This window comes from Ptychodera flava, chromosome 19 (genome assembly GCF_041260155.1).
Source record: "Ptychodera flava strain L36383 chromosome 19, AS_Pfla_20210202, whole genome shotgun sequence".
Lineage (NCBI taxonomy): Eukaryota > Metazoa > Hemichordata > Enteropneusta > Ptychoderidae > Ptychodera > Ptychodera flava.
This window is the reverse complement of record NC_091946.1, coordinates 24,466,722-24,538,810: the sequence shown is the minus strand read 5'-3', so window position 1 is coordinate 24,538,810 and position 72,089 is coordinate 24,466,722. Positions and strand designations below refer to the sequence as shown.

At 37.8% G+C, this 72,089-nt stretch overlaps 2 protein-coding genes and 2 long non-coding RNA genes across 5 annotated transcripts in view; all 4 read left to right on the top strand.

The window, feature by feature from the left end:
• LOC139118273 (uncharacterized) overlaps positions 1-2,003 on the top strand; it is a 2,565-nt gene extending 562 nt beyond the window's left edge. Inside the window, exons 2-4 of the long non-coding RNA XR_011548659.1 lie at positions 1-89; positions 381-623; positions 1,866-2,003. The exon at positions 1-89 is cut by the window's left edge and continues 43 nt beyond it. This is a non-coding gene — a long non-coding RNA (uncharacterized lncRNA). The remainder of the gene's footprint in view (positions 90-380; positions 624-1,865) is intronic.
• Positions 2,004-26,882: 24,879 nt separating this feature from the next.
• Positions 26,883-35,308, top strand: LOC139119014 (baculoviral IAP repeat-containing protein 7-like). Of its 2 annotated transcripts, none has more exons than XM_070682627.1 (6): positions 26,883-27,055; positions 30,116-31,221; positions 31,790-31,983; positions 32,408-32,447; positions 34,308-34,640; positions 34,762-35,308. In XM_070682627.1, the coding sequence occupies exons 2-6, from the start codon at positions 30,174-30,176 to the stop codon at positions 34,965-34,967; spliced, it is 1,821 nt and encodes a 606-aa protein (XP_070538728.1). In that variant the 5' UTR covers positions 26,883-27,055; positions 30,116-30,173; the 3' UTR covers positions 34,968-35,308. The 2 variants fall into 2 exon arrangements, with proteins under 2 accessions (XP_070538728.1, XP_070538727.1); XM_070682626.1 differs by lacking the exon at positions 26,883-27,055 and adding an exon at positions 27,608-27,823 and having other exon boundaries at positions 34,762-35,107.
• An 8,275-nt stretch (positions 35,309-43,583) lies between these two features.
• LOC139119011 (baculoviral IAP repeat-containing protein 7-B-like) lies at positions 43,584-70,169 on the top strand. Its single transcript, XM_070682624.1, has 6 exons — positions 43,584-44,606; positions 66,220-66,413; positions 66,841-66,880; positions 67,033-67,337; positions 67,958-68,186; positions 70,030-70,169. The coding sequence occupies exons 1-4, from the start codon at positions 44,264-44,266 to the stop codon at positions 67,110-67,112; spliced, it is 657 nt and encodes a 218-aa protein (XP_070538725.1). The 5' UTR covers positions 43,584-44,263; the 3' UTR covers positions 67,113-67,337; positions 67,958-68,186; positions 70,030-70,169.
• On the top strand, positions 44,989-46,661 carry LOC139119012 (uncharacterized). Its single transcript, XR_011548833.1, has 3 exons — positions 44,989-45,130; positions 45,463-45,502; positions 46,524-46,661. It is a non-coding gene; the product is annotated as an uncharacterized lncRNA (long non-coding RNA).
• Positions 70,170-72,089: the final 1,920 nt, after the last annotated feature.

Here is a 72,089-nt window from a genome sequence, read left to right as displayed (position 1 = left end):
CGATTGCTTAACCGGCTCCTCTACGTCCTGCGATCGGTATGGCGGTTGTAAGTGTAAACAGGGCTGGAATGGAATACGTTGTCAACATGGTATGTATAAAGTGCACGTTTCTGTAAAATATGGCTAACCATATTATGCATTGTAAGCCGCCAGGAAAGATATATATATATATATATATATATATATATATATATATATATATATATATATATATATATATATATATATATATATATATATATATAAACTTTCTGTAGCATTATTCATTACGTTTCTAGCAATCATGGGACATTCGTGTCTATTAGCTTTTCTTTGTACTCTTGTTCTGTTATTCCATGAAAAATATGTCTCACTACGCAGCAAATTGTTTCACCCTACAGATTTAATACCGCCAGTCATACTTAGATGCCCACAAGATATAACACAATATACAGAAAATGGAAAGGCGTACACAAATGTAACATGGCTTGTACCAGCTGTTGAAGACAATTCTGATGACGTCATTCTGTTAAGTAACCATAACCCAAACGATAAATTCCAGGAAGGAACAACGTTGGTGCAATACACAGCTATGGACTTTTCAAACAATACCAACCATTGTCGGTTCAAAATCCATGTAATAAGTAAGTTAATTTCACCGTTCCATCTTTGCACATTTCTACGGATTGTGTTATCACAGAACATCACAAAAGGGCGGGGTGATATGGACTCTGACCATAACTATGTTAATGATAGCGACCTATGAATGTGTACAGTCTCCCCTGCTCCTAATTCCTCATTCGTTTGACGTTATAAAGGCGAGGGTCCATTAATTGTATAGCGACCTGCCATCTTCTTGTCGAGAAGGGATCGCGAATATTCACCAGTGAGGTATACGGAAATATGTATATTTATACATAGACCCCTCTTCCATTCTAAATAAAGACCCCTGTCCAGTGTGATTTAATTCAGTGTAAGTATAGGAAATACCACGAGTCTGAATTTTGATTTGGGGCTTGTGAATATACATCCTGAGACAGTTGCGTTGACAATATGGCCTGTGTGATTAAATCGTACATTAGGAGAATACTCACCGGGAACGAAGATAAAAATCAAACAGCGATATATTATCGTGTCTTACAAAAACTGCAAATAATTTATGATGATAAATCCACGAAGATCAATAAACTTTCCAATTGGTCTCAAAATGTCGCCATCAAAAAAATATGATACATATCGAACTTTCAAACTAGCAAGGATAGTAATGGAACGATCCAAATATTTATGCCACTATGGTTAAGCTAATCTGTTTGACGTCGACTTATGCAAGATTTATGAATCTAAAGCAACATATCATATATTGCCACTGTAATCATGAAGTAAGGCATGACATGTTGTAAGCGCTCTCCTGTGACATCGAGCTCTCCGTTTGCATGGCAATTAGAAACAAAACCAAATGAGTCTGCCGTCCTTGTAACAGGAATATGATATGCCATGGTTCTTCCTACGCTTTTTGCTTTCTTCGAAACGTTGAGATACTCGATGATGTGAACATTGTATAACGGGATAGCAAAATAAAAACGAAACACAAACGAAACACAATGAACACATAAATGTGTAAAGGAACACCTTGATTCATTTATGACAAACTGTATGGAAACACTTTGTAAAATATTCAGGCTATTGGTTTAGGACTGCTGTTGATCTGCCACTCCCTTTCTGAATAGGGGTGCCACTCAAATACCTGTACTTTGTATTTAAAATAACCAAACCTTCAATACTTTGGGTAGAAGTCGATGGAGCCCCATCCACCACAATACTGTATCTCCTGGCATGCGTAACACAATCTATCCATTTCTTCATAACAATAGTTCTATCGTTTACAGCCAAGTCGGCACTAGGGCTTACTCTAGGAATATCTTCAGCTTGCCTACTTGTCCTTGCCATTCCGGTCTGTGTGTTTCTTGGTTATTGGTATCGGCACAAACTGGTCAAGTTCTTTCAAGACGATAATGATTATGACTGGGACGGTTAGTTGAACATAGCATACACTTTTCATGCGACGAGCAGTCTCTATCGGAGATATTAAAATATCGATCGCAACTTGTTGGTTCTATACATAACAAGTACCATCTTGGGACTTGATGCGCTTTATTATCGAGGTGTTGAGTTTATTTGTAGATTGACTATTTTATTATGGCATGTATTTCTAGTATAGTACACACATAAAATTCCATCACGACTTAATCCATTCTGTCAGACACTTGGGATTAAATGCTAATTCAGCCACTCTATCATTAACTTTTAAACAGTCGAAAATTTAAAGCTACTTCTTAAAAATAAAAATAAATTCCATTACCAATTTCAAGGAAGTGCTTCATCTTACCTCCTTTAACACATAACTGATGCCTTTTTCATTATAGAAACCAAGAAATACGATGCAATGGTATCATATAATAGCGAAGACGAAGACTTTGTCGACACTATAGAGGACCGTCTCGAAAAAAAAAAAATCGAAAATTGTTGCTGCACGAGCGAGATTTTCCTGCAGGAAGATGTAATATGACTGAATTTCCTGATATTTTTAGAACATTGTACCATTCCAACTTTTATTCCAAAAGTTTTGCTGTACAAGACTCATATTTTCATGGATTTTTTTATCAAAACCGATTACATTGTTGTGTTAGAGTATTATATCATATGCGACCCTCTATCTTAACTCTTATTATTTTTTTTTTGAAGATATTTTCACAAACATCAGTGAAGCCTTTGAGAACAGTCGTGCATCTATTTTGATCCTATCAAACGCCTACCTTGAAAGCGGTTATTGTATGCATGAAGCCGGAATGGCAATGGATAGCTGGATCACCAAGCGACAGAAACTAATCCCGATTTTTATAGAAAACATCGAAGGGAAAGAGTTTTCACCAGTCATCGACAATATTATGAGTTCCATAACATACCTCGAATGGCATCGTGTTAAAACTGAGCAGGATAAAGATGAATTCTGGAATAGACTTGAATGTGCACTGACAAAGCCTAAGAGGAAGCCTTCGCTGGTGTCCTTTGTGAGAAAGGCAACTGCTCGGCTTTTCGGCAGACATCGAGGTGAAGACTATATTAGGTTAAACAACCTAGTCATTTGACAGAGTCTTCGCAGTGTTCTCACGCATGGCGTGGTCGTTTCTCCTTAATCAGTTATCAAAGGGAGCCGTAGTTCTAGTTGAAATCATGAAATACCGTAATTTCTTTCTATCGGATTCTTAGGTATCTACTCATCTTTCAAAGAACTCGATGACAAACATTACTCTGCTTCAATCAACCTGTAAAATATACTTTCAAAAACATACACCCTACGAATGCAAACTTAAGCCTGATGGCAATTTCAGTTGTAGCGTCAGTATACCCATGATGCTTTGAGACAAACACATTGACATGAGTTTCAGTCATATCAGTGTACAGTCGAACACCATTCGGAACCCTGAACACAGGTCAGTTACCTGAAATAAAGTGCTATCTGCTTCAACAATTTATATCTACCAACTGATAACTTTAACCACTATATTCTCAATTTTGTCATTATCTAATAAGCTGAATCAAGCAGTATTTCACTGTACTGACAGGGTTGACATCTGTACATTGAACACCAGGACCAAGATATTAATTCAAGATTGTCAGGTATTAGATAATGCTTGTAATGAGCTACTGTGAGAAATATTGCAAACAAAAAATACAGCTAATGACTATATCGGTATAATGTATCATATATTTACTTAGGTTTTACACTTTAAAATATTCAGAATAATATATATTGAGAGCCTATGCAAACCCATTTACTTCTCGAAGATAAAGATAACTTTAAACTTCTTTTGAATTGATGCGGAAACAAACTCAATGTCAAAATTTTCCTAGTTTGATACTGTACCTACTTTGCCTGGATTTTGCTACATTGTAACTGCTTTGTAATTTGAATACCAGAGTAATAGTACACTGTCATGTCAGAGTGTACCATATACTGGCATCTTTTATTCTCCATTTTCACATTTTGTAGTTGTCGTGGCAACACAGAACAGACCAACTAGAGACTCAACACAAAGTTCACTGGTGATGTTAAAAAGGTGTGAAACAGATTCTCTGTTAGTGATGCATCTTACAGACCTATAAAATTACCTACATGTAATGTTGGAGCACACTCACTCATCTCTTTGACATGGCGATAATGTATTTATCACAATCTAGTAATAAATAGTTGAATTAGAAGCAAACAGGTCATGAGGCCATAGATCGTTACTTTCATATTATGTCCTGTAGCTTTGTAAGGAACCCCAAAAATAGGTCACTTGGTTTCAAGATAGCATTGTCATTTAGATATGGAAATAAAGGTGTCACTTTCTAGGTGATGAAAATGAAAATTATATAATATTTGCATATTTAAATTTTCAGGGCAATTGTCCCTTTTTAGTCAGAACATATTTTTCGAACCCAATAGTCTTCAAATTTACAGGTTCTTAGGCCTGGCTGCTTTCTATTTTGTGCAAATTGTGATAAAATTTGTACAACTCACTCTTATTTTTAGTGAAAAAGTCAAGCTACACCTGTTTAACGTATTTCCATATTTTAGGGGCCATGAACCGATTAAGTTGCAGAAAAAGTCTTGTTGATTATATATTGTATAGTTTTTTCATCATCACAGACATGTACCACTGGGAACATGAAAGTCTTACTTTGATTTTGTTTCCTTTGATCAGTTGAAGCTCCATTATTATAACTTTAAGTGTATTTACCATCCTTTTATTGTTCAATTTCTTCTTCGGTGTTCAAATGTTCAGTGTAAACATATTCAACATAAGCTTAAAGGGCCAGTAATGTTAACTTTTGATGATTGTTTTTCATTATTTTTATTTGTATGTCAATTGAACTTCTTATTCTACTCCCCAAAGAATGTTGAAACAACACTATTTAGATTGTTAACTTAGCGTCTATATGTGTAAAATGCATCGTTATTGTTTACATTTGACTTCTAGTCCGGACCAGAATTCACCTGTCAACAATATAATGCAGTTTACACATGTACGGGCTGGGACACAAACTTAACACTGTGTATATCAACATGCCTTGAGGAGTAGAACAAGAAATTATGGTTGACATTCGAAACAAAAATTGTGAAAAAAACTATCAAAAGTTAGCATTACTACTGGCCCTTTAATGTGGGTGATGTCCGATATTATTGGTGAAAAGTGATATCAGTGTAGATTGCAATGTACATGTCAATTAACGATTGGCATTTTGCATGTTGTAAACAAGGCCAATAGGGCTGTTCAAAATATAATATATCTAACTGCCCGTCTTTTTTTCTCGTTAAAGAAGTTGTCTTTTATAGATATTTCATTCAGATTTGCTTGCCAGTGATTTCACTTCATACACCTTTTCGTCCCGTTAGCTCCATTGTCAATGACGTACGGTCCGTCGCTCGTCGTCGACCATGTATTTTTTTCCATTCAAAGCTCCTTCTTGAAAACCGGCTGTCCAATTGCTTTAATATTTGGTATGCAGATCCCTGGGGATGACTCAAATCAGATTTGTCCAAATACGATGAAACACGCAACTCTGAAGGCATTTTTGGTAAAAAATCTTCCACTTTCAAACTACTGGTCAGACAGCTTTGAAATTTTGCATACATATTCCTAGCTATGATCTGGTTGAGATTTGTACAAATATGACGTAATCTGCAATTTTTGTAATTTACATTTTTTGATCTTTGTTCATTTTCTCAAACTTTTACAAAATCGTTTGTCAAATTTGGTTAGTTAGTTCTTATAGAGATGACGTCATTGATTTTGTTCAAACGGCTATGGAATTTGCCTATACACATTTTTAGGATTAATTTTCTTATTGTTTATCAAAACATCGCTTTCCTCTACATCACCAGCCTTACATCTTTGAAATTCAATTTGCCGCTTCCTGGAGATACTGTTATTGAGTGATTTAAAATTAGCGTGAAATTCGCACGTTATAATATCTTAGAATATGTTTCTCATTTTTTGCACAAAGTTTGAAAAGATATGTGATATAAGTTATGAATAAATTAGCATTAACATTACATGGTTAAATTTTGAAAAAAGTCTTTGTTCTTTTATGCTCAACTTTCTCTAATCGTCTGCCCAATACCAATAATTGTTATGTAGGTTTGCTAGGGTAACCTACTCGGTGCTTTTTTTTTCAAACAATAATTACATTTGCATATGCAAATTTTTTCGGTTAGTTTTCCTTCATGGTCGAATATTGTTTCCTCTGATAGCATTCGTCTTACATTTTTGAAATTCAATATGTAGCTTCATATGAATGCCCTCATTTACTGATGTTCAAATTAGAATAAATTTATATATTTCCTTTTATAAAACAGAGTGAATGGTAATATGTTTTGTCACGGTCAGAGTACGTGTATCCCAAGTTACATTAGGAAACATATACGAGTTTTGATATATAAAAATAATTTAAAAAAAAAAATAAACCATGTGTGTTGGGTTTCCCGATATGCAATCAAGAGAAGTAAAATGTCGAGCCACGCTGCAGAGGCATATGCGAGGATTGAGAACAAGTCTTTATGGAAAAATACTTGAATTCAAGTCAAAAAGTACTTCAATATCGGAACATAAACTGGAATTGATTAGGATAAGAAAGTCTAGCAAATATATCATATTAATGGCTTACATGTATGGCGTCAATGTATCATGACGCCACAGCAGTAACACTGGTCAACACATTTGACTATTTACTTATTCAATACCTTCTCGTTCTCCCACGTTAACTATTAACTAGCTATGATCCTGTCTGTCATCGCAGCGTCATATGCAGACTAGACCCTGCAATGACAAATGTGTAGGTCAGATAAAATTTGTAAATATCCTTCGGTATCTCACTATTCGAAATATGGAGAGAAAATCTCGCGATAAGATTGTTCCTTGTTGTATTACCAGGTAAGTGGCTTACGAGAAAAGCTAGATACATTGTATTAACCAACATGCGACGATAGGCATTTTTGTCACATCAGTTTTATGATTCTTACCACTATCGTGCTCTGTGTCTTGCATGCGTTGTTCATAGGACCCATTGTTTGCATGTATCCCTTTAGGACATATCTATGCAGTTTTGAGGCCCTGACTTTCAGGGTAGATCGCGCCTCGGGTACAGATATTCGGGCTTTCAAACTTTATCAATTCTTTTCTGATCTACCACTTGTCGGGGTTCATTTTAAAGCTCTTGGTGAAGAAAACTTTTCACCGTCTTACTTTTCTAAAATCAAAAATTTATTTTCCTCCATAGAGTTAACACAGGAACGACGGCCAATTTGAATTTAACATCGGTAAATGTCAAGTAATTTGTTTCTCTAGTAGCAAAATTTGCCCGTGACTTCCGATTTTTATTCTTGATTTTGAAAGAGAATGGTTGAAATATTCCTTGAGGAAAGTTTGAGCAAAAGTTTAAGTTCTTTCACTTTCGAGGCGCATACTACCTTATAGAGCATGGTAACTCGACCATTTTCAGGATCTTGTCAGATGCTAGAGTAAATCTTAAAGAAAATGCCAACTTTGTACTGCCATGCAATGAATATTCCGGAGAAAAGTTACATTAATAATTGTTTCACGTTTAGAAAACACATTTCTAAAAGTTCCTTGCCTAGTCTTTTCTCCCGGAGCAGGCTAACTAAGCGAGTGATGAGACAACGCCAACGTAGGCAGTTGCTGCAAAACGGTCTTTTGTTACTCGACAGCTGAGATTTTTCGCGTCACAATTTATGATCAGAACGCTTTTAGCGTCACAATTTATGATCAAAATGCTTTCATGTGAAAGAAGTGTAATACAAATTCGATCACGACGGCTTTCTAATATAGAAAATAAGGACAAGTTTACATGTCCACAACGAACAAAACGAAGAAGAAAGTAACTGTTTCTCATTTGATAAAATATGTTTCCTAGTTTTGGAAATATGACATATAACAGTCATATGACCAACTTCCTTGTTAGATGTCATATTGTTATTCAACATCAACAAAACATATTTATTTATTACCCCTCTCTTCAGTAATCACGCGCTTCTCGAGAGGAGAATGGATGGATTTGGAAGATGACGCAATTTTGCCTTGCGAATTCCAAGTTCACGTTCGCGAGGTGAGTAAGAAAGCAAGTGACATCAAAAGTATGCACGTTTGCACACAAGTACCTGATACACCCACTCCAGGGACAATCAATCATTAACAATATTGAATTATTTTACCTGTCATGTGTATATGTAGTGGCACAATATTGGAATCATAAGTGCAGAACAAATATGTATACAGTGAGGCGACCTGTTTTCAGCTAAGCTACCCGTAATTTCCCACAAACTCTGCTGTTTTTTAAATGTAAGCAAGGGCTGTGAGTGTCTGACGCACGCGTGTTTATGGCAGCGCTTAATCTTCAATATGATTTCAGGACACTCCAATCGGGAAGTCAGTTTCACTTTGCGAAGGCGAAACGGCGACACAACCATCACCAATGGGTCTACTTTAACGGCTCTGGTCATCATCAGCTATTGGTTATGACAGAGTTGTAAAACTACAAACTTGGTAAGATTATTGGCTTATCTGCTCACTCTGTTTTTTCTCACAATTTATAGTGGCCGTGCCATACATAGCGGCGATTGCTTTACCCAGTTATACTGTACAGTACTGCACGATCGAATCCGGGGATTGAATACTCTCTGAAGTTGTCGGCTTGTCAACGCCGTTTCAAAATTATGTCAAATTTTGACTTTGGGTACAACATGTGAATAAAACCGCAATTAAACTGTACATCACGTTGTTGTTGTCGATTATTTATGCAACGTCAGTGCATCTGTGAAAATAAATAAATGTCGTGGAGTGTGATGCAGTACGCGATACGAAGATCGCTTGATCGATCTCTTTCTCAACTAGGAGGTCATACTGTTTGAAACTTGGGGGTTAGCCTCATGCTGTGAACTTTGCGTTAATTGTGAATGGAATAAACAATAAACGAACATTAAACAAAGCAGAAACAGCAAAACATCTGACATTTTTCCATTTCATGTTCATTCGAGCCTAGCTAGCAATCGTTTGTGTCATGCATCTATCTGTGTCACTGTGAATGCACTTTGTCTCGTACCGCGGTTCGGATCGAGGATGTGCACGACCAGACTCGCATAAGTATGTACGGGCAGCGCCATTAGTTCAGTTTTTACTGCCTGGGGGGAGGGGCGGCAAAATCTTGTCAAAAACATATAGACCCCCCCCCTTGCATTTTTTCGTGAAAAGTGATGACCCCCCCCCCTTTGTCAGACGAAAAAAATTGATGACCAACCCCACTGCTGAAAAATAACAGAAACCCTATATGTCAAATTTACCCGCACGGTTGGATTTGAACTCCAGTACGCGGCGCACTTTATTCGTGTAGCAGAGATGCCAGTGGCAAAACTTCTCAGCCACATCCATGCAAACGTCTGTTAATTAGGACAACTGGAAGGCAATTTTTAACTTCATTTCCATAGAAAACTTATGTCGATCACACTGTTATGCAAAGTCCCCTTTTTGTCTCAGTGCTACATTCAGGTCGCGAGCATGTAAATGGTCTTTTAAAGATGAGATAGGCACTTAACCAAATACTACTGTAATATGAGTTGGTCACCGAAGGCCGCCCGCTGCTTATTGTAGTGGGTTGGCAAAGTCTGGTCCTGCCGGTAAAGAGAGTCGTGCGCCACACGTCGTCAGCCATCATGAATTAACTTATTTATATTGTAGTGGGCCGCCGAAAGCGGCCCGCCATTAAAGAGGGTCGATCATGGCCATTGCAAGAAGTAAACCTAATTGGAGTTGGCGCCAAAGGTGTCTGCCCGTTAAGAGGGTCATGGGCCATTACATAAAGTCAAGTTATTGTAGTTGGCCACCGAAGGCGGCCCGCCGGTAAAGAGGATCGATCATGGCCATGGCATAAAGTGAACTTTATTGTAGGTATTATGTTTTTGAAAATGTTGTGACCCCCCCCCCCCTTTCCTACCAGTGAAAAGCGATGACCCCCCTTCGTGGATTCCAAATTACGATGACCACCCCCCCCTGGATTTTGCCCCCCCCCCCCGCCGTAAAAACTGAACGGTCCCTTAAACTTCCCCTTTTTATACCTCCTTGATAAACCCCTACTGAAATTCAACGTCAATAAAATCCTTAGCCGATGCTAAAAGTTTCATCAGTTGCTTGACAGCATTACTTGTGGATTTTTGTACATTTGATTCTTCCCGTTCGCAGATAAATTCGTCAATTTTGGGAGGGGACCCACCGATTTACATGATGTAGGCTACTTTTGGAAGCTGAACAGTTTATAATTTTACGGGATTGAGAAACAGAGAAACTGTCACGATCATCGTAATCAATATGTGTAGATTTTTGTCACATGTTTATGAATACCTAATTCCGCCAAAATTCTTCAGAACCTAAGTTTACTCTATTTTCATCGAGAAGCTAGGCGATAATACCTGCCAGTACCACGGCTGTAGAAAAAAGTTCGACCGTATTACCCAACTTCTGACGTCAGAAGTAGGGGAATACAGAAAACCTGTAAACCGTAGTACTATTGTTGATGTCACACTGGGGATAACAGGGTCTATGTATGTGATATATATATATATATATATATATATATATATATATATATATATATATATATATATATATATATATATATATATATATCTATATACATACATACATACATACATACATACATACATACATACATACATACATACATACATACATACATACATACATACATACATACATAACACAAATTACATCAAGTACAAACTAATAGTATGTTGTTACTTTAGTTTCATGTATCCTGCAATCTTCAGACAGATAGAAACAAGGATGCTTAGCTCTACATGGTTAGGATATACCATTATACTGTGTAATGTTCTTTTATTGTGTATATGTGCTTTACGTCTTTTAGTGGGCAACCGTTGTTTTTAGTCGAAATTGTCACCAAATATCTATGAATTGGACGAATATTTAGAAACCAGCCAGTAAATTATAAATTGCCCGATTATTTGAACTTTTCCTAAAAAACATTACTCTTGTATTATGCGAGAATAGTCCTGTAGTATAAAAATAGTTGCACTATGCCGTGATTTATGATGTATAGTTAGAATTTGACCTTTTTGCATCAATTATTCTTTCCCGTTGTTTTATCATTTCTTCTGTCATTTCCTGTCAACGTTTGCAGCCAAGGCTTCAATAATGTGGCTCCTCCAAGAAGTTAAGCTCAGAATGGAACCTTTGCTGGGTTGACTTGCAGCAGCCAAAACATCGACTTACCGAAAATAGGTGACGAATGGGATATAAAGCATAACGCGGTGCCATAGTGGAAAATATCTTCATTTTACGAATCAGACGAGCGCAATTCACATCGATAACAGATTCAAAGGGTATGTGCTTTTTATTGTAAACTTAAAGCCCCACTCAATTATCAGATAAATATTCGCTAATGCGAGGACAAGGGATTGAGAAGGGCGCCTTTAAACATAACTAAGGCTCAAACATTACCTTCATGAATCTCTTATGGGTTTAATTTCACAGAATATCAGAATTGCAAATCAAAAGGGTGACGACATTGACAGAAGGCGCCTACGAATGCCATATAACGGACAAGTACAAGAAAAGTACATAGCCACAGCAACGGTCATCGCAAGTACGTTTTCAAATGTATTTTTTTTTGAGATTTCATAGATGAATTCAAGTTTCTTGGTTGGAAAATCGAAACTTACTGTATTTAACTGTCTTTGTATGTACAGTCTCCCCGGCTCCTAATTCCTCAGTCGTTTGACGTTATAAAAGGCGAGGGTCAATTATATGTATAGCGACCTGTCATCTCCTTGTCGAGAAGGGATCGCGAATGTTCACCGGTGAGGATACGGAAAATATGTATATTTATACATACACCAGACTCTTCCATTCTCAATAGAGACCCCGTCACAGTGTGATTTATTCAGTGTAAGTATAGGAAATACCACGAGTTTGAATGGTTCACGTTGGAAACCCAAAATTTTGATCGGGAGCTTGTGAATATACATCCTGAACATTTGCATTGACAATATGGCCTGTGTGATTAAATCGTACATTAGGAGAATACTCACCGGGAACGAATATAAAGATCAAACAGCGACATGTTATTGTCTCTTACAAAAACTGCAAATAATTTATGATGATAAATCCACGAAGTTAAATAAACTTTCCGATTGGTCTCAAAATGTCGCCACCGAACAATATGATGCATATCGAACTTTCAAACTACCGAATATAGTTATGGAACGATCCAAATATTTATGCCACTGTGGTTTAACTAATCAGTTTGACGTCGACAAATGCAAGATTTATGAAACTAAAGCAACATATGATAAATTACTACTGTAATCATGAAGTAAGCCATGACATGTCTATGTTTGTAAGCGCTCTCGTGTGACATCGAGCCCTCCATTAGCATGGAATTCAAAACAAATCAAAATGAGTCTGTCGTCCTTGTAACAGGAATATGATATGCCATGGTTCTTGCTACGCTTCTTCCTTCTTCGAAACATTGAGATATTCTACGATATGAACATTGTATAACGGGATAGCAAAATAAAAACGAAACACAAACGAAACACATACAATCTGTAAAGGAACACCTTGATTCATTTATGACAAACTGTATGGAAACACTTTGTAAAATATTCAGGTTATTGGTTTAGGACTGCTGTTGATCTGCCACTCCCTTTCTGAATAGGGGTGCCACTCAAATACCTGTACTTTGTATTTAAAATAACCAAACCTTCAATACTTTGGGTAGAAGTCGATGAGCCCCATCCACCACAATACTGTATCTCCTGGCATGCGTAACACATTATCCTTTCATAACAATAGTTCTATCGTTTACAGCCAAGTCGGCACTAGGGCTTACTCTAGGAATATCTTCAGCTTGCCTACTGTCCTTGCCATCCAGGATGATTAATGACTCGGACGGTTAGTTAAACAAAGCATACACTTTTCATGCGACGAGCAGTGTCTATCGGGAGAGCCAAAAGTACAAACAGACATTATCCCTAGTTTTCTTTCATACCGAATTTTCGCACCACTGTTGACGCAATACAAGAGTAACTCGATACTTTAGATTTCGTTTTAAACAAAATCAAAATTTGATTTCTGATATTAAAATGTCGATCCCAAATTCGTTGGTTTAATACATAACAAGTGCCATCTAGGACTTGATGCGCTTTATTATCGAAGTGTTTAGTTTATTTGTAGATTGTCAATTTTCTCATGGCGTGTATTTTTCGTACATACATAAAATTTCATCACTTAATTCATTCTGTTAGACGCTTGGGATTAAATGCTAATTCAACCACTCTATCATTAACTTTTAAACTACTCGAAAATTTGAAGCTAAATTAATAAATAAGACATAAATATAATTCCATTACCATTTCAAGAAAGTGCTTCATTTTACCTCCTTTAACACATAACTGATGCCTTCTCATTATAGAAACTAAGGATTACGATGCAATGGTATCATACAGTAGCGAAGATGAAGACTTTGTCGACACTATTGAGGCCGTCTCGAGAAAGACAAAAAAACGAAAATTGTTGCTAACACGAGCGATACTTTCCTGCAGGAAGAGGTAATATGACTCTGAATTTTTTGATGTTTTCAGAACAACATTGCAGCATTTCAACTTTTATTCCAGTGGTTTCCTCAAAAAGCCTCATTATTTTTATGTATTTTTTTAATTAAAAAGCGATTACATTGTTGTATTAGAATACCATATCATATGTGACCCTCTATCTTAACTCTTTTTTTTTTCTTTTTTTAAAGATGTTTTCACAAACATCAATGAAGCCTTTGAGAACAGTCGTGCATCTATTTTGATCCTATCAAAAGCCTTCCTTGAAGCGGTTATTGTATGTATGAAGCCGAAATGGCAATGGATAGCTGGGTCACCAAGCGACAGAAACTAATCCCGATTTTAAAAGAAAACATCGAAGGGAAAAGTATTTCACCAGTCATTGACGACATTATGAGTTCCATAACATACCTCGAATGGCATCGTGTTAAAACTGAGCAGGATGAAGAATAAATTCTGGAATGAGGCTTGAACGTGCATAACAAAGCCTAAGAGGAAGTCTTCGCTGTTGTCCTTGTGAGAAAGGCAACTGCTCGGCTTTTCGGCAGACATCGAGGTGTAGACTATACTAGGTTAAACAACCTAGTCGTTTGACAGAGTCTTCGTACGTGTTCTCTCGCATGGCGTGGTCGTTTCTTCTTAATCAGTTATCAAAGGAAGCCGTAGTTCCAGTAGTGAAAGTCACTTGAACACCGTATTTTTTCTATCGGATTTCTTAGGTACCTATCATTATCTTTCAAGGAACTCGATGCCAAACATTACTCTGCTTCAATCAACCTGTAAAATATACTTTCAAAAACATACACCCTACGAATGCAAACTGAAATACCGTGCTGACAGCAATTTTAGTCACGGTCTGAAGCGTCAGTGTAGTCCATCTCATGACACTTTGCGACAAACATATACACATTGATATGAGTTTCAGCCATATCAGTATACAGTTATCATTCGAAACCCTGAACACAAGGTCAGTTACCTGAAATAAATTGCTATCTGCTTCAACAATCTATATCTACCAACTGATAACTTTTACCACTATATTCTCAATTTTGTCACTATCTAAATGGTCTTAATCAAGCTGTATTTCAGTGTGTTGACTTTGTACATTGAACACCAGGACCAAGATATTAATTTAAAGATTGTCAGGTATTATATAATGCTTGTAATGAGTTACTGTGAGAAATATTGCAAAATAATACAGCAAATGAAAATACCAGTAAATGTATCATAGTTACACAGGTTTTACACTTTTTAAATATTCAGAATTATATATTGAAAGCCTATGCAAACCCATTTACTTCTCGAAGATAAAAATAATTTTAAACTTGCTTTTGAATTGATGCGAAAATAAACTCAATTGTCAAGATTTTCCTAGTTTGATACTATACCTACTTTGCCTGAATTTTGCTACATTGTAGCTCAGCTGTAAGCTTTGTAATTTGAATACCAGAGTAATCGTACACTGTCATGTCAGAGTGTACTATTTTTGGATCTTTTATTCTCAATTTTCACATTTTGTCGTTGTCGTGGCACAAACAGAACAGGCCAACAAGAGACTCACAGGAGATTTTATGAAGGTGTGAAAGAGATCCTTGTTAGAGATGCATTTTACAGACCTATAGAATTACCTACATGTAACGCTGTAGCACATCCACTCCCCTCTTTTGACATGGCGATAATTTATTTATCACAATCTACTAATAAATAGGTGAATTGAAGCAAACAGGTCATGAGGCCATAGATCGTTATTTTCATATTATGTCCTGTACCTTTGTAAGGAACCCCAAGAATAGGTCATTTGGTTTTAAGGTAGCATTTCATTTAGTTATGGAAATAAAGGTGTCACTTTTGGTCATAAACGTGACATTATTTCTACCTGTGAAAATTCTTATAAAATTTGCATATTTAAATTTTCAGGGCCACTGCCGCTTTTTTGTCAGAACACTATATTTTTCGAATCCAACAGTTTTCACATTTACAGGTTCCTAGGCCTGTCTGCTTTCTGTTTTGTTCAAATTATGAGAAAATTTTCACAACACGCTTTTAATTTTTAGAAAAAGTGAATACACACCTGTTTCACTTATTTCCATTTTATAATATTTTCATCATCATAGACATATAACTGTGGGGACATTGAATTCTTACTTTGATCTTGTTTCCTGTGATGAGTTGAAGCTCCATTAAATATAACTTTTAATGTATTTTCCTGCATCGTTTTTATTGTACAATAAAGTTCAAATGGCCAGTGTAAAAATATATTCATCATAGACTATATATGGGTGATGTCCGATATTATTGTACAAAAGTGAATGTCCGTGTAGACTGCAATCTGCGTGTCAATGACTGACATTTTGTATGTTGTGCACAGTGGGCAGTCATGGCTTCTTTGTGAAAATGACATGACGATGCGCATTTTTTTTAAATGTTCTACTTTCAGTTCCAGTCAGTAAGTCTTCCTGCAAACAGAAAGTTAGCAGGTATTTTACATGTGTAACATTGATTTCTGGTAATTTACATACTGCATAAGAGGTAGTTTGTATAAAGCATACAATCTTGCGACTTTAATACTTCATTTTCTCCATCTTCAATCTCTGCTTCACAGAAGCTGAAAAGAGTTTAGGCTACGCGCAGGAAGTGATGCGCGTGCTGACGAGAAACAACATTTTTGAATTTTACATTGTGAACAACAAAAGAAAAGAAGTATTTAAAATAGTACAGTTCTGGTCCCTTACATATTGTTATTTCTGCAAAATGGAATATGATGTGTGGTACTGTATTAATGTCGCCTGAAGCTGTAGCTGTTTTACAAGGGGCACTTACACTCACAGTCGAAAGTCGCGAACGTTTCACTCAACGCAAGCGACTGCCATGAGCTGCATGCATCGGGTTAATATGTTAATTCCATGAGGCATGATGTCAGAGCAATGCATAGAAATAAGTAGACATTTGTATGTGGCCCCTATTTATGAAGCGGCAAGATACTATCTGCTGTGATCTGGCGACGAGATTCGGATTTCAGTCAATATGGAGGCATGGCTTATAGAAGTAGATTTTTCCTGTTTTTGATCAGTGACTATGCCAATCAAAATGCGTTTCAATCAGTAACATGCTTCCGAAAATTAGGGTAGGTAAGTTGGTAGGAGTATTTTTAAAAATATTATTTTTTCTTGGCTGCTGACCCATAAAATCCGGTAAAATTTAGAGAATGTACTCATGCCGAACAGTGTCTGTATTAATCATAATTCAGGCTGAACATTAGGGAGCCTTCAGTAATTCAGAGATTTGGCCGGGGAATTCCCGTGCGCACTTTTACTGTAAAATATGACAATCTCCATTGTCCAACATTCTAAAATTTGACCCTCTCCCAATCACTGCAGTATTTTCTCTAGGAATAACTGAAATAGTATAACATAATTTACATAACAATTGGTTTAATTATTATGTAAGTTATGGACAGAAATTACAGGGCGGAGGACTGACGCCATGGTGTTTTGGGAGAAAAGGTTGCAATTTAGCGCGCAAAGGAAATTTGAATTTTTTACCGAAATGTTGATTTCTATACATGGTAGTCTATGAGGACACTATGAATAATTTTTTCCAATACACAACTAGGCAAATCATCTTCTGTTATAAGTGACCCATCCCTGCAATTTGCGCCCCAAAATGAAAAGTAATGATTACGAAATTCAACTGTTGGTACATTATTTATTTTTTACTTCATTTCTGATCGCAATCTTTTTTATTTATTTATTTCTTTGTCCTTCCCTGCGATATGTGTGTTCACGAATTCAACATGTGCTGGCCTGTAAGGGACTAGAAAAAAATTATAGGGAGGGAGGTCGAATTTTTCAAAATGATGCTGAGAAAAGTGACTCTCCCCAATCGTTCTGCCGCCCCTGTACGTGCTATACTCAACATCAATAATATTTAATTGACAGATATTTACTAATTCATAATGTGACGCCTCATCCCACAAATATGAAGGCTGTTGCACTAATATACTGGCAAATAATTTAATTCAGGTCAAAGGTCATCCTGGTTACTGATATTTTCCCTGTACACTTTCCTCCAATGATGGCCGTCAAGCAAAATCAGACCTATAGAAATATTGGCTAGGTCAAATGTCATCCTGGTTGCTGATATTTTGCAGAAATCTTAGTTAACATAATCATCGCCGTCCACATAAACTTCAGGCCTCCATCTCTGTGTAGCTAGACTAAAATTTATAGATGTGCATAATTAGTGAGGTACGGGAGATTTGAGGGTCGAAGTCGGTGTGTAACCTCCATAAATGTAATAATCCCCACAAATGTAATATCAACCACAATTGTAATAAAATCAACCACAAATGTAATAAAACAGTCAACCATTAATGTAACAACCCGCAACCACAAATATAATAAACAAATTAACCATAAATCTAATAAAACTCAACCATAAATGTAATAAACTTGAACTTGCGTATGTGATCATTTGTTTATCAATGCCCTGAGTAAATAATAACTTTAATAAGACTTACTAGTGTGATATTATTGCATACTTTCCTGAAACTAGGTTTCCTTTCCGAAACACAGAATAGAATACTTTGAGAACACTATCAGAAAACGGCGAGGTACCGATCAAACCGTTAGATAATGGAAGTGGAACAGCAGTTTTAGACACTGATAATTACATAATAAGAAGCGTCAAATAACTCGTCAACCAGTGATACCACACAAAGTTTATGACAGATGACTCAGAACAAATAACAGAGAAATATACAACCTTATAACAGAAACTTACGACACAAAACATGTTGACGAGAACATATATTATATTTCAATCTAGTAAACACAATACGAACACTACCTTGAACACAGTAGAACAAAATTAGACATCCTAGCATCCCCAGTGAAGGAACAAACTTCAGTGGGACAACATAGGAATACAGACAATCTATCGATTATTCCACACAATTTATCCACTGAAGACGAATTTTAAAAGTACGGCAAATTTCGAAAAAAACGGCGTTAAAGGATCGTAGTGTTATACAGTCTCCTCCACTCGGGAGTAGAGACTGCACTGACATTCATATTACAGCTGTGTCTCGCATGGCCAATCAGTTCTGTACACAAAATAGGGAAACGTAAAATACACTTTCAAATATACAAAACACACTAAACGCAAACAATTAAGATATGAATAATGTGCGGAGTTGCTTTCCTTATTACATAGATAAATATTTAAGGGCTAATTCTTCAATTCCGATCACAAAATAGATTTATTACATTTATGGTTGACAAGTATTACATTTATGGGTGATTTTTTATTACATTTATGGTTACCATTTATTACAATTGTGGTTGGTGTTTTTATTACATTTATGGTTGATTTTTGTTACATTTATGGGTGATACTCATTTATGGGTGCATATTTAATTTGGTTGATGTTACATTTATGGAGATTATTACATTTATGGAGGTTACAGTGTCCAACCAGCACAGTTCGAAGACACACCCGTCTTTGACTCTTAAGACACAGCTTAGTTGCAGAGGGGGATAGTGCAGGCTAAAGGTCATACATCCTCGAAAATGATATTGTAAAACTCTTCTTAAAATTATCATGATACCTAGATATTTGAAATATAGCAACCTTACCATATAGTCTACAAAACTAATTTACATGATTTTGATTGATCAATTTTTAATGTTGCAATTTTACGGGCAGTGTGATTTTGAAAAATACTGGCCCTCCCTCCCTATAATTTCTCTCGAGTCCCTTTCTGCATATGCCCCTTGATGTAGAATTCGTAAACACATTCGCTGGTCACCAGTTCATGCATTTAGAAGGCGGCGTTGAAGCCGAATGTTGATTTATCCGTGGAAATGAATTAATTAATTAGTCTAACTCACTGAAAACATGACAAAACACACAAAGACGATGTTTGGCAGTTTTAGGGCAAGAGCCCGTGTTTAATAAAGTGATAGCGAGGCTCTTGCTGGCCCAGCTCAATTTGAAAAAGTAACCTGCTCTAAGTGAGTCCAATCAAACACTAAAATAAAAATTGCAAATTGAACGGTAATACAGTCATTGTAAAGTAAGTGATAAATACAGGGCTTAGAAACTTGAAAAATAAAGTTAACTAAGGTAAGTTGGGGTGGGTGGGAGGGAAAGTTACAGCGGAGATAGAGCAAGAGGTCACATGCAGGCCCCAAGCATATAGATTGAACACTACAATGTACAGAGCATGGCCAGAGGGGCGCTCTCAGACTGGTACCTAATTATGTAACATTTCTCATGACCATTCCAAATGTTACCTAAATTAGTCTAAACTCACTGAAAACATGACAAAACACACAAGGACGATGTTTGGCAGTTTTAGGGCAAGAGCCCGTGTTTAATAAAGTGATAGCGAGGCTCTTGCTGGCCCAAACTGCTGCCAAACAAGGACTAACCCCCCTGCTAGTGTAGAACATGGAAGGGAGGGAGCCCAAGACTATTTGTAAGCACTAAGGATTGACCTGCCCATTTGAAAGGAGACGTAAAACCTTTTGTAAAATTAAATGCTTGGGTAGCGCGAATAGGCGCTCGATTGCCAATCTCCCTGAAGTTTAATCAGTTCCCCTGGGACGTTACTGGCAAAGGCAAAGCTGGCTCCTCCTCTGCGCAAGCTGTGACCTGCATAATTACTTGCTTGGTAACCAGATTTTTCCACAAGTTTCTTTAACCCTCCCACCAGCCCTGAATGAGTCAAGGGCACTAATTTATCAGCTACTGGATAAACAAAGGCCGGGCTTGACGGTAAAGCTGGGATAAGACTACACATATGAACATATGCCTGCATAGGGCATAAAACGGAACCTGGGATAGTAGCAAGTGGAATTGTTAAACAACGTTCACGAAACTGAATTGTCTTGGACCAGGTTACTCCAATGATAAGGCCATGTTCTGAACACATGATTTTTCCCCTACAGAGGTGCTTATGTGGATCAAATTCAGCACCGGATTTAGGAACAAGATTGGATTTGCGGAAAAAGGAGAAGAACCCTATCAAAATAGCTGCCCAAAGGGTAGCATCATACGGGGTAGACAAGTCAAGAAAGGAGCGAAACCTGAATAACATGTCTGGAGTAATTGGCAACTTTTGCTTTGGAGGCTGTAAAACATTTCTGGCAAGACCTTTCAAAAGTAATTTGACAATGTAATGATCAGCTGCCACAGGGGCAAAACCATGAATACGGTGTAAACTTCTAATTGCATGCAAGTAATTATACAGAGTACCACTAGAAGTGACTGATCTGGCTAAAAATTGAATAAATCTACACACTGTCTGGACTGAAGCTGGCACAGGTGTTAGGTCGAAAAACTTGCAGAATAAAAAGTAACCTTTCAGCTGTGATGTTAAATTGCGGCGAGTGCCTTCAGCTAAAGCTGATCTAAATGAGGTAGTGACCTCATCATCTAGGACTTGGATTGGTGTTTGGCAGTCACCTGCAAGATAAATACGAATAAATCACCACTCATTGACAAACTGTACGTCTGATACAGTAACATGTCTTTCTAACATGTCATTGGTATTTACCATTGATTTGAATTCATTTTCATATTTGGGATCGATGTGCCACCGGCTTAAGGCATCAGCTAGTCTATTATTGGCACCAGCCACATGGACAGCCCGCAACTCAAACTCATGCAATGCTGCGATCAACCATAATTCTCTCAAACAAGCAAGCATGAATGCATCCCTGGCTTTACCAGTGTTGATGACCCACACAGTAGCAAGGTTATCACACAACACTTGAATTTTCATCCCTGACCACTGATTGCCCCACAGCTTCACCGCGACAGTAATTGTAAACAACTCCAATGCATTAATATGAAGGTTGTCAGCCTTTATAAAGTCAGGAAATTCAAAATGGAAGTACTCATTATTACTAAGACCACCACCACCTGTAGGACATGCATCGCAAGAAAATATCTCATCTGGACTAGACCAACTAGAATTGTTAATAATGGAGACACCATTATATTCCCTGAGGAAATTTGTCCACCATCGCAAATCAGCTTTAAAGGCATTATTTAGATAAACATGGTGATGATTGTATTTTACTGAACGCAAAAGCTCTAGCATTCTAGAGAGAAATAACCTACCCGGCTTTACACATTTGGCAACAAATGCTAGTTTCCCTATGAGGGATTGCAAGTCACGTTTAGTGGCCCTTGTTTTGGTAGCCCATTTACGCAGTTCCTGCTCAATTTCTGTAAGCCTGTCGGGTGTTACCTCCATGGTCATGGTTAAAGTATTCAGTTGAATTCCCAGAAAGGTCATGACTGGGGTTGGGGGAACTGCCTTCTGTTCAGATTCTTGCAAGCCAAGTTCGTCTAACACAATTCCAAGTTGGTTAAATGCTGACAGTGCCCTATCTGGGGTTTCAGCCCCACCAAAATCGTCTAAGTAATTGATACACTCATACCCCTTGTTGGACAAAATGTAGTTGACAGCATTTGTTGTACGCTGACAAGCAAGTGCCGCTGTCCGGAGACCAAAAGGCAAAGTTAAATCAAAAAATAAAAGATCCCTCCATGTATAACCAAGTAATGGTAGTCTGCCGGATCAACTGGGATCTGTCGATATGCTCTACTTAAGTCTCGTTTAAACAGTAAGCACCCTTTTCCTTTGCGAGTTATCATATCTGTAAAATCATCATGGCATTATCAACACTGGCATTTAAGCCATCATTTTGGCACACTAGGACTGTGGCATTATCAACACTGGCATTTAAGCCATCATTTGGCACACTAAGACTGTGGCATTATCGACACTGGCATTTAAGCCATCATTTTGGCACACTAAGACTGTGGCATTATCGACACTGGCATTTAAGCCATCATTTTGGCACACTACTGTGGCATCATCAACACTGGCATTTGAGTTATCATTTTGGCACACTACAGTGGTGATACCATCAACCCTGGCATTTGAGCCGTTATTTTGGCACGCTAATACTGTGTTATTGTTGACACTGGCATTTGAGTCATCATTGTGGCACACTAATACTGTGGTATCATCATTACTTGCCAATACAACATCAGTGTTAAAGTTCTCAATTGAACAAATGTCAATATGCTGAAACTGATGGGAAAACCTGAAAAAATTTGCCTCTGTTTGCAAGGCAACACTACAGCTTGTGACTGCATCACTAGGGCTCTCTACATATGCATGGTCTGCACCAACTATGTTACAATTAACCCCAACCTCTACCATGTCATTGAATTTACGTGAGACTTTGTTATTGTTGTCATCAAGTTCAACCTGAACATGTACAACAGTATCTACCTCAGGTTTATCAGCAGTGGCTTGCTGGCTTTCCTTCTCGCGATAAGCTTTGTCCTTCCATGGGCAGGCACTCTTGGGATGCTTTGCTACACTGTTGCGCAATTTTAGGCAAGCTTCACAGAAGTGCTTAAAAGGAGCACTCATCCTCTACTCTCTCACACTTGTTGTTTTGATATTTGTAGCAAACATTGAACTGATCTTTTTTCTTGGTTTTGTTACTGTTAGCTTTATTGTCTCTCTTTATTTCACCAATGCGGGGAGTAAATACTGTTCTCTCAGGTCAACATTGTCATCAGTCCATGTTTTCAAACCTGACTCCATATCTGTCAACAGCGCCCCTTCAAACTTCAAAATAGCATCCCAGGGAAACAGGTTAGCGTCCTTCATGAGGGACTGCAAATGTTGTAGGCGTTGTTTTTTCTCGAGATCAGATAAAGCTGGCAGCTGAAGTATAGCCAAATTACCTTCCATGAATTCTGCCATGGACAAATCATCAAACTTTGGTGTAGCACCAGTAAATGTTCTCGCTCTGACAAACATGTGTGGCCATAAAACATGGTGATGCACTCTGTCGGTTCTTGTATTGAACCGCATGGACTTCATTTGTACATTACCTGGCCTTGATATTTGCTCTGCGTTGGCTCCGGCTACCAACGGAAATGAATTCACAATTGGGCGATCGCTAACCTCACTAGCATTGTTAGCAAGACCAGTATTACCGTGGAACCAGGGGCTGCCAGATGCTAGGGACCACTGTAGGTGCGATTCTTCCTTCGCCATTTTTCTGAGATCTGGTAGTGACAGGTTGTTCGGATCGGACCCTGCGGAGGACGCCGAAGACGGGTTTGGCGGGCTCCATACAGCAGCAGTGGCACTAGCAGTATATGAGTCTGAGGCGGGCTAGACTTCTGAATACGCATTTCTTGCAATTGTTGACGGAGAGCGTCAACTTCCTGCCTCTGCTGCAATGTTTCTATCTCCAGCTGTAACTCTTCCTTTTCTAGCTTGAGCTGCTCTACTTCTGAAAGTCCGTAGCTATCTGAGTCAGTTGTACTACTTCTCCCGCCTTTTTTAGGGCGGGCCGTCGCCATCTTGACTTTCTTCTGTGGTATGACTCGAACTCTCCCTGTTCTGGCAGCAGTCGATGATTTTGACACTTTACTGCGGGTAGATATGCCTCTTTTAGTTGCCGGACTTGGCTCCAGACCAAGATCTAAAAGTTGTTGCTCTGCGTTATCCATAACTACGGCAGCGAAGATGGAAAAGTTACAGCGGAGATAGAGCAAGAGGTCACATGCAGGCCCCAAGCATATAGATTGAACACTACAATGTACAGAGCATGGCCAGAAGAGGGCGCTCTCAGACTGGTACCTAATTATGTAACATTTCTCATGACCATTCCAAATGTTACCTAAATTATATTAGGGACTGGTCAGTTTCTTCGGCGGGGAGGGGGGCGGTGGATTATTTTTTGCCGACGTCAAAAAGTGGCTGACTCCCCCCCCATTCCAAATTTTGAAAACAGGGTGACCCCCCTATTCCAAATTTGAAAACAGGGTGACCCCCCCGCACGCGACAACTGTAAAACAAAAGGTGGACATAAATTATATATATATATATATATATATATATATATATATATATATATATATATATAATTTTTCATATAATTTATATTTTAACAGTCATTCGTGTTTTAATGAAATTGTTGACATGTAAGATAGGAATTTCAAAGTGTCAATCTTAAAGTTTGAATACAGTACATTTTGAATGAGCTGTGAATGTATTTCACACTTTCTATGCTTAACCAGATGTCCTGAACTGTTGTACAGAAATGGATGTCAATCATTAATATCAAAGAGGAAAAAGCAGTAAATCAAAAATTTTGATGGGTGTTAAGACTTGCCAGTCATCCAATTAAATCTCCTGAGGAGCCATAGAGAGGCATTTTAGCCAAATCTGATGTGTGCAGTGTCTGAGATGACCTTTTCTTGTAACATTGAAACCATAAAAGCACAGCTAATAATGACAAAAACTGCCTTTTTAACTGTTATTTTGGTCATAAAAAGCATCATTCTACAGAAAACCTGAGACACAAAGGAAAACAGTTGCATCAATGAGAACGAAAGATATCTTGTCATTTTTCTATCTCTAAAATAAGTCACTGTATCAAATATATATTGTGAAATATTTGTGCATGTTGCTTTCTCATACTGAATTCTCATAGAGAGAACAGAAAAGTATCAGGAATTTGTCATGCTTTTCATATGAATGGTCATAATGGTACACTTTCACTTAGCAAACATCAAGATATCTCTAGAATATATATCTGATTCATTAAAGTATGGCGCCCGAAGGGCGCGGAGAAAAAAATATGAAACATCCTGTCTCTGATATATATGTCTTGTATATTAAAGTCATGCACAGGAAGGGCGTGCTGAAAAATGTCTGATATATTAAAGTAATGCGCTCGAAGAGCACACTGAAAAATATTGAACATACATATATCTCTGGTATATGTATGCCTAATATGTTGAAGTTGGGCGTGCTGAAAAATATATCTGATTATTAAAGTTAGGCGCCCGAAGGGCGCGCCGAAAATTGCAACTGGATGAAATTTGTGGCTGACACGATTCATTTTAGGCAATGATGAGCCTGTGTCGAAATTCAAAAACACACTGACCTCCCTATTGGGCATTTCAAAAACATGGTGACCCCCCTATCACCAAAGTCAAAAACAGGGTGACCCCCCCTGAATCCACCGCCCCCCCCCCCCGGCCGAAGAAATTGACCAGTCCCTATAGAGTGAAAATGCTCGTATTTCTAGCTTTAACATGCTAATCATGCATCGTGAACTCGGCTCGTGGCTGCGCGCGCGCCGCACGTGAATTAGGCCACAGTCACTCGTGAGCCACAGTCACTCGTGAGCTATTCAGCTCTGGACTTTTCGCCCCATAGACGAGCGTACATAAGCGATGGTTTTTCTCGCTTAAGTACATCGGTCATGGGCGCGAATAGTCCCAGAGCTGAATAGCTCACGAGTGACTGTCATTAGGCTTAACCGACAAAAAACTGAACACACAACACACCGCTCGTTTCACTGTTATCAGTAGGCCTACTAATGAATATGTCTGGCACACTTCCTCTGAGTGGGATTGTCGCCGCCGGAGCGAATGCTCACAAGCTCTTCAGTGACACTATCTGGCTTGCGTACTACATTCGACGCTTATCTGAGCTTTTTAGCATAAAAGCTCATAGCCTCTCTTCGCTCGGTCTTTGCCACGGAAGTCGCAACACAGAAGGAACATGGCACCATAGTCGTACGCAAGCCAGCGAGGATAGACGTGTCCCAAGTCTGTGCGAAAATAAATGTCAAAACAGAGTACATGTTACTCGACGGAATAAACCATGGGTGTTGTTCCACTTTTTCGTTTCACTTCCATTCAGAAACGATGGAACTCAAATAGCAAGAAAATTCACGAATCAAAAGCGTGTGTTTTGGAAACGAAAGTGACACCAACTGAAGAGAATGTAACTTCTGAAAATCAAGTGTGGATAGCCTCCCTATCAGGGCTATTTTCGAACGTTATTACTGCTATTTAGATTACATGTAGAATGTCACATAAAACAATATGTGCAGTTCGGACACAAAGTTGAGCGACTCAAGACGAATAACGGTTTAACCCAATAATAAGCACCAGATAAAAATTCAAATTTCGAGGTCCAATCATATTTAGCCCTGGATTTATTGGCTGAAAATGGGCGGGCTATTTTACAATCAGACGCCTTATGCAATCATTGATCCAGTCGACCACGGTCCCTCCACAAAACCGTGAGTCGACACTAATGCATAGAAAATACTCCGGCGGCTTATTTCAGTCTATCGTGCGGCCAATCAGTGGGCCAGTACATCGTTCGATGACGCTCTACGCTCCTCGAGCGACGGACCGCACTACAGGCTGCGAAATATACTAGTAGGTACGCGCGATAAGAGCACCCTACGCCTTGTAGACGAAGTGTCGTCGCTAGTTTTGCGGACCGGCAAAGTAGTAAAGGTGAGTTCCAATCATTACGGTACCTATGATTATGTGAGTCTTGCCTGGATCAGAACAGAACTCGTCTGTCGGGTTTAACAATAATCATGTGTGACAATAATTCTGAGTATGGTACTCAACACACAGCATTTGCTTTTTTCCTATTCTCTCTTTCCAACCTTAATGTCTTTCTTTCATTCTCTCTCTTTCTTGGAAGGAGAAAACCTTTTTGATAGCAATTTTACTATCATTTCCCTTTCCCACGAATCGTTTTGCGAATGTCAAATTTCCCAGCATTGTTTATGCTCGCAAGAAAGTCCCTATTCGGTCCGAGTTTATGCAGGAAGTGCTATTATGTTGAGATGACTTCATAGGATATTTTACATCATAAAAGTTTCCATCCCTCCCATAATACCTATGAGCAGCAGGAGAAGAGCCGATGAAGAACTTCAAATTTTCAAGATGTATTACTATTAGTACTATTAGATGGGATCCAACACAACTACTGTGGGACTCAGCCACGCAGCGGGTGGCCTGTCATGGGAGGTCACGTGACTGTGATATATTATAGCCGCCCTCGATCTCTGACTTCAATGATCAATCATGACAATATGGCGGTATCGGTGTTGGCCCAGGTCGCTTTATTACTAATATTAGCCAACTTATACAGTGAACTACTTTTATTATTCGGACGCATTAGAGAGGAAGTGTTTCTTTCGACGCCCACTTTTGCTCAAACCGATCATCTGGTGCACGATTTCGATGTTATTTCGCTTGTAGTGGCCAGCGGTAAGTTTGTTTCAATTCAATGTTCCGATTGTGACGGCCTCGACCAGTCCAAAGTTATATGTTTTGTATGTGTCGCGGACAGGCGTTGCCGGCAGCGTAGGGCTAAGAGGTCTTACCATTGACTGGACTGTAGTATAGAGCGGAAGACTACTTGTATCTATAGTCTGACTAACTGTTATCTTCCGTGTAGGCCCATGAGTCAGTCCCTGGTCCTCGCCTAGCACTTCGTACAATGCTGTGTGTTCCCGGCGTTAGGCCGGGAACACACAGCACGTACGCAGGGCCGGGCTAGTCCAACTGCATGAACATGGTGATGCAGTGTAGGTCACGATAGTTGGTCTTACTGCTTTCCCATCACACCGTTATGTAATATGTATGACTACTGAGGAGTTGTTTTTTGCCAAAAAATTTGCCAAATTAACTACAGCATGCAAGATCATCATACATGTAGTCGCATAGTATAAAGCAAAACGTCACCGTACTGCTAAAGTTTCGGCACTTATGGGCCACATTGAAATGTAAAATGTATATTGATTGCAAAAATATGTTTATAATACATGTCCCTATCATGTAAGCGGCGTCTTAATATTTCCGTTGGATAAACGACTGACAGAAATACACCTCATATAGGAGTACATTTATGACAGTCAGCATTGAGGGCTAGCTGCAATAATTGTAGCCCTTGGTTGGTGGGGATTGGGCTTCTGTCGTGCGGCTCGCGCCTTGGTTGGGGCAAGGCGCGAGCCGCACGACAGAAGCCCAATCCCCACCAACCAAGGGCTACAATTATTGCAGCCAGCATTGAGGGCCAGTCTTTGCATGACCATGAGCACATGTGGTTTGTTTTCATCAATTTTGTTTTGCAATTACCTGTGAATCACGTGTTCCAATGGAAGGTCTGGTACACAGAAAAAATTTCACCTTGCAACCTAGCTCTGCTTGGCAGGGCTGTGTGTTACCGGCGTTATACGGCCGCCCAGAACATGGATAACGCCTCGTTGCTCAGAATAAACAATGAAGACAAAAGTAAATTATAGTCTCTCCAACAAAGTTTATACGAAACCCCCAAAAAACCTGGAAAGTTGGCTCCAAACCAGTGTAGACTGGATTACGTCAGTACCAGATATAGTAATTGACCTTTATGGCTATCACAAAGGGAATTGTTTTTGTAGTTTAAGTGACTCTGAGTCCGACAATAAGTTTACTTTTCAGGTAATTGTCAGTCAGTCATTATCAAAAGCCTGATGCATCGTGGGAAGTGAAAGCTAGAGAGGGGAGAAGTGGTTGTTTTTTCAGCCCTGACTCAAAATCATCTTGTGACCGATTTTTTTACTTTCAGATAATGGTCAGTCAGTCATTGTCAAAAGACTGATGCATCATAGGAAGAGAAAGATAGAGAGGGGAGAAGCGATGGTCTTTTCAGCTCTGACTCAAAATCATTTTGTGCCCAATTTTTAGTGCGTAAAACATTTGGAAGATTAGATATCACTGAGGCTAAGGCCACAAAAAAAATCGTTCTTGACATTCAGCAAAAGTGATGCGGCAACGCGGTTTTCTGGGTTTTTTCCTTTTTCTTCCTTTTTTTTATTCCTAACATTGCTGGTTTGGTGCTGTTGATGCAACATTATTGTCTTTTATCACTTGCTGCATATTAATACTTCCGTTTTCTTTTTTAGCATTTTTGGACATGCAAACAGGGATATCAAGGATAGCTGTACTATAGGGCCTCGCACAAAAATCCGTCTCCAGGGATAGGGATGGGTGTAGGGGTGTCTGAGCAAAAGGATGTTATTGCTATGGTTTATTTTATTTTAATACGTTTGACTATGATATGTATTGCTAATAAAGATTTATACTACCAACCTTTCTTTGCAGCTTTGGTGTCTTTGTCTTTTGTTAGCACTGGTTTTGTAACGATTTCTTTTCCTCCTTAGCCGAGCAACGTATTTGTCCTTGATAATCTTAAGCGAAGTTTTGTCACTTATCATTATCACTGATAATGACTAACTGTCAGCTTCTGACCAGTTTGAGTGCCTAATTTGCCAAAGTAAGCAAAGGTAAATTACTAATCTGTGGACGCTGTCTCCAGATTATCACCGGATTAACTTTGACAAAGTCAACGAGCGCACCAGCAAGTTATATATTCATATACCTTGCTGGTGCACTCATTGTTGACTTTGTCAAAGTTAATCCGGTGATAATCTGGTGACTTTTAAACAACTTGCTCTTACAGGATGATAGCCAAGGATTGGATGGTTCAAAACTAACTTCACTCTTTTTTATCTTATGCAGAGTATCACATTCCAGACACTGCTGCTAGTTTATTCAGAGGTCTCATACTTGCAATTCTATGAATCAGGCCTACATAATGGCGGTCGGTCTTCACAGAGAAGCAGATCGCTTAGCAACATATGTATCTTGGTGTCTCTCCAGGTCAGCACGGGTGACTCCCATCGCCATGGCTAAGGCAGGTTTGTACTGTACAGGCAAGGAAGACACCACAAAATGTTTTTCGTGCGGAGGAAGAATCAGTCATGAAGATTTGACTGGGCCTGTCATGGAAATTCACAAGCGGCAGTACCCACACTGTGACTTTGTCAATGGCAAAGACACTAACAACATTCCGCTGGGCAGTGTTGACAAACGAACAGAAGAAAGCGCCAAAAAAATAAGCGAATATGAGGAACCAAACAACAAACAAACAAATGGAAGTGGAAACAACGGCAAGAAAAAGAAAAAGAAGAAGAATAAGAATAAAAGGATAACAAATGATAAGGAAGATTACAAAAGAGAGACGAGTAACGAAGATGATGATGATAAAGAAAATTACTCATTGATTTATGACATTGAAAATGATCCAAAGTATCAAGAAGCAAATAGGGTTTTAAAAAGTGAGTATAAACGATTATTGACTTTCATATACTGGCCAAGGAATGCACCTGTCATGCCGGAAGATTTGGCTAAAGCGGGGTTCTATTATGCCGGGACAGAAGACAAAGTCCAGTGTTTCTGTTGCAGTGGTGTCCTCAAAAACTGGCGACAAGGTGACATACCGATAGATGAACATCGGTACTATTTTCCATCTTGTGACTTTGTGAGGGGTGAGGATGTGGGAAATGAACCAATGCGACCTACTACTTCAAAACAGTCAGTGATAAACATCGGACCATCAGACAGAAGGCGACCGAGAGATCACAATAAAGCTGAATTCATCGGTAGGAAACATTCAGAAAATGACACCGTTGTGGGTGCACATGCGCAGTCTGAATCTTCTCCTGGAGCACAAAAGCCTAAACATCCAAATTTTGTGGAGGAAGCTGCACGATTGGGCAGCTACGATAGCTGGAAAGGCTGTGTGTCACAGGAATTCTTGGCAAAAGCTGGATTTTTCTTCACTGGTAAGTAAACAAACATGTGACATCACAGCATTCTTCACAATAAACACCAAATGTCTTCTTGCGACTCATTGCCTTTCTGCGACTCAGGCCCTCACAGCACTGAGCTCACATGTCTGTAGCTGGGATGAGAATATCATTTGTAGCAGAAAGAAAATCTAGCATTGTTGAAAGTGTAAGTAAAAACAGTAAGAGAAACAGTGATGAGTCACACACAGTGAAGGATTCAAGCATTTTCCATAGGGCTTTATAAAATAATAGATGTGTTTCAGGTAATCCAACTAACCCTTGCAAAGTCCACATATACCCAAGACATTTTTATCGCATTTTCAAAAATTTAAGTAAACTCTAAATTTTAGCTTATTCTATGGGTTTCAGCCAACAAAAAAGCGATAAAACTTTCTCCTACCTACCCACCCTAATTTTTTGGAGCATGTTACTGGAAACAAATTTTGCCCCCCCCCCCCACCCCTCCCTCTTTTCTCTTATGAATTTTGACTCTGAAACAGAGAAGTAAAGATCTTAAAGAACGATGATACGCATTTTATTGAATATTTTACTGTCTTTATAGGTATCGAGGATAACGTGAGATGCTTTCACTGTGACGGTGCATTGAGGAATTGGGAACCGACAGACGAACCATGGATAGAACACGCAAGGTGGTTTCCCAAGTGTCAATTCCTGTTAAAACACAGGGGTTCTGCATTCATGAAATACGTGGCGGACAAATATCCAAAACCCTGCGCTCAAAATGACCCACAAAAGGTTTGTTATTAAGAATCTTGACACCTGACTCTTTGTTTTTCACGGGTTCATTGACTCTCCCTACGTCTTAGGCCTGACCATTGTAAAGTCAACAGAATTAAACAACAAGTTTGGTCATATGAGTAAAACACTATAGTCATAAAATTAAATAGCAGTAATATAATGGCTTGAAACAAAATACCGTAATTACCAGTTCAAATGAGACTCTACACTGTAAATTTGTAATCGGGCTGCATTCACAAACACCTCATTAGGTTGTTTGGGGGTGGCGATTGAAATAAGCTGAGAACTTTTCTTGGAATTCCCCCACCTCCAGAGGTGTTTGTGAATGCAACCTTATTGAGGAACTTTCCTTTATGGGACTGAAAATCAACATTACCGGATTACTTTTTTATTCATGACAAGTTGTTCTTGTTCATTTCAGACTGATCACAGGAATGGGGCAAGGTCTAGGAAAACATTTGGTAAGTGTTTTAATGCCGACCTGAAAGGGATGTTGGGAATCACATGTATGGTGTAGCTCCACCCACCAACTCCTTTACTAATTATGTAGATTATTCATTGGGCGCGTCATTAGTTAGTCGTGTCATTCATTGATCCTAATGATTATTCATACTACACTGTATATATGGACCTGCGATAGTACTAAAGATAGATTTGAACTTGGTCATACTAAGACACAACACAAAGCTGTCTCCGGCCTATTCTGTCTCTCTCTAACCCGAACCTATCCCCAAGTGTGTAACCCACATTTGTTGGTGCCGAGACCAGGATATCAATGAATGACACGACAAACTAATGACACAATACAAAGCTGTCTCCGGCCTATCCTGTCTCTCTCTAACCCGAACCTATCCCCAAGTGTGTACCCACAAGGGAAGGGGTCATTTTGTCTGTGGCTGTGCGTATAAGACTCATACGACGCATGTGTTGCCATGCATACCAAATTGCAACATCCCCTGTGCTTATCCAAAATTTTAAAGTCTAGCAGCTGTACAGAAAGTGGTGACAGCGGCCTAAGCAGTTTCATTTAAATGAAGGGACCAAGGTTTACTTGGCAAAGTCTCGCAGTGATTGGAAAGCTACAAAAGTGGTGAACTGTGAACATGCATCAATTTCTGAATTTGCTTCATATTTGCTCGAATTTGCTGATATATGGGAAGAGGTGAGATTTATCAAAACAGAAAGTTGTGAAGCCACAGATAAGATGACCCCTCCCTTCAACATACATGTAATTTAACATTAATTGTAACATATTTTGGTAGCAGCAGACTTAGGAATAGACTACAAAATCTGGCAAATCATCGTTTCAAAGAATGCGGATAGAAGTTACACACATGCAGATATAAGTTCTCAAAAACAAAAGTGACCAAGAATGGTACAATTACGAGTTTTTCATGGACCCTAGATTCCCTTATGTGTAGTTTCTTGGCCCGTTTGACCAAAAATTAATTGTTCATATACCTAGTATTCAAGTCCACCATGTACCCAATAAATGAAGTGCCCAATAACTTTAGCTGAGCATACTTTATCGCCGTTTGAACCTTCAAAGTTTACCCATCAACTTTTACCGGGAAACTTTGACACAACTGTCCAGACTAGTCATGTACTCATAGCATTCAGCCAAGTATGTGTATATGCAGTTTTCCCTTGCAGTCAGGAGATAACATAATTAAAAGAAAAGTACAACCATGAAAAGTAACTTTTAGCCAGATCTTTTGATATTTTCATGATTCTTATTCTATAAAACAGTCATATTTTTCTGATGTCACACAAGTACATTGAAATGGAAAATATTTCAAACCAATACTATACATAATGTTAGATATGAAATGTCATTGTTGACAGATGAATCTTGTCTGGACTAAAATTCACCCCCTCCCCATAATGATATCGGTCTTAAAGCCCCTCTAGCTGTAAGAAATTTGTTGACCATAAAATATCTTCCTCTTCTCTCCTTGTTTTCTCTTAATTCTATCCTCTGATTGGATATGGGCTCTTCCTGCATTTTACTGCTTTTACAGTCACAGCACTGACAGCAGGTAGTTAATAATAAGTGTATACAGACAGCTAAATTAATACATTCTCACAAACTTATTTTAGTTTGAAAGTAAAATCATAAAAATAATGCTAAAAGATACAGCTAGTTGGTCTTTAGTTTAACACACACAGAGGATGTGTTGAGAAGTTGAGTAGTGGCAATTTCATGAGACACGTAATATTGGTGTAGATTCAGAGAATGTGATTAACAGACAGCAAAAATGCTGAAAACATCATAAATTACCCATAATACAGTATTAATGTTCGCTTTCTTCTTCCTTTAGTTGCTCAACAGGTAAATGACTTCATGAGAACTGACACAGCTCAAGTTGTGTTGGACATGGGCTACAGCAAAGATATGGTGAAGTCAGTTGTCAGGAAACACGTTAAACGAAACAGAGAGTGTTACAAAAGCACCCATGACTTGTTGATTGCAGTCTGGGATCTGGAGAAAAAACTTTCTGCTGCCGGCAAATCATCACTCGATGATGATGATGATGATGATGATGATGATGCAGATGACAATACCGGTGAAAAGGATGAACAGTTACTCGGTGCCGTTGGGGGAGTCTCATCAATAACTATAGACCAGTACGGAAGTTCATCATTTGAATCAGGTGAGGCCATGAAAATTCCTGGCAAATTGTCCTATTGTAAAAGTGCTTTCAACTAGTAAGTCACTGATCAATATTAATGTTTTATGACTTGTGTTAAACTTTTGATGTTATTTATTTTCAGGTCTGAGTAGTCAAAAAGAAATGCTTGATGAGCTTGAAGAGTTGAAACAAAAGAAAACATGTAAAATTTGCATGGACAGTGACGTATGCATGCTGTTCCAACCATGTGGACACTTGGTGACTTGTGATGTGTGTTCCTCCCAGCTCAGACAGTGTCCGTTCTGCCGTACAACGATACGCAGTGCTGTCCGGGCCTACATGGCGTGAGGAGCAAGAGGAAGCACAAATCACTCCAAGTAAGATGATTAGATGCTTTTGTCTCGTAACCAGATATTTCACCAGAGGACAGCACTGTCAAGTGGGAAAATTCATCCAAAGTGATTGAAATCCAGGAACAAGAGAGGATGTGAACTACGGCAAGAGGCATGCAGCAGAGGAGGAAGACAAATCAAGTCTCTCTGAGGAGCCAGGAAACCCGGACCACTGAATAATCTCTAAAGCAAAATGCTCAACGGCCTTCGTTGTTCACTTACAATAAAAAACAATACAATCCAAGATAAGCATTCAGAAACGAGCAAGGGTGATGAAACACAGAACAACAAATGAGCGATCTGTTACAGCAAGATCTAAAGTAAACGCAAAGCAGCTCAGCCATAATATTCATTCTCAAGAGAAGACATAACATGCATGCAGATTGTCCACATAAAATAGATTATGTTGGCCTTGAACATATACATATATGTAAACATTTTATATACATTTCATGAATATTGATGTACAATTTTATGAGATAAACACTCTGAATATTGATACAATCAACTTGATGTTATACATACATACATACATAAATACATACAAACATATATATATATATATATATATATATATATATATATATATATTTATAATATACATACATAAATACATACACAGTAAAAATTGATAACAAGTAGAAAACAGGACTTAGGTGTTACGCAGACTTTCACGCGACATTATATATATATATATATATATATATATATATATATATATATCTATATATATATAATATATATATATATAATATATATATATATATATATACATACCGGTATAACCGGTATATATATATATATATACCGGTATATATATATGATATATATATATATATATATATATATATATATATATATATATATATATACACCGGTATATATATATATATATATATATATATATATATATATATATATATATATATATATATATATATATATATATATTATACATTTTTGCGAGATAAAAACACGAATATTGATACCATTTATCAACTTATATATATTACAATACAATGATAGTTAAATAATTTTTGTCCCTTGAAAAAGTCCTTAAGAAAGCTAAGCTGTGTAAAACTTTGAGGTCTGTCTCGGAGAAGAAAAAAGGCCAGCAGGACAGCACACATCTGCCAACTTAAATTGATTGATCCATTAGCTACATTGGCATGTTGAGTTAGAGGTCAGGTGTAGTTGTTTGATTTTTCTCATAAGGTGATCCTGTACTTAGATATGTATATATATTTATATACTGACATATGTCTGTAAATATATGTATCTTTGTTTGTGTTTGTAGATAGATAAACAGGTGTTCAATTGATTTTTCTATAATTCTGGAAAGATAGGTTGGTGGATATGTGAATTAGTCAATAATTCCAACCATACTCACTTTAATTTAGGTTTATTGTAAGTACTTTAATAATGATGTTGTATTTACAGCTTTGTCAGTGTTGTATAGAAAATAATTTTCCTACAAAATATTAATTTTGCTTCTTTCAACATAATCTACATAAACATAAGTGATACCTTATTTAGGAATTTCATGCCGAAATTCAAAAAAAAAAAAGCATGACCGTTTTTACACAAAATGACAAAAGATGTCAAAATATTATTTCAGTGTTCATTTCATTAGGGTTTAGATAAATACATGGTTAGTAAATGCATTTTGGTTTATTTGTTATTGTCGTTTTGTTGTTGTATTGAAAAAAAATTGACAGCAAGATTGAATATCTGTTCTTGAAGTTTGCAATAAATTACCCAGAATCTGATTCTGTAAGGGAGCCTTCAGTAATTACAGGGGGGGTGGGCCGGCGGTGGGATTTCGTGAGCACCTGAACTGTAAAATGTGACCCTCCCCCTTACACATGTATTTTATCAGGAAGCACTTGCTATGCCACTTTGATATTGGGCTTATGGGTTTCAGTAAACAAGGCCTCAATACGATAGGAAGTTGTAACCATTGAGTTATTCTGTTAGATTCCTGAAGTCAATTTCCCATCATCTGCTTTTGTATCTCTTTAGTAAATGTCTCAAACCCTATCTTGCCTAGGGAGTTAAATTAATGAAGACTTAAGTCTTAGAAGTTGCACAAACTCGTGAGAAAAACTCAGTGAACAAGACTCCTACAGTTCTAGACACCTTTCGTCTACTTTTACATTATGAAACTTCAAAAGAGAAGAAAGGAAAACTCGAAATATTGGGAAAAAAGTGGTTGTTCTATGTGCATTTTTGATCACCAGTTTTCACTCAGTTTGGAAACTTGAAGTAGATCATTTCAGTGGCATTGTTTTCGTTGTCGTCATACCATCAGAGAAAGTTAAAGTAATGCGCCTGTCACTATTGAGTTTGAATTCAGAGGAAAGTAGCTGCTGTAACTTTAGGCTGCGTTCACAAATAACGATTAGGGGGGGCCTGAGGAATCTCGATTGAAATCTTATTTTTTTTCAGATCCCCCCCCCTAAGTACCCTAAAAAATTTTCAAATGCCCCCCTCTATATGGTCAAAATTTTTCAAGTCTCCCCCCCCCCCGAACTATCACAGGCCCGCATATTTGTAAAGGATGTGAGTGAAGAAAAAATAAACATGTATTGCGCCGTTCTGTTCACAGGTGTTCAACATTACCTGTGTTAGCACTTTCTATAGTCACATTCCCAAGGCAAGTTCTTTAAATGCATTGGTGAATTTTTTAGATTTATTGGTCTAAAAGCCAACTTGAGTTAATCCAACTCTGGCCAGGTCAATTGCTCCTGCTGAAGAGCACACAAAATGACAATCATGAGAGAGTAGGCAAATTGTGAATTCTGGCTAATTGCCATATTGCACAGTGACCTACCAAAAATTTGTTTCAAAACAACAAGACATATATGAATTAGATGCTACTCAAAATTGACAATACTGGAAGGTTAAAATATTCCATCAAATAAATGTTTTAATCTCTGAAATTTTGGGTGTAATAATTGCAAATTTGGTTAAAAAATAAATAATTTCATTTGGTCACATATTTTTTCTTTTAGTCTTTACTGTTCAAAGTTTTACTTCTGTATCATTTTATAACAAGAATGTGAAAATTTATAAAATCAAGCATGGTGACCCCATCTTTTTTCTTTAATATTTGATTATTCTCATATGCCAGAATTCAAAAATTTCTATGTGTTCTTCCATGTGTTTATGCTCTCTGGCCTGATCTTGTGTACAAGTATTTTTTACTGTCATGAGCGTCATTTGACCCAAACTCTTCTTCAACTACCATGTACATCAGAGTCAGAGCTATCTCTGTCACTGTTCAGGTATGCAGTGACAGTGACACTGCAGTAGCAGAGCATTAATGATAGTGACACTACCCATAGGCAGTAGCTGTATTAACTTTGATAATTTTGGCAATATTTTTGTTCAGTTTTACGACTGCGTTCTTGTTCTACTCCCTACAGCATGTTGAATTGTCTAGTATTCAGCTTGCTATCACAGCCTATGTATGTGTACCATGCATTTGTATCACTGACAGCTGACTGTCAGTCTGGACTCCAATTAAATTATCACCAAATACATATTTATATTTATATATACAGGCTTTGTCGACAAACTAAATATTGAGTGTTTTAGCATGCTGTAGGGAGATAGCAAGAAACTGTAGTTGTTATATTGCATAGAAATATTGCAGAAATCATTAACAGTTGCAGCTTCTGCCCTGTTACGAGGCTCAAGTTTGTTTTTTACGACAAATCACACGTTTAGATTTTTTTGAGATAAAAGTCATGAAATGTGACAAAATGGTTCTAGATTTTGTTAAATTATTACTAACATTACAACATTTTGATGACATAAAAATGGTATTCATTTTTCATTGAATTACCTACAAAAACTTGGAATTGGAAAATGTAAAACACAAAAGGGAACCAAAAATTTTCAAGTCCCCCCCTACAGGTAGAGCAAAATTTTCAAGTCCCCCCCCTCTACTATCCCAAAAATGTTTGAACCCCCCCCCCCTGAATTCCTCCAGCCCCCCCCCCTCCTAACCATTTTTGTGAAGGCAGCCCTACACTTAACGTACGATGACCTCAGTGATGTTTTAACACTGTTTTGCAGGATATATTCATATTTTGTGAAAATATCACCTGGACCTGATTTTATGTGCTAGCAATAGTGGTCTACCATACAAACTATCTTGTTGGCTGCGCTGCTGTTGAAAGATGCTGTTCTCGAGCACGACATTGGACTGGAGAAGGTGCGCCCTCAACGGTCTTGTGCAGGATGGCTCTCCGAACGTAGCATGCAGAGGGACATACGGGAATTTCGAAACTGGCAGGGTCTTTAATACCATTGACTTGAATAACCTGTAATATATGCAAAAAAAACAGTACATAGGGAAGACCAAAACAGATTTAATAATCACCTGTCCCCCATCCGTTGCAAATCAAATATGCCAGTGGCCATCCACTTCAGCACACTATACAAGACGCGTCAATAATTGGTATTAGTAAATCAATAAGATGGACGTCCCGCTCCTAAAAAGTTTGAATACTTATAGATATCAAAACTAGACACACTAACACTTAACGGCCTAAATATTCTCAGCTAATTATACTCATCGTCTTTTTTCAAATTCCAACACACTCAGACTATAAATACACTGACAACACGATTGGGATAATTGGATAGTGAAGTAATGTTAATTCAGGCTGCAAATATAACCTCAGCTATAAAGTACCTAAAACTTTTGAGAAATATGAAAATTATGAAGATCCACTTATCCCAAATTCAACGTTGTACAGATAAGTTGCCATTAATTATTAGAGGGCTGGGAAATTGAAAGCACAATTGTACATTCAGGGTGTAAGGAGACGAGAGAGCACAAATTTACCGCTTCATAGTATAAGTATGAAGATTCTTACTTCCAGAGGCCTAATTTCTAAAGGTTTAAGCTCCTCGAATGTGTTTGTTGCAATTCAGGCTTTAAATTACAAAAATTAGCAGGATCCTTCACCTCCTCCGTTCAATATTAATGCCCTCGATTTTCGCTTTTATTGACACATTGTTTCAATGTCAATGGTTTTTCTGGTCGCCATTTAGGCGTGGTTCAAGTCTGTTATTTGTGCGTGTTTCAGGAGTGGGGTGAACGCGATTATTGAACGCGATGAGTGGGGTGAACGCTATACAGGGGAGTTTCTGCCGGTGAATCCGGCAGAAGCTAACTCACTACTGCGCAGACTCAAAGGTAAACACGTTCAATCGCAGGAAAACTTGCCGGGCTGCCAAATTCCAAATAGGTTAGTATGAAAAAGGAGAGACACAAGAGGAAACTATTACAAATGATCTTATTTTTTAAAAATTCACATACTGAACTTGAACCAAGTCTAGTCGCCATTCTACTTACTAATATCACGAGTTACCGACAGAAGGGGCTAAAATCCGGAAATTCCAAACTTTAATAGTCTGACGCATCTTAAACATGTCAGTAAGTCAGTTATTTCGGATACTTGAATTATTCATGTAAGATGCGTGGTATTTTGTGTGAAAAAAATTGTTTTTTTTTTCTTCACTTTTCGTACTTAGTTCAAAAGGTGAGATAGTACATTATAACTGATTGAATACCCCACATAAAAGGGAGCTGTTATACCTCTTCCTTTTCAAGACCAATATGGTCGTCTTTGAGATTATCCACAACAAGTACTAGTACAGTGTATTCGTGTTGCAGGAACTGCATGGAAAATTTAGGATACCGATCTGAATCAAAAATTGTCATACTGAGTTTTGTAAACTACTCCCATGTACATTACAGATAAGCTATTTATAGTACGGCGGTGATTATGTTTCTCCTGCGGAGAGAAACAACTATAACCTGTAGTGCTCACCGAGTAATAATCACTTGGCAATTCCTGTGTAAAGCTACCACTGCCTGCTACTCTCTGGCCTGTTATCAGTGTTATGGGAGGTAAGTTAATAGGTAATGCGTGGTTCGCTACCAGAGTGTTACATCAAGTTTTAACAGCCATCTCATGATATACGTATTAGCATTGAGTAAATACTTGGAACACTGCGCTGTTTTTATATACTACTGGCACTGATAATTAAGAAAACTACCTAGTAGTGTAAATATGTGTATATGTGTAATATATATGCACACACAGATATATATTATATAGAGAGAGAGAGAGAGAGAGAGAGAGACGAGAGAGAGAGAGAGAGAGAGAGAGAGAGAGAGAGAGAGAGAGAGAGATTAAAGTTTACAGATGTCCATATGGGATGACAGGGCTCGATGATCACGGTGTTGGGAGAGCTCGATATATATACAAAACAGCACAAGCGGTCGTCGACAATCTATAAAACCACTCCATTTAGCACTCCAAATAGGTTACAGTAAAGTCAGAGAGAGAGAGAGAGAGAGAGAGAGAGAGAGAGAGAGATTAAAGTTTACAGATGTCCATATGGAATGACAGGGCTCGGTGATCACGGTGTTGGGGAGAGCTCGATATATATACAAAACAGCACAAGCGGCCGTCGACAATCTATAAAACCACTCCATTTAGCACTCCAAATAGGTTACAGTAAAGTCACAGTACTTTTCAGCGTTATTTCACCAACGGCCACTGAGCGGTCATGCATGAGCCAAGCCTCGCAAGAAAGAGCATACCATTATCTACCTTCACAGAGCAAAAGAGACATTTCAATGCTATTTTGAGTATTTGTAACATTCTGTTCAGAATTCAATGCATCCCCTTTCAATTTTCTAAAATGGGCTGTTATTTCAATAAATAGGCGGACGTGGACTGACGCACAGACATTCCGTTGGGATATAAATAATGCTTACGACATTGACAGGTTAAAGTTCGCCCAAAGCCGGCGGATACCAGAGGCCTTATAGGGACGGACCATTTGATCTTGGGAGGGGGTTGGTAACACTGAAATTGTGATTTGTTTTATCGTAAATTTCTAAAAAAAAAACTTTTCCAAATGAGAAAAGCTGTGCTAATTTTTTTTCTGAGTAAATTTTCAGATTTATAATTTTTTTAGTTCGACGCCGTCTGAGGATACAATGTAATTCCATATCACTAGCGCAAATAAGATTGTGTGCTGTAACCCCAACATACATATGGCCTAGTGATTTATATTGCTGATAGATTTCGCGAAATGTTGCAGATCATCTTGCGCACTGAATGTCCAACAGTACTGCCTAATACTGGAACAGAAGGAAATGAAGAAGTGGTGGAATCAGAGACTGATTTTTGCACAACCAATGACAGTCCATCCATCACTCCTGGTGCTGTAAACTACTCAAAACAGATGATTCATATAAATGAGACAAATCAGAAAAAAGACAATGGTTGGCAATGAGTTTCCCTCCGTAGGATGTTCTCCGTGGGGTTTACAAGAGGGCCAAGATGTGGTGCAAAGCAACAAGCGCCGCGTAAGCGTCGCGGGAGGAGGTCAGGAGGGGGTGTCCCCCTTGCTGCCATTGGAGCTTTTGAAAAATAGAGATTAAAATGGTGTTATTTGGTGGCACTTGGGGAGTATTTTTTCAGATTACAACATCTTCCTCTGAAACATGGTTTTCTTGCCCTCAGTAGCTTCCTGTAGTTGAAAATTGACTATTTGGTTTCCTGGCTTCCCTTTCTACTGCGTGGTGAAATGCCTATATTCACCCCACCAAACATCATGCATATCTCATGATTTACAATTGATTTTGACAAGCTGAGAAGCTGTTTGCAAAATATAGTGAAATTTGCATATTTGTGTTTTGGGGGAAATTTTGGCCCTTTTTTGATCAAAACATCTATCTCTCTGTAGCAGCATGTCAAATATATATATATATATATATATATATATATATATATATATATATATATATATATATATATATATATAATATGTATATATGTATATATATATATATATATAATATATATATATATATATATATATATATATATATTACAACAGATACTACATTGATCTAAATTGATCCTTAAGAAACTCACTGTACCAGAGTTGAATGAAATTAGTTTGTTAGAATATGTGCAAAGGAAGATCATGGGAAAAGTCTGTAAATTCAAGTCATTTGCGTAGAAAAGACATTGAAGTAGTGATACGGACAGAAGGCTGTGGAAGCCGTAGAAAACAACGGTAGTGATGATGATGATGATGATGATGATGATGATGATGGTGGTGGTGGTGGTGATGATGGTGATAATGATGATAATATAATGACATCGATAAAATGAGCAGTAATACGCGGATCATGGAGAGAACAGTATATACAATGTACACAAGTATAACATAACAGTGCGGTGTCGCGAAGAGCCACAATTTCAGTTGAATGTGTTCTTAACAAAGTGTATTTTGGTTGTACCGGTACCATCCCGATCATAACAATGAATGCGACGTTATGAACATTGTATTCTAATTATCTGTGTACAGTATCACTGAGTTGATTGAACAAATTCATTGATCAGATATTTTAATTTTGCCTTTTTCCATAGGCATATACCGGACTGCATCGATCGAATGCGAGAGACATCACTCCAAATACTTTTACCACAAATCGACCTACGTTATAGAGTCACATTGACTGGCCGAGTTTAATGATGGCGCTTGGATTGAATTCGGAAGTAGCGCGTCTGGCAACCTATGTGTCATGGAGTATAAATATCCCTGGGTTTTTTACTCCCATATCCCTGGCTAGAGCAGGTTTATACTACACCGGTAAGGGCGATGTCACGGAATGCTTCTCATGTAAAGGAAGAATCGGTCGCGAAGATCTCACAGGCCCTGCCATGGAAGTTCACAGGCATCAACACCCGAACTGCGACTTTGTCAAGGGCACAGATAGAAGTAACATTCCACTTAGTGGAGGTAACAAACAAACAGAGGAGAACGCCCGAAAGCACAGCGAAGATGACGAACCAAGCAACAAACAATCAAACGAAAGCGGAAACAATAGCAAAAAGAAGAAAAAGAAGAAAGGTAAAAACAAGAAGGCGTCTGGTAACGAAGAAAAACCCAGTGGTAAAGATGATGACACAGACAGTGGCGTTATAAAAATTTTGATCTCAAAACGATGAACGACTTAAAGAAGCAGACAGAGTTTTGAAAAGTGAATATAAACGATTACTGACTTTCATATACTGGCCAAGGAATGCGCCTGTCTTGCCTGAGGAGTTAGCCAAGGCGGGTTTCTATTACGCAGGGACAGACGACTATGTTCAGTGTTTCTGGTGTAGCGGTATCCTCAAAAATTGGCGTCCAGGTGACATACCGATGAACGAACATAGGTACTACTTTCCATCTTGCAAGTTTGCCAGGGGCGAAGAGGTCGGAAACGAGCCAATGCGACTTACTACTTCAAAACAGTCAGAAAATAATGTCGGATCAGTGGAAAGACAAAGACCGAGGGATCCCAGTCGAGTTGACGTTATCGGAAGTAAACACTCGGAAAGAGACACCGGTGCAGGTGCGCATGCGCAATCAGAGTATTCGTCGCAAACACTACCACCAAAACATCCTGAATTTGCTGACAAAGCAGTACGATTGGACAGCTACCGTCAATGGAAAGGCAGCGTAGCACCGGAACTCTTAGCAATTGCCGGGTTTTATTTTACAGGTACAGTGGCGCCAAACATTATGAAATTCTGGAATTTTTACAAAGAAGCTATGAATGATCTTTCTGTAATTCTCTGATAAGTCAGTCTTGAGGAAAACTATTTTATCTGATGCAAAAAACATCTAACGATTCATGAGACATAAGCACTCATAGTTTGTCAAACTGCAACAATAAAACACCAATGGAAAGTTCAAATACATTCTGGACTTTTTGATATTTTGATATGCCATGAATTTTCAATATTGTTTCATATAACAATGAATATTAAAATACCGCTGATTCATATAGAGGAGAATGGACAATAATGCCAAACGTTTACGTTCTCTTCATAGGTATCGAGGATAACGTGAGGTGCTTTCACTGCGACGGTCGTTGAGGAATTGGGAACCGACAGATGAACCTTGGATAGAGCACGCAAGATGGTTTCCAAGTGTCAATTCGTGTCAAAGCACAGGGGCACCGCATTTATGAAATACGTGGCGGAGAAATATCTAAAACCTAGTGCTACGCAGGCGCCGTCAAAGGTTAGTGACAATGGTCATGTAATGATGACTCAACTATTCATACCTGACAACTAGTGCGATTATGACAGTCACTGTTGTTACTTTTCTTGCTCAACATAAGATTTCAAATTTTACGCTTTCAAACTTCGCAGTATGAGGAAAATCTTAGTTATAAAAAGTGAAAAGTTATGCAATAAAGCATGTATACCTATGATGAATCAATGTTTTCGAAACTATCATCGACTAAGATTGTTCGCTCAAAAATCTTTAGGAGTCATTCTTTTTAGGGAAATATCACTGCAAAATAAAACACCGACAAAATTAAACATAGAAAATTGTTATGTGTGTTTCAGAGTGGGCGTGGAAATGGAGAATTAGCTGGCAAAACGCTCGGTAAGTCTTCTGCTGTCAATTGAAAAACAATTGTAATTGACCTTTGTGTCAAAAGCTCAAAGCATAAAGAAGATTTGTATACTCTGAGAGATCCGGTTTTTGATAATGTTATCAACTATAATGTTACATAGAATAGGATTAAATTACTCAGTAGTCTGATAGAATAGAATTTACTCGGTAGTAGGACAGACTCCTTTTTATGTAAAAATTTTCTCACTCCCTTTTCCTTCAAGGAGAAAGATTATTACAGTCAAACATCTTGTCATCAAGTCCATTAAATACATTTTGAAAGTGTTTCTTCGGCCAACAGAAATTTGATGCTGGACAAATATTCTAAGTTCTCCAAGAAACCTTCAGGGAATTTACAAAATGTTCCTTATCTTGGCTTTTTATAGCTCTGGGGGATAACCATTTTCGTTTTAGTCAGGGGCATTCTTCATTAACGTATGCGTCACTATTTCGTGTATGTCCTTGTTCGTTCCTTTATTGCAATATAGTATCATTGCCAACGAATTTAGTTCGGACTTAAGGTAGTATGCGCCTTGAAAGTGAAATATATACTTTTGCACAAACTTTCCTTCAGGAATCTTTCAACCATTCTCTTTCAAAATCAAGAATAAAACTTCGGGGTCACGGTGCAAATATCGGTACTAGAGAAATAATCCAATATTTACCGATATTTGAAATTCACAATGGCCGCCATTCCTCTGTTAATTCTAGGGGGAAAATAACATTTCCGAATTTCGAAAAACTAGATAAGGTTTTCTTTCACCAAAAGCTTTAAAATGAACCCCACAAGTGGTAGATCAGAAAAGAATGGTAAAAGTTTGAGAGTCTGAATACCTGTCCCCGAGGCACGTACATTACACACGAGCTCTGATGTTAAGTTGACTTTAATTTAGAGATTATTTTTTCGCAGATAAATCAGGAATTAAATCTTGCAGACAAAACAAAAATATTGGAGAACACGTTAAAAGTTACATTTGATGTGCAGTATTAATTCTCTGTCTTCATGTTCCAGTTGCTCAACAGGTAAACGATTCATGAGAACCGACACAGCTCAAGTTGTGTTGGACATGGGTACAGCAAAGATATGGTGAAGACAGTTGTCGAGAAACATGTTAAACGAAACGAGAGTGTTTCAAAAGCACCCATGACTTGTTGATCGCTGTCTGGAATATGGAGGAAGAACAATCCTCGAGCAGCAGATCGCCATTCGACGAAGACGATAGCGAAGAAACGGATGAGCAGTTGCTCGGTGCAGTTGGGGGAGTTCCCTCACTTACCCTAGAGTCTGACCCTCACGATAAGTGGACATTAGATTCAGGTAATCAAATTGAAAACGTTGGCAAGCCCGACATACTAACTTTCTACGACTTTAGATCAATATTTTACTCGTCAGCAACATGTTGCCACTTTTCATTTTAGAAAGAGTCTTAGTTGTCCTGTCTTACGCAGAAATCATTTCAGCACTGACGGAAACAAACTGTACCTATTGTTGACACGGCCTTCTATTATCTACAATATTGCAGAGATGGCATGCAAGAACCATAAATCAAGCAGAGAATGTAAGGCAAAGTTGCACATAGATTCACTACAAAAATATTCAACAGTGGTTTCGTTTAGCTTTATTTGCAAGAACGTCATTTTCAAAATAGAATAAGTCATTGTTAAAGCCCACCCCTCCCCAGCCACACGACGTCACAACAAACGACCAAATAGATAGATCAATATAGTCAAATATGTACAGTAGCTTTCATCACAAGAGCTCGATCATGTTGAACTTCTGGAACGGTTCTGAAAGATAATTTTAAGTCATTATACAAATCACATTGTTCCACGTCTGTTAACGTCTTAAATTCTACGACAGTTGATTGTCATATCGTTGTAAACTTTTCCAATCATCAGTCACTCGAACGTTTTGTCGCTCGATGTAAAACTTCAATCATTATCTTATTTCAGATCTGAGCAGTCAAAAAGAAATGCTTGACGAGCTTGAACAGTTGAAGCGAAAGACGATGTGTAAAATTTGCAAGAACCGTGTTGTCTGCATGTTGTTCCAACCATGTGGACACTTGGTGACCTGTGATGTGTGTTTTTCAAAAATAAGAGAGTGTCCGTTCTGCAAAACTACGATATGGAGTTCGGTCCGGGGGTACATGTCTGAGGACCGAGTGCAAATGCCGGTATGAGAGTTATAACTGCAGCGTTGCTCATCGAGTTGCTTAACGAGGTGCCTCTTGTATAACTCGGCCTTCACATGATGTATTAGTGTCATATATTAGGTTTATAGTTTCTACATATTTTTCTCAATTATTTCGTGTTGCAGTGATACAAACATATTAAGGTAGTATATTAAAGGATTTAAACTTTTGCTCAAATTTCCTCATGAGACTATAAACCATTCTCTTATCAAATCAAGAATAAAAGCCAGGGGTCACCTCGCAAAAATTTAGTGCTAGAAACAAATGATCTACCATTGACCGATATTCGAAATTCAAAATGGCCGCCATCCCTCCGGCAAAATACAATTTCATTTTTTGAAAAAAACTAAGAAGGTGATCATAATTAGGGTTTGTTCCTTGCTCAGGTGGTAAACGGTCAATCGTTGTTTTGAAGTAACTTTACTGTTATAACATTTCTGAAATTTTATCTCTGTATCGCCCATATTTTGTCTGTCTGTGAAATCCCGAATACCAAATTGAATCAGCTAGTAAATGTCTATTGTTGTTTCCCTTTAGAACCCCATAGATAGATAGATAGATAGATCGATAGATAGATAGATAGATAGATAGATAGATAGATAGATAGATAGATAGATAGATAGATAGATAGATGGATAGATGGATGGATAGATGGATGGATAGATAGATGGATAGATAGATAGATATATAAATAAATAGTTGCGCAAAGATTGCCTAAATTTAGGATGAAATATTCTGCGAGAGAGAAAGAGAGAGAGAGAGAGAGAGAGAGAGAGAGAGAGAGAGAGAGAGAGAGAGGATCAACATGAGAATACATCAAATATGTTAATTATTACTACAGTTTCATCCGTGTGCACACTATTATTTTCGATTTGGATCATACCTTTCAAATGGGGTTGGTATGGCAAATAAACATTTGTTTTAATTTCAGCCGTGTGTCATTTTGTTGTCGGTAATATTAGAACCAGTCTGAACTTCAATATTCCTTAGTGTTTTTGTTTCGCTCCTTGATATAAAGATTAGACAATAGACTCGTAAGGTAATATATTACGTTAATCGTTTTCAAACTCGTTGGAAATATTCATGTCGGAAATGTTCTTTTGTACTTATACGCTGCACAAAAACAGTTGCGTTACTTTGATGAATATGAAAAACACCTAAAAACCACTTTGAGTTGTCTTTATACACAAACATGTAGCTTTGGGATTTTTTGGTTGAATTTGTTTTCCTTTTCTGATTTTATACTTTGCTGTTGTATCAGTTTGATTTATACAACGTAGTTTTCATTTCCATGCCACGAAAGTTTGGAATTCATTACCGATTGAAGTGAAAAATTTGACCAGTCTGTGCACATTCAAATGTAAACTGAAAGGATATGTTAAAAGAAATGTTCCCCTTTAATATACTTTTGTTTTCTTGTATTGACAGATGATTTTTTCCTTTTTTCGAAAATGTATGAGCCCGATGAAAATTACTATTTCAGTAACTCGGCCGCTCAGTAAAAGTGTAAATAAAAATAAAAAATAAACACGGGGAAAACAGCAATGGGACACTCATTATATTCTCAATTTAAAGGACCGGGGTCGGGGGGGGGGGGCTGTCATAGCACGTAAGACCTCAACATAAAAGTACTGAGATTACCCAGAATACATCTCGTAAATTACATTTAATAACTCCGAAATTAGAAAACGATCTTACCAAGTACATTTTTAGGCTCTTTAACAGACCCATATGCTATGACTTTGCATTGAATCATAGACAAATCAGGAAGGTACTTAAAGCGCAACAAACACTTTCCCCATGCAATCACGCTATAACACACATATGTACAATGAAACAGATAATGTGTCATGTAGCATAAACAGCTATATCATGTTTTACCACTGCTAAAGGCCCCAACATTACAATGATATGCGAATTTAATCCACCTGTCCGATTATATCCAATCTGTATCAGGGGCTTTCCCGAGTTTCAAACCCCAGAGTGTAACAATATAGAGTTGGTCATCTGACTTTGAACAATGCGTTCCTTGCGTTTGCAAATCAGCGAAACGGCTATATTCTAAAGTGATGTATCAGCTTGGAAGAGAGCAAAAAAAAACCACCAAAACATTTGAGTGGGTGGCTATGACGTTTTCCAAAGGTCTAGATTTTGATCTCCATGTTTTACATCGATATCAGACAAAATTAAACTGACAAACCCACAGCCTAACATCTTGAATTATTTTTTTTTTTCAATGTGAGGAAAAAGAGACTTCAATGTGCACATGTCATTTAATTTTCGCGTTTGAGCTATAGCACTGCAAACTTTTTTTAAATATTTTAGAATGGGGTGAAAGTTCGTCTGAAACTATAATGGAAAGTAAAGAATGAAAGCAACAAATGATTTTTCTCTCTGTTTTCTATGACTTTAATACTGATTGCTCCTCACAAACCCCGAAAATAGTGGATTGACACGCTATTTGCTAACAAACCCATTTTACAGTGAAAGCCAGCTGAGAATGAAAGGTGAAGTCGATCTAAGTGTTCAAGGGACAGTATAGGGGAGTATACCATCTGGTTGTAACAATTGTATAACATTGCAATGCGGCCCCGTGTCACACTATATAGTAGCTGAGTCAGAGACAAGCTGTACTCTTATCTTTGCCTCGGGAATTCTTTGAGTTATCTGCCCCAAAAAGTTAAAGTTAAAAAGAGAACTAATTATTTTACGGATGGTTGAATAATTTGAATCATTTAGTTTCCCTTTCCTCCAGAAAATCACACGCAAACACACAAGTTCTCACTGGCTGACTTGTTTTATCACAGTTGTTGTTGTTGTTGTTGTTGTTGTTTATAATAGTCGTGTTGTCGTTGTTGTTGACCGATAAAATTCAACGAACGTAACTATTGTGTGTGTTTATGTTCCAAAACGTAATGGGGATGTCCTAAGAAACACTATACAGGGACACTAACTATCATTATTTGACCCAATGCAACTCTCTCCCAACGTACACTCTCTTTCTATAATTACACAAGGCGTGCAACCTAAACAGGCTTCCAGCTCATGCATCTAATTTAGTCCGGGCGCTAGAATAACACTCAAGTCACGAGTGGTGGAATGAAAAGTAGCATGACGAGACCTGAAGTAGACATAACAAAGCTATTTAGGTTTCCTTCACCTCACGAAAAAATCACTGGAAAATCCGCGATTTTCAGGTTGTATTAAGCAATGATGCAGTTCTGACGCCATCCAAGTTGGGCTTTTGAAATTAGCCAGTTGCATGGTCTGTAATGGAAACCGTGGCCAGCTATAATTATGTAATGATTATTATATATCCCACAGGCGCTCCTTAGCTGGGTAGTCTGCTATAAGTAGATATAGATTTTCGGATCGATCTATTGATCCCGTAGTCGATATGCCCGCCACTGCAACCTAAATACTCATAAGGTGTGCAACAGAATCACTCAAAAAAAAAAAAAAAACACGCGATCCGGCTTGTCAACTGGCCGTACGCTCACACAAACATTCAGAACTACACTCCCATATACCTAGTTGGATCACAAATTTAACCATCTCCTCGAAAATCACGCCGATGAACGTGTTTCTCGCGTCATCTTGAAGAAATCGGCCGTGTTTTGAGACCAAGCGCAGTGGTAATGCGGCCTGCAGAACGATTTTACCATATGATGTATTTTTTTCTACCACTGATTGGTGATCAACGGCCAAAACGAAGGTCATTGCAAGATGTCACTGGTGAAGTATAGTTGAACCCAATCAGCAGTGGAAAAAATTTACCGTAAAATATACAACCCCTTGATAGAAGTCGTTCATTGTTTTTTGAAAAAAAAAAATTGATGGAGAATGAAAACTGTTCGCCTCTGCCCTTCTACTACGAATTCTGAGAAAAATTAATCTTTTCAAGCTCATAACATTCATCTTTCCTTACTGAATTGGAACACTCCCCGCTTATCCTCTCACGATTCCAAGAAACTGAAAAACCTCAATGGTTAGTCTCTCCTGAAGGCGGGAGAATTGCACCCGAAAAGCAGTCTTGGTAACGAGCTAATTCGAGAGGCAGATCATGAATAGACTCTTTGTGACACTCACGTGAAGGGTAAGTCCAATCTGGCCCCAAGTAGGTCGCTGTGTAAGATCAGGTGCTGAATACTGTCCGACGGCGGCTTGGCATACTGGCCTTTAGATCGACGAAGTATGCATACAGCGGACACACTTGATGCTTAAACTTGACATCCAGTGTTACAAGAACATAAAGCTTCAAAAGATTTCATATGGCTAGGCTTTGGAGAACGCATGGGTAACACATGAATTAGAATTAAAGGCCGTAATATATCCCATCGATTGTAAGAATTACATGTAATGTCTGTTCATGCGTAATTTCAGAAACAGTTGTAGTATGGCAAATTGTCGCCAGAAAGTTGTTGGCAAAACCGTCGTACGAGGCGCCAAACGTAAAAAAAACCGATTTACATGCATACATGCATACATACATACATACAGACACGCATATATATATATATATATATATATATATATATATATATATATATATACACATACACATAATCATATGCGTAGGCATAGAGTGTATTCATTCAGACATTAGATACATACATACGTTCATACATACATCATACGTATACATGTACACACATAATTTCGCACAAACATGCATTAACACACACACTACACATACATACATACATACATACATACATACATACATACATACATACATACATACATACATACATACATACATAGACTATAGAGCCTGGACAGGGGTCGAAATTTACATCGAGCCTCGCCGCGAAAAATTTTATATACATAGGACCTCGTTCTGACTTACTGATACAGCTGGACCTCGTTCTGACTTACTGATACAGCTGCAAAATTTTAAATACATAGAACCTCGCTCTGACTTACTGATACAGCTGGACCTCGTTCTGACTTACTGATAGAGCTGCAAAATTTTATATACATAGAACCTCGTTCTGACTTACTGATAGAGCTGCAAAATTTTATATACATAGAACCTCGTTCTGACTTACTGATAGAGCTGCAAAATTTTATATACATAGAACCTCGTTCTGACTTACTGATAGAGCTGCAAAATTTTATATACATAGTACCTCGTTCTGACTTACTGATAGAGCTGCAAAATTTTATATACATAGTACCTCGTTCTGACTTACTGATAGAGCTGCAAAATTTTATATACATAGGACCTCGCTCTAACTTACTGATACAGCCGCAAAATTATATATATATATAGGAACTTGTTCTGGCTGACCGATACAGCCGCAAAACGATGGTGTGCGTTCCCGGCTTTGAAGGTGCTGGACGGGAGGAGGTAGGCCTCTCGCGCCGCGCTGGGAAAACACAGTATCGTCCGCAGGGCCATGGAGCTAAGAAGGTACCATGGCAGGGCTAAGAATGACCCAGGCTAGGTGCAATTATTTTAGCCCATATGCCGTGCGCTGGCTTTTCTGACCTGTTTTCTTTCCAGCGCTGGCCTGTAGCGGCTGCTGCTTCACAGCAACACATAGGAAAAGACCGCGCACAGCCCCGCCGGCCGTGGGCTGCCTTTTTGTGGCTAGACTCTGGAAAGACTAAAGCTAATACACGCATAGTGCAAGCGCTTATGCTTTTCAAGTGCATTTGAACTTTCAGGGTTATTTTGTGCTAGCGACAACAATGACCGTGGTATTGCTATCAGGAGAGATCACCACTGATCTGGGCTGTTCGTAGAAGAAAGGACATGCGCTAGGCGTCGACCACACAGTGCTCGTTCACTGCAGGTCACTGCAGTCGGCTGTGCAACCTACTTTTGCGGTCTACAGAGTTAAGAGAATAAAGACAAAAATTTTATTTGGAAATTTTGGTGCAATAAACCAATGCACTATGATGGATGAAGGCAAATTTGTGTAACAAGACAGCAATTCTTGGTCTTGGGCTTTCTCGGGGCATTCGACGCAAGGAGAATGGCGGTACACAGAGCATGGTGCTTGGTTGTATTTACGAGAATAAGAAATGATCAGGCATTCCAATTCACCAGTCAATCAGCGACACTCAGCCGATAGAGTATGTGAGATTCATTGAACATGGCATGGAGGTAGAAAGAGATCTCTTGCGACCACCATGCCGTCTTCCATGAATCTCATATACTCTGTCGGTTGAGCGTCGCTGATTTACTGCTGTTTTGAGTGTCTGATCTATTCTAATTCTCGTAAACACAACTGTTGTATTAGGGACTGGTCAGTTTTCTTTGGCCTAGGGGGCGGTGGTTATTTTTTGCCAACGTCAAAAAGTATCTGAACCCCCCATTCCAACTTTTGAAAACAGGGTGACCCCCTGTGTGAAACAAAGGTAAAACAAAAGGTGGAATATAAATTCAGTATATATATATATATATATATATATATATATATATATATATATATATATATATATATATATATATATATATTTGGGGGTATATTTTCAACAATCAGTCATTCTGTGTTTTAATGAAATTGGTGTCATGTCAGTTGTAAGATAGGAACTTAAAAGTGTCAATTCTAAAGTTTGAGTACAGTATTTTGAATGAGCTGTATGTATTCCAACTCTCTTTATGCATAAGCAGATGTCCAGAACTATTGTAAGGAAAATGTGATTGAAATATTAGTGCATGTTTCTTTCTAATACTAAATTCTCATAGAGAAAACAGAAAAGTATCAGGAACTTGCCATGCTTTTCATATGAAGGGCATGCTGAAAAATATGTTTGATATTTTAAAGAAATGCGCCCAAGGGCGCGCCGAAAAATTTTAAACATACAGATATCTCAAATATATATATATGTCAAATATATAAAGTTTTGCACTAGGGCAGGGCTCTAAAAATATGTCTTATTATTATTAAAGTAACACGCCCGAAGGGCGCGCCGAAAAATGAAACTCAATGCTGGAATTTGTGGCTGGCACAATGCATTTTATGCAAGTATGAGCCCTTGTTGAACTTGAAAAACACACTGACCCCCTATTGGGCATTTCAAAAACATGGTGACCACCCCCCATCACCAACGTCAAAAACAGGGTGACCCCATGAATCCACCCCCCCCCCTGGCTGAAGCAACTGACCAGTCCCTTAGCTACATGCTCGCGTGTACCTCCATGCTCCTTGTGTCAAATGACCAGAGGAAAGTCCAAGACCAAGAATTGCAGTCTTTTTACTCAAATTTATCTTCATCCATCATTGTGCATGGGTTTAATCGCACTAAGATTTCAGTATTAATTTTTTGTCTTTATTCTCGTAACTGTGTAGACCGCGAAAGTTCGTTGCACAGCTGACGGACTGCAGCGGTCTCAGTGAACGATAGTTGTATGGTTGACGCCGTTGTATGGTTGACGAGTAGCCCTGCGTACAGGTCTGTGTGTTCCCGGCGTTATACGGCCTCCACCACAGCCGTATAACGCCGGGAACACACAGACATGTACACAGGGCTAGGCTACAGGCAGCCCAGATCTGTGGTGATCTCACCTGATAGCAATACCACGATCATTGTTTTGGCTAGCTTACTAGATCAAAATAAAACGGAAAGTTCAAATGCACTTGAATAGCACAAGCGCCAGCACTATGGGTGTATTAGCTTTCGTCTTGCCACGGTCTAGCCGCATACGATACCGGGCAGAGTTCAATCACACTTTCTGCGAACAAGCATCACTAGGTATTACACTTAATCCAAGACGAGTCTGTATGTAAAATTTTCCCACCGAGTCTGTGTATAAAACTTTCCAGCTAGCTGTATGTAAAATTTCCTCACCGAGTCTGTGTATAAAACTTCCCAGCTAGCTGTATGTAAAATTTCCCCACCGAGTCTGTGTATAAAACTTCCCAGCTAGCTGTATGTAAAAATTTCCCCACCCAGTCTGTGTATAAAACTTCCCAGCGTGCTGTGTCTTCAGAACGAGTTTGTATGTAAAATTTACCCACCGAGTCTGTGTATAAAACTTCCCAGCTATAGCTGTGCCCTCAGAACGAGACTGTATGTAAAATTTTGCTGTGTGTAGTTGTATCATCAGAACGAGGCCCGATATATATAAACTTTTTGCAGCTGTATCGCTGTATCAGAACGAGGTTCTATATGTAAGAAATTTACTCAGCTCAGCTTCATCAGAACGAGGCTGTATATATAAGATTTTGCAGCGCTGTCAGATACTGTAAACGTCAGCAGCTGCCTCGAAAACGAGGCTCAATGTAAAATCTTCGAGCTTGTATCAAAGTCCGATGTATGTATGTATGTATGTATGTATGTATGTATGTATGTATGTATGTATGTATGTATGTATGTATGTATGTATGTATGTATGTATGTATGTATGTATGTATGTATGTATGTGCGTACTTATTATGTATGTGTGTATGTATGTATTCTACATGTATGAATGAATACGCTATATGCGTGCGCGTTTTTTTTTCTATATGTATGTATACGTATGCATACGCAAACATATGTGTGGGGCAATTTATCTGTATGTGTGTGTATACACACGCACACATATATATGTATATATATATATATATATATATATATATATATATATATATATATATATATATATATATATATATAATTATATATATATATATATATATATATATATATATATATATATATATATATAATATATATATATAATTCCTCTCTCTATATACATTTTCCACCTTTTCTATCTCTAAAAAAAGCTTGATTGTGTAAATTTTTTTTTTTACATTTGGCGCCTCGTACTGTCGTTTTGATATTTTATTACATGCCTCGATGTGAGTGCAAATCAGTGCATTGGTTTGAATAGGAACATCCGGGGACTTCAGTAGCGGACGGGGTGAACGATGTTCTGACCGGTTTCCATGGTTACCGGTCCGGTGAAGCCCTTCGACATTTTCGCCGTCAAAGTAGACGCTTAACGCTAGATGTAAAATATCCATGCGCATACTGCAATTTTGACTTTCGTTAAAATCTGTTCGATGCTGGTCGATAACGGTAAAATTGTTTGAAAATGCCCTGCATGTAACTAAATGTCATATAGCATTAACTGTGGAAGGCATGTAATAAAAATAGTATTGCCTGAATACATTGGTGTATGTGCCCTTGCAGCTTTCGGGCACGTAAACTCATGTATTCAGGCAATTATACATAGTCTTCAAACACCGAAAGGAAAGTTCGGCTGGATCTAGTGAATAAGTACATGTACACGACTTCTACAATATCGTAGCCTATAGCATCTCGACCTTGTCTTTCGACCTTCGAAGGCCGAAAGACGATGACGAGATCCTAGACTGTAAATGATATCTTGACAGTGAAGCAGAGCTGCTCACCACAGAGTGTGTTTCGAAATTAATAACTAATCAATTAATGTTCAGTTAAAATAAATCGCGTATCTTTAAACTTTACTCACTTGCGATAACATGAACAACATACACGAGATATAAACACTGAGTGGAGCTGCTTATGTCCGCTATGAGCTGATGTATTCATTAGAACATTGCACGGTTCGTAAGGTTAGACACAATTAACTGATTATCCCGAACTTTCTATGTCACACACACACGATGTACAACGAGTAGAGTGTATGAAGAGGCCGTCAAATCACTGAGAAAGAGGGCGAAAAAGTCGGGGCGTTATTTTACAGCTAATTTTATTTCTGTGTCGTCAACTATGTATAATTGTCAGTGGCCATCTGGCAGCCATGATACGGTGCATAGTGATGGAAACATGCCACCGGAGTAACCGAATTGTCCCCTGTACCTATTTTAGTTTCGTGTCATTTCTGATGTATACGTGTACCATTTATGTCAGCGAGTACTGAGCGTTTTGTATTTTTATATTGCCAAATGTATTAGAAAGATCGTACGGCAAAGCACTCGGCCTTACCAGTGCTGTTCCAGTGCTGAATCAATTATTTGTACTTTACATTCTCCCTTTCACTTTTTCTTCTGGTCTTTTTCACTTTTATGTTTCATTCCCTGATAGTTTTCATCGTTCAGCCAAGGGAAATACGAATGACGTAATGGTGACACGGTCATTACGTGACGATTATTCCCCAAGAATTTGTCATTTTTCGCTAAATAACGTTGTATGAAAATATTAATGTCACGACGAAGTTGAAGGCTATGGTGCGGCCCGGTCACAGCTTTAGTACTGTACTCGGGCCTGTTTAACTTCAAATTGGAACGTCGACGACGTCCGAAGTTAAGGCGGTCAGGTCCAGGCATACGAATACGAACCTCCACAATGTAGGCGACAAAACTAAAACATGAGGACTCGAAACGTGTGCATTGCATGTATTTTGTTAGCTGCCAAATTATAATTGATTTTTTGGTGAAAATTTCACCTCACATACAAATTTCGAAAACGGAACACATGAGGTCGCCATGTTTTTTGTTTTCATTCCATTCAAGGGCACATCGAAGATAGTTTCAGACGCAACAAATTGATGACAGCGATGCACGGGGTATCGTGGCGTAGAACGGCCACAGGATACATTCCGTATTTTTGTCAAGAGAGGAAAACATAGCTTGGGCATGTGATTATTTATGTCGAAACCTATCTTTACTCTAATTTATTCTACCAGGCATTGTTGTGTGATGCCATTTAATTTACGAGACTGTTGTTTCAAATTGTTTCAGCTGAACACATCATGCGTTAACTTAACCATGCACACAGAGTGCATTCAAAAGACGCCGAAACGGCAAACTATGTATGAATAGTCAAAAACGGGCAATATAGTTTCGTTTGCTCCGGCAGCCAGGGCGGCAATGCTTCGCTCACCGTGACTAACCTCTCCCACAGCAGCCCTGGTGGTACATTTGAAAAAATATTTTAAAACTTTGTATTTATGAGGAATGATTAAAACATTTCCTGTTTTTCTCAATGTTTAGACGTTGTATCTGCATAGTAGACTTCTGCAAATACCGAACATTGTGGAAAAAAGAATGGTTCAGCAAGAAATTAAACGTCAAAAGAGAAACGCTGATGGGAGTGTGGCGCAACCCTCCAACGAACATGTTTTTCCTACCTTCGACACAAAAGTACAACATTTGTTAGCTGTGTGACACAGTTTGGAAATCTTTGAAGTCTTGTTGGCAACAACAACAACAACGGAAAAAATAGCTCATGAATATTCATGAGTGTTATCGTGTAGTTATTTCTTCTTTACTGAATGACCTCGCGCAGCCCATTTGTCACCGTGACAACAAGTTTCCAGCAAACATCTTGCTGAGTGTTTAGTCCCAATAAGTCATGACACAGTCGAACAGGTCGTGTAGATCTACGCTGTATATCGGGCGAGAATGGACTCACCTCCAATAGGCTTTCGATCGGACTCAATTTACAATCAGGTTGGATAGAGATCATAGCTTTCACGGCGATTCTCCGATTTACGTATTATGAGTCGAACACTACCATGAGTGGCTTCTAGTGTCCGCCGGATCTGTCGTTCTTGTTTGCTTTATTTATGTACAGTACGACGCAGATATGCGATTTTTCCGTTGATGCTAAGCATGCTTATGCTAAATTCCATCGTTGCTCAAGGGGTCCTGGCGTGCGCTTCAGAGCAACATCAGACTGACTATGCGACGGTTCAGGTAGATGGAGCTCTCCAAATTTTCGCCCAAACGTTTGAGATCGAGTATTTTATGAAACTTAATTTTAAGAGTAATGGTGTCTAATCAAAAGTGACCGTCCATGCAGTATTTCTCCCTTAAATAATTGAAATATGACCAAAGAAAATTAATATTGATAACGACAGTCGATTGGGTAATCGGGAGAATGTAGTAAGTAGTATTACCTGCTTTCTGAAGTCGACATTTCAGTCTCACGTCTTTATCTTGAACAATTTTAGTAATTTTCGTACAATTGTTTTTCAAGGAATAGATTCTCTGAATATCGCTTCTGGAAGAGGTCATTTGACAGTACGATAGTGTTTAAAATAATGAAGACAACTAAAAAAACCGGAAGTACATAAATTTTCCAACCGATGTCATTGATGACAACTTCGTTCACAATATTCTCATTTAGTATTACGGTCGTTTAATCCAGTTATTTGTTAGGGAAGCATTCAGTTGACAATCTTCTGTCGCTTTAAGTTACTTAAGGTATAGTCATGCAGAATAGTTGTAACCGTCGCGGTATTTCAAAAAAATAACATGCAAGTTATCCTCGAGCCACAGTCACTTGTGGTTCGATACACTTCGATGGCCGCTTTGGCACGCATTAGAAATATAGGAAGTCGGGAAATGGAATAGCCGCTATACGCACGTACAGCCGAGTTCGGAGCGGATTTTCCTGACAAAAAGCTATAGTTTACTTAATAAACCAGCATCGATGGCTTCCAATACGTCTCTGAATCCACCTGTCATAATCTATCGTCAATAACGATCTCCTTGCATTTTTGATACGATTTCTGATTCTTCTCTTGATTTTTTCTGAGTGTCTACAATGTGACGTAGTACCATGAAAAAAACAACGTCCCCTCGTCTTTAGCCATAGCTGTGACTATTCATTTTAGCCTCACCTGTAGACATTAGAGAATATGATAGTCTAGAGGGCGATGCTGTATACTAAATATAGGCTGTAGTTCATAACAAGTATAGGGAGTCTATTGGGAGTACAGATGTGCATTATAAGTTTGTGAGATGAAATCCTATCAGAAACAAGTGAGAGCATGTTGATATTAAGTCGGAAGATTCCACAGAACAGCTGATATGGAAGGATGTTTTGAGATAGAGAAATTTTTTTTTATTTTATAGAACAATATCTGCTACTGATATCTGTTAATATATCATGCATTTATATCCGTTGAGATCGAACTGACGGCCAGTGAGCGTGATGCGTGACAAGACTGAAACATTTAAATTTGTTTTTGACATGTCATTACAACAATGATTTATTGCCATTAAAGACATTAATCATTATTACAATCTAGATTTGCTGCAATTTTATACATTTTGATTGAAAATGAACTCAAAGTTCCATCATAAGATGGTGACAATGATATTAAAATGTAGAAAGCAAAAGCTGCTTGGTGTTGAAGATTCAAAGTCATTTATCATAAACATCACATGTTGATAGTATTGTGAAAAAAATAAAGAGTAAACTATATCTTCTTGCCAGAATTTTAGCATTTTTACCAGTTTCAGCAAGGCGTCAGTTTTACATCAGTTTCATTTTACCATATTTTGATTATGGTCTCGGTGTTTGGGGTTGTTGTAGTCAAAAAGGTATGGATCGCTTGAACTGTCTTTTAAAGCGGGCAATACGACTGATTTTGAATTGTGACATTGGTACCTCATCCATTGAAATGTTTACACTTCTACAAGGTATCTGCTATCCCATCGCTATAAGTACAACCTAGTAGTGTCTGTTTACAAGGGTATGTTGTGGCCAGTCTCCTACATACATTCGGGATATGATAACAAAATACGATCCACAAAGATCTTTAATATCTGTTTGTAATAAAGTTCTACAAGTTCCATTTGCTGGAACCGAATTATTAAAGCAGTCTTTTCGAGTAATTGCCCGTACAACGATTTGCCTACAAGAAGTTGTATAAGTGTCAGAGTTTTTAAGCAGATTTGTTACAAATTTTATCGACAATGCTTTTTAGACACTTTTACATGAAACCTGTCTGTGTTGTAATGTTGATGTTATCCTGTACTTTGTCTTCTGTGTATAAGTTTTCTTTTGTGCTCAACCCCTGTAAAAAGAGGCGTATACCTATCATGGCTACTGAGTTCAAATAAAGTTTATTTTGTTATTGTATTGTAATAAGATATTTATTGCATCAAATTGTAAACGATTTAAAAAAGATACGTATTTAGTTAGGTAAATCGCATAACCTCATCATTAATTAAACCTGTATTTTCAATCTAATCTAATCTAATCTAATCTAATCTAATCTAATCTAACAACATAACATAGCATAATATAATATAATATAATATAATATAACATAATATAATATAATATAATACAATACAATATAATATAATATAATATAATATAATATAATATAATATAATATATATTATGTAATATAATATAAGATATCATAATATATAATATAATAATATAATATAATATAATATAATATAATATAATATAATATAATATAATAATATAATATAATATAATAATTATGTAATATAATATAAGATATCATAATATAATAATATAATAATATAATATAATATAATATAATATAATATAATATAATATAATATTATATTATGTAATATAATATGATATAATATAATACAATACAATATAATATAATACTTGTAGGGGTTCATCTTGAAGCTAATGGAGTAAATAAAGTTTACGCCAGCTTAGTTTTATATTGAAAATCGGGAATATTCCCATAACACAGGGATGGCAGCCATTTTAAATTTCAAATATCCATTAATATTGGTAAATTAGTTTTACTAGTACCAAAATTTGCAGGGTGACCCCGATTTTTATTCTTGATTTGGAAGAAAATAGTTGAAAGTTTGCTTGAGGAAAGTTAAGCAATCTTTTTCATTTTCGAGGCGCCAAATACCTTAATAATTAGGTTGAAAGGGGGCTCCTAAAAAAAATCTTTATGGTTTGCTGAATGTGTAATTTTCTATGCATAGCAAACAATCCCGACTGATTCAATTTTGATTTCTGTGTTATTTCTACAACTAAAACCTTAGCTAGGGAAATGTTGTCCACTAAATGCCTGCTGAAAAAAAGTTGGCGGTAAAGTTACATCTAAGAGGAAATTTTACATTTACTCTTAAACTTAATGCAGTATATTATCTGATCTCTGTCACGACATCTCGAGGCGCGCCTACAGGTCCATGAGGGCTCCCATAGAGAGCCATGCAGCCAAGAATGTGAGGTCGCCACTTTAAAACCAAGAAGAACATTACAAGGGGTCATCTGTGCTTGAATATTGCGGCGTATGCATTTGTAACTCGATGGAACGTTCTCAGTTAGCATATATCACGAGGCGGACCAGCAAATTTAGTCGCAGTGGGGGGGGGGGGGGGAATTGGGATAAAAATGTTGTGGTGCGTGGTTTTGAATGTTATTGAATGTTCACACCAAAGATTAAAAAATAATCAAATATTTTTCAAGCAAATGCGTGGATATGTCCGTTATATATTTATAATGATTATAGATTTTATCATGTCAATATCCTGAGTCGGTTTATGTCTAGGTCGATGTACGAATTCTCCTAACCTGCCATCACAGGCTAGTTGGGAGAAGGAGAAACTTATGGAGCGGGTTGGGAAAATTGTGAAATCATCGCCTATTTATGTATGTGAAAATATCTACGGGTATACAACTCCCTCCAAATCGGCAGGTTGGCTGTCCATGACTAACACGAAACCTACAGACGTGTTATCTCGCTCCAAACTGACAAAATAGCCGAATCGTGTTGCATCTGTTAGGGGTCGCAACCCCTTTTGAACTTTGTCAAGATAGGTTGTTTGTAACTCGCCGTCTGAACAATCGCATGTTATACGCCGGAGCATGTACATGAACACGTCTGCAATGAAAAGATTTCGACTGACATTGTCGGTCCACGTCGATGTAATACCCTATAAATAGTGAATCCGACTTCCTCATAGGAAACCATAGTAAAATTTTCAGGTCTCTGTCAACCTTTGCAGAAAGCAAATTTAAGACGTACTTGATCATGATCAAGACACTGCCCCCCCCCCCCCCGGCAAAATTACAATAGGATTATTCAGAACATCCAGCGTTTTTTTCCCGTATACCTTATATGATTCATCGAAAAAAGCCCAACACGCCAACCAGTAGAAACACAAACTCCCATAGACGAATGCCAACTTTAGATGACACACCTGTAAGTGAGAAATGACGTCATAAAACCGGGACAACATGTTTGCCTTCGCATAAGATTTCTTGATCACATACTAAATATACTAAATGTTAACCGTGACGTCAATCTAATCATAATTTTGGTCATCATTTCAAAGCTAGTCTTTCAAACAATTTACGATTGTGGTTGTTTCACAATCGTGAGTGTAATGTTGATGAACTATTTGTGGATTAATTGTCGTGTTGTGTACGTTTTTTTATCTTGTGTGTCCATGCATCAGGTATGTGACTAGTTTTCATCTCGAGCTGATGTAATTTCAGTAGTTTACTTTCTTTGCATATATTAACGTTTTCAATTATTCGTAATTTTACACTCAAAACATACATTTCACGTATGTAATTTAAGCTACACACGGGCACAAATTTCTTAATGTCTTTAGATTTGTAAAATATTCGAGGGTTTTTTATAAGATCGGTATCCGAAATTGGTATTTGTCCGAGCCGAAAGATGGTGTATTCTCACCAGTCTACCTGCCATCTCAGGCCAGTATTCAACAAACGTCTCTGGGAGCTATTATATAGGAGTGTAAGAAAGTACCAGTAAATCAGCCGTTAATGTTTACGCTCACACAAAGATCAACACAAAATCCCTTCGCAATACCGCAGGAGCAAGTTGAATTTACGGCAGTGTCAAATGCACACAGAGGGTATTCCCATGTGTAATCTGTCTGGTAGAGTTGACTTTTCAGATCCTCAGATCCAGATCCTCAGATCCCCAGATTCAGATCCTCAGATCTCAGACCTCAATCCTACAACTTCAGACGCAGATTCGGAATTAAAATTTCACAACTTTCAAAGTTTGATGAAATATACTGATAAATAAAATATAACTTAGATTTGAAAAGGCTTTAGAAATTATTTTATTTCTATCTTGAATCTTGAACTTAAAACTTCGATCTCAGAATCAGAACGTATTCAGTCGAAGACAGGGTGCGCAATGATTCCACTTGTTATGTCATCACGTGAACGTTCCCTCTATAGTCAATACATAGAGATAAATACACCAGCGATCGAACGATCAAGACCGCGACGATCATGTAAATGCTGGCTATCGGCAGTGCGTATTTTACCATCGTTCGTAATATTGATGGAGAGGGAATATAACTAATCCATGTTGGAAGCCAGTGACCCCGGGCTAAATCAGAATTAAGGGGGTCGGTAGAAGCAAATTAGCTAATCTGTAATTGTAGACCCGTGTTCGTTGAAACTTATAAGCGAAAAAGTTTATGTGGACGTCCGACTATTTTGTTTTTGCGTATTTTTATCAAAGTCAGGACCATATTTCATTTTTGCATAGTGTTATCAAAATTTTATCTACTTACAGAGAGAATATCGTAACCCTTCGTATTCCCCCTTCCCCCTTCGTTTTAGTTTTTCCCCCATGGCGTCACTTGTAAAATGTCAATTCTCTCTCTGCACTTTGTGGATAATTGTGACTAAATTTCCCGTATTTGATGATTGGGTACAACATTATGCGACGTTTGCAATGTATTTGAATGGAAAGACTAAGGAGCGACGGGCGAATATTTATAGTGACGCTGAACATTGGGAGTAACCCCGGCGCCCGGTGTCCTTTGACGTGGTTCAAGTATGTCATTTGTGAATATTTGAGTGGGGTGAACGCGATGATTTGTGTCCGGTTTCTTACAACACTACAACGTCAACTGTCTTTGTTCAAGAGGGGCATTCTGTGTAATATAGCATCCATTTTATGCAAATTTTATCCCCGGGAGGGCAATATCTAGATAATGCTCCTGACGGGGGCATTATCTAGATATTGCCCTGCACCAGAGTAAACACTAAAAAGCTCGCGTAAACAAATATTTTGTAACAGGTGCATGACATGCGACTTTATTACATGTAATTTATTCGTTAAACACGTTCATTTTTTAGTCATTTTGAAAGAAAAGCTTCCATTTTCTGGGATAACAGCTTCCACGTGTACGTAATTTTGTAGACTTCTGTGTTTCGTGTCGATGGTTTCATTTTCTCCACTCTCGCTTTCAACCGCTTCATTCTTCATAGTTTGCTTGTTGTGTTTGAAGTCACAGGTCTTCGGTATTTTCGAGTTTCCTTGAAGCACCTTGCCAACTTCAAACTGCTGCTCAATGCTGGTACGCTGTAATGGTATAAAGAATATAGACATCTAATGGAATATACTAAAATTACGGTACTTAGCCTTTCGATTCTATTGAGTGATACTGAATACATTAAATTATAATAGTTTGGCATACAATTTGAATTAGCAGTAGTTAAAGAACTTTTCGGCCGTGACAGCATTGAGCTCTTATCTATTGGTATAGAAAGTATTATTCGTCGCGCAATGAAAATCTAACCTCTCATAATGTGTGTGAAAGCTTAAACGGCAAAAATGTGCTTTGACAATGTGCAACAATTCATAATAATGAAAAAGCTCAAACCTGTCAGTTTCTTGAAAATCTCGACACTTTGATATTACATAAATTTCCAGATTCTTGTCACATACAAAGTAAACATTAGAGATTCTAAGCATTGATTGTGTGAGTTCCGTAAAGAATCAAGTGACCGACAAATCATGTCAACACTTGTCTTATAATGAGGATTTTTGTTCTCTCATCGTAGGTATCGAGGATAACGTGAGGTGCTTCTATTGCGACGGTACATTGAGGAATTGGGAACCGACAGACGAACCATGGATAGAACACGCAAGGTGGTTTCCCAAGTGCCAATTCGTGTTAAAAAACAGGGGTTCTGCATTCATGAAATACGTGGCGGACAAATATCCAAAACCCTGCGCTCAAAATGCAGCACAAAAGGTAAGTTACAGCGATCACGTCATTATATATGAAACATTTACGACCGAATTAATTTCACTTCTTTGACGACCTAATTTGTTTCACTCCTTTATTGACTATATCACGTGTTCTGAGCCTTGTCAAACTCGGCCAGTTTAGTGAATTTACACATACTCAAGCGCGCTTCACCGCGTGTTAAACATCTCACAAAAATCTAACAAAAGTGCCATGCTATACACATACATGTAACAGATAATCATGAAGCAATACATAACATTATTACAAATTTAGGTGAGATTATTGACCAAATACAAACTATGATTGCATAGGCATTCTAATAATATAGGAGGATTTTATCGATAATGCGACTCCAGAATAGCGCAGTTAACTCAAAAGCCTCTGACCATATTTCAAAATTATTAATGACATTATTACCATATTTTTTCAGAATGTCCGTGGAAAAGGGTCCATGTCCGGAAAAATGCTTGGTAAGTTGGGTTTTTTTCACCATTGTCTTTGACATACGCAGCTTAACATTAGCTTATACACAAGATAATGTCACATAAATTATGAATACAATGTTCATACGCGTATGTTATTTATAGCTATTTATAATGTTATAAGGTTTTTCCATTTTTAGCAATGCAACAGGTAAATGACTTCATGAGAACCGACACAGCTCAAGTGTTTTGGACATGGGCTACGGAAAAGATATGGTGAAGTCAGTTGTCAGGAAACAGTTGAAACAAACCGGAGAGTGTTTCAAAAGTACTCACGACTTACTGATAGCTGTCTGGGATATGGAGGAAAAAAGTTCTGCGAGAGGTAGATCATCATCTGATGAAGGTGATGATAGCGATGAAAAAGACGAACAGTTACTTGGTGCCGTTGGGGGAGCCCCTTCACTAACCCAAGATCCTTACGAAAGCGAGCCGTTCGAATCAGGTAAGCGAATAGAATGATCCTATATTACCAATTGAAATGCGTACTACTTACGACCTCTGAAGGTTACACATACACCCTTCGCAAAATGAAAATAGGTTTTCTACATCTAGCAGACCAGTCATGTGAACTGTGCTGGTCCAAGTCACTTCAGAGTTGATAAGAACAATGTATCATATATTATGCCTTTATCAAAGCAACATGGCAGTTTTTAAGCTTGATCTTGTCCAAGTCTCACCCGTTAGTACGATTGTTAGGTTTGATCGCCTATATAACGGATAAAGAAAATTATGCCAGTCATGATAGATAGATTTTTACGTATGCTTCCTCATTGAAATGTGATTCTGCTCATCTTGCTTGCTACTATCCCACGTTAAAAAAAAACATGCTGGTTATTTGAGTCATACCAGCTCGACCCTGGGCGATTCATGACTCAATAAAGATAAGCGCCTGCGCTTTTTAATATGAGACGACCCTGAGTTACAGGTCGAAGTTCGAAAAGAAACACAACATTCATGGTTGGTCAAATTTCAAGAGAACTTTAAACAGAACCTTCTAATTGGTAGTCGTTAAATTGTTTCATTTCTTGGTTGAAATTAAAGCACAAATCAATTTTATTTCAGATTTAAATAGTCAAAAAGAAATACTTGACGAGCTCGAACAGTTGAAACGTAAGAAGACGTGTAAAATTTGCATGGATCGAGACGTATGCATGCTGTTCCAACCATGTGGACACTTGGTGACTTGTAATGTGTGTTCTTCTCGGCTAAGACAGTGTCCGTTCTGCAGAACGACGATAAGAAGTGCTGTCCGGGCTTACATGTCATAAGAACCAAAATGGAGAATCCAGATGTGAACTGAAAATGCTCACGTGTTTCATTATTATTGCAGTTATGTGTAAATTTGAACTTTTGGCACATGTTTGCAACTTCATTGAAAGTATGGTGATCAACATAATGAACAATATTCACCGCCCATTAACTCTAAAAGATCATGAAGTATACAAATATGTAATTAGCTAGAATAAAATACCTTCTTTGACTGCTGTCATTGTACCACCACTTTATATAGCAAGTGTAATTACCTTTAGCCAAGTCCTTCAAGCCATATATGCCAAACTGTGAAAGCTCATTAGATATGCAAATTATAAATTAGCTGACATGAAAATGTTAAATGACTTTCGATATTGTTTTAACCTGGTATAATCATCAATGTACACAGCATGTTTTGCCAACTTTGATCAAGTAAATCCCAGTATATATCCCTAATTAGAAAAGATCATTGAAAATGCAAATTAGGAATTTGCTGAAGAAAAAATGCTTAATGACTTTCAATAATGTTGTATCATAGTATCTTTAATGTATATAGCAAGTTTCATCAACTTTGGTCTAGTCAATTCAGATATATATCCCTAATTAGCAAAGTTCATTAAGTATGTAAATTAGGAATTGGCTGAAGTAAAATGCTTAATGATTTTCAATAATGTTGTATCATAGTATCTCCAATACATGTAGCAAGTTTTGTCAACTTTAGTCGAGTCAATTCAGATATATATCCCTAATTAGGAAAGTTCATTAAATATGCAATTAGGAATGGCTGAAGAGAAAATGCTAAATGACTTTCAACAATATGTATTATAGTGTCTTTAATGTACATAGCAAGTTTCATCAATTTTGATCAAGTCAATCAGATACATATCCCTAATTATGAAAATTCATTTAATATGCAAATTAGGAATTGGCCGAAGTAAAAATGTCTTTTGACTTTCAGTATGTTATATCACAGTATCTTTGATGTATACAGCAAGTTTCAACCACTACATCAAGTTAATTCAGATATATATCCGTAAATAGGAAAGTTCATTAAATATGCAAATTCGGAATTGGCTGAAGGAAAAATGCTAAATGACTTTCAATAATGTTGTATCATAGTATCTTTAATGTATATAGCAAGTTTCATCAATTTTGGTCCAGTCACTTCAGATATATATCCCTAATTACGAAAGTTCATTAAATATGCAAATTGGGAATTAACTGAAGTAAAAATACTTAATGATTTTCAATAATGTTGTATCATAATATCTCCAATACATGTAGCAAGTTTTGTCAACTTTGGTCAAGTCAATTCAGATATATATCCCTAATTAGCAAAGTTCATCAAATATGCAAATTAGGAATTAGCTGAAGAGAAAATGCTAAATGACTTTCAATAATATTGTATCGTAGTATCTTCAATACATGTAGCAAGTTTGGTCAATTTTGATCATGTCAAATCAGATATATATCCCTAATTAGGAAAGTTCATAAATATGCAAATTGGCAATTATCTTTCATGTCACCCCTTAATGGTTTCCACTGCTGATATATATTTGTGTGATCAACATTTGTAGCAAATCTCATCAAATTGTGTGCAATGTTTTCTAATGAATATCCGTTTTTTCTAAAATCATTAATTATGCAAATGAGCAAAAGTATGTAAGCCACACCCATCAAAAACTAATCAGTTCTTGCCATTTGCATACTAAATTTATGTACCAGATTTGATTCTGATCTAATGAGCCGTTTTTGAGATATTGAGTACACAGACAGACAGACAGACAGACAGACAGACAGACAGACAGACAGACAGACAGACAGACAGACATTCGCTGCGACATATGCTCACGTGTGTGAACACGTGAGAAAAAATCAAGAAGGAGACCAACGCTCACCATAAATCGTCTTCTAAGCAACAAAGACGAATTTGAAAGACCTTAAGCTTAAGTCGAGAGAGCAAAATTAAAAAACTCTCAACTACCGGGATAGTTCCCAAAGCAAACAAAAAAGCGCAGATGATAATAAGGCCAAAGTAATTAAATTCTTTGTTTTGCGTCCCACCCGCGTAGGTTTTTATAGTTTTCATGAAAAACACACACAATGTATTTGAATAGGAAATTTTAGGACATGACCGCTTAGCTTTTCTGAACTAAATTTTGTTACAATTTTTATTTGCTGCAATCAAATTACATTGTGTTATTTTCTTGTGTGTGTTTTTCAGCCGCTTTGACGCGTACCTTTTCCCATTTAGAGTGGACGCAAAACAAAGATTTTAATTACTTTGGCCTAATAATAATAATAACAAGGCAGTATTGCTGAAGGCAATGAGTACTTGGGCCGTGATAGAGTAATTTTGAGGACAATAGTACTACTATTCAAATATGGTCTTGAATTTCCTCCTGTCAATTAGGCATTTGATTAACTGGTTATTAAACGAAGCAATGGCATGACAACGGCAAAATATGTCTAGCAACTTTTGTGGAGTTTGAGGCAGGGGTTCTTTATTTATAGTGGAAATTGCTTAAACTCCTTAAATATTCAAATTACTGCAAATTTCTTTTGTTCTCGATGGTAGATGTCTAATATTTAGATGGGCATATTTAGATTTCTACCCTACAGTTATCCCTATGTACCAAAAATCGGACATCCAGCTCTATTGGCTTGCTCAGAATTAGATATGCGCATAATTAATGAGGTACGATATGTGGTGTCATAAGGTGTCCCATCATACCAAATATGAAGGATGTAGCACTTGTGGTTACTGAGTTGTGGACAAATATATATGAGGTCAAAGGTCATTCAGGTCACGTGACATTTTGTCATAATAATTGTATTGCTAAGTTATTCCTATATACCAAAAATCAGACCTCTAGCTTTATTGGCTCGCTCAAAATTAGATATGCGCATAATTAATGAGGTACAATATGTGGTGTCATAAGGTGTCTTATCATACCAAATATGAAGGATGTAGCACTTGTGGTTACTGAGTTGTGGACAAATATGTATATTTGAGGTCAAAGGTCATTGAGGTCACGTGACGTTTTGTCAAACAAATTATATTGTTAACTTATCCGTATATACCAAAAATCAGACCTCTAGCTCTATTGGCTAGCTCAAATTTAGATATGCGCATAATAATGGAGTACAATATGTGGCGTCATAAGGTGTCCCATCATACCAAATATGAAAGGTTTAGCACCTGTGGTTACTTAGTTATGGACAATAATGTATATTTGAGGTCAAAGGTCACCAAGGTCACATGATATTTTGTCAAAATGTCTGAGATATCTGCGTGAACCGATGGACTCACTGATGGACTCACGGACGGATATGACCCAATCTATAAGCCCCCTGGACTTTATCCTTGGGGACTAAAAACTGTGTCAATGCATCCTTTAGGGAATATGAATACGATGAGAAATTAAATTTTTATTTTTCTTGGCCTTATACATGGGAGTCTATGGAGAACTGCCTTATACATGGGAGTCTATGGAGGTGTAAACTAAAAAGTCCTCTAACACGGCTAAATTCGATCGCATTGTGAAACAAATCGACGTGCATCTGTATCGGGTTGGGTACTATTCTTGTACTGCAAAGTTTGAAAGAAATTGACCAGGGCATGTCTGAGATATCTGCGTGAACGGACGGACGGACGGACGGACTGACATGACCAAACCTATAACTCCCCCAGGACTTCGTCCGTGGGCACTAAAAACAACGCAACAGTTATTACAGCTACATCGGCGGTAGGCTCATATCCAGAGCCCCGTACGGTCTGCCGCCGTCGCTTGAAAACAATCTCATAAACCTGGCCATATGGGCAACTGTGTACGGGCAGCTGGATACTTGACTTCCCTGAGAAGGCGAGCTGTCACGTTCAAGCTCAGGATTATTTGTCGATCAAATTTCAGTAAATTTACCTTACCTAGATGAAATTTTG

What these genes read in the sequence shown, in the direction of transcription:
- LOC139119014 (XM_070682627.1), top strand. Translation starts at nt 30,174, where the DNA reads ATGAATCAGGCCTACATAATGGCGGTCGGTCTTCACAGAGAAGCAGAT. An exon ending in AGCTGGATTTTTCTTCACTG is followed by an intron (nt 31,222 to 31,789) that starts GTAAGTAAACAA and finishes CTGTCTTTATAG; the next exon opens with GTATCGAGGATAACGTGAGA. An exon ending in CTCAAAATGACCCACAAAAG is followed by an intron (nt 31,984 to 32,407) that starts GTTTGTTATTAA and finishes TGTTCATTTCAG; the next exon opens with ACTGATCACAGGAATGGGGC.
- LOC139119011 (XM_070682624.1), top strand. Translation starts at nt 44,264, where the DNA reads ATGAACGAACATAGGTACTACTTTCCATCTTGCAAGTTTGCCAGGGGC. An exon ending in TGCCGGGTTTTATTTTACAG is followed by an intron (nt 44,607 to 66,219) that starts GTACAGTGGCGC and finishes CTCTCATCGTAG; the next exon opens with GTATCGAGGATAACGTGAGG. An exon ending in CTCAAAATGCAGCACAAAAG is followed by an intron (nt 66,414 to 66,840) that starts GTAAGTTACAGC and finishes ATATTTTTTCAG; the next exon opens with AATGTCCGTGGAAAAGGGTC.